The 59,889-nt window shown below is 35.3% G+C and overlaps 4 protein-coding genes across 11 annotated transcripts; 3 read left to right on the top strand and 1 right to left on the bottom strand.

Moving 5' to 3' along the window:
* Window positions 1–5,500: 5,500 nt before the first annotated feature.
* On the top strand, window positions 5,501–12,273 carry LOC110689262 (pentatricopeptide repeat-containing protein At3g59040-like). Of its 2 annotated transcripts, none has more exons than XM_021866011.1 (7): window positions 5,501–6,160; window positions 7,249–7,558; window positions 8,085–8,375; window positions 8,762–9,010; window positions 9,767–9,891; window positions 10,972–11,070; window positions 11,498–12,273. In XM_021866011.1, exons 1-7 carry the CDS (start codon window positions 6,036–6,038, stop codon window positions 12,066–12,068), a joined length of 1,770 nt encoding a protein of 589 aa, XP_021721703.1. In that variant the 5' UTR covers window positions 5,501–6,035; the 3' UTR covers window positions 12,069–12,273. The 2 variants fall into 2 exon arrangements, with proteins under 2 accessions (XP_021721703.1, XP_021721702.1); XM_021866010.1 differs by having other exon boundaries at window positions 5,502–6,160; window positions 7,246–7,558.
* Window positions 12,274–13,810: 1,537 nt separating this feature from the next.
* LOC110689261 lies at window positions 13,811–26,375 on the top strand. 5 transcript variants are annotated; one of them, XM_021866007.1, is made up of 11 exons: window positions 13,811–13,897; window positions 14,844–15,008; window positions 17,055–17,559; window positions 17,958–18,105; window positions 19,287–19,397; window positions 20,160–21,081; window positions 21,503–21,733; window positions 22,917–22,986; window positions 23,954–24,141; window positions 24,994–25,060; window positions 25,853–26,375. In XM_021866007.1, the coding sequence occupies exons 2-11, from the start codon at window positions 14,856–14,858 to the stop codon at window positions 25,996–25,998; spliced, it is 2,541 nt and encodes an 846-aa protein (XP_021721699.1). In that variant the 5' UTR covers window positions 13,811–13,897; window positions 14,844–14,855; the 3' UTR covers window positions 25,999–26,375. The 5 variants fall into 5 exon arrangements, with proteins under 5 accessions (XP_021721699.1, XP_021721698.1, XP_021721697.1 ...); XM_021866006.1 differs by having other exon boundaries at window positions 13,838–14,049; XM_021866005.1 differs by having other exon boundaries at window positions 13,838–14,158.
* Window positions 26,376–31,259: 4,884 nt separating this feature from the next.
* On the top strand, window positions 31,260–36,092 carry LOC110689260 (ornithine carbamoyltransferase, chloroplastic-like). Its single transcript, XM_021866004.1, has 6 exons — window positions 31,260–31,539; window positions 32,327–32,541; window positions 33,748–34,082; window positions 34,867–34,998; window positions 35,189–35,464; window positions 35,659–36,092. The coding sequence occupies exons 1-6, from the start codon at window positions 31,529–31,531 to the stop codon at window positions 35,839–35,841; spliced, it is 1,152 nt and encodes a 383-aa protein (XP_021721696.1). The 5' UTR covers window positions 31,260–31,528; the 3' UTR covers window positions 35,842–36,092.
* A 3,043-nt stretch (window positions 36,093–39,135) lies between these two features.
* On the bottom strand, window positions 39,136–50,718 carry LOC110689259 (ATPase family AAA domain-containing protein At1g05910-like). 3 transcript variants are annotated; one of them, XR_002504864.1, is made up of 11 exons: window positions 49,968–50,718; window positions 47,420–47,518; window positions 45,469–47,292; window positions 45,194–45,382; window positions 44,846–44,985; window positions 44,269–44,514; window positions 43,329–43,515; window positions 41,539–41,604; window positions 41,168–41,417; window positions 39,601–40,126; window positions 39,136–39,523 (listed from the first exon to the last, which is right to left on the bottom strand). XR_002504864.1 is itself a non-coding variant. In XM_021866003.1 (11 exons), the coding sequence occupies exons 1-11, from the start codon at window positions 50,256–50,258 to the stop codon at window positions 39,488–39,490; spliced, it is 3,681 nt and encodes a 1,226-aa protein (XP_021721695.1). In that variant the 5' UTR covers window positions 50,259–50,718; the 3' UTR covers window positions 39,136–39,487. The 3 variants fall into 3 exon arrangements, 2 of the variants coding, with proteins under 2 accessions (XP_021721695.1, XP_021721694.1); XM_021866003.1 differs by having other exon boundaries at window positions 39,774–40,126; XM_021866002.1 differs by having other exon boundaries at window positions 39,136–40,126.
* Window positions 50,719–59,889: the final 9,171 nt, after the last annotated feature.

Raw genomic sequence — 59,889 nt, 5'->3', positions numbered from 1 at the left:
TGGTGCATCTAAACACTTCTGTGCTAACAAGGACTTGTTTGTCAGTATGGAAGATGCAAAGGAAGGTGAACAAGTCTACATGGGAAATTCAAGCAGCTCTGAGGTACTTGGAAAGGGCAAAGTGGTTCTGAAGCTGACTTCAGGGAAGACCTTGACTCTTCACAATGTGCTGTATGTTCCTTCTCTTCGTAGAAATTTAATTTCTGGTGCTTTATTGAACAAAGTAGAAGTTAAGTTAGTTTTTATGCTAATAATAAACTTGTGTTAACCCGTAATGGGGAGTATGTTGGAAAGGGTTACCTTAGTGGGGGCCTATTTGTTCTTGAGATTGTAACTGTTCCTTCAATGAATAAGATTTCTACTTCTACTTATATTGTTGAGTCGTTTGAATTATGGCATAGTAGATTGGGTCATGTTGGTGCAACAAAATTGAAACAAATGAAAAGTTTAAAGTTGCTCCCAAATATGTCATTAGATGGATTTGAAAAATGTGAAGTGTGTGCGGAGTCTAAATTCGTGAAGAAACCCTACAAATCTGTCACGAAGAGAGAGACCACACCACTTGAGCTAATTCATTCAGATTTAGCAGCTAAGAACTTGGAAAGTAGAGGCGGGAAACGCTACTATATCACCTTCGTTGATGATTGTTCGAGATATAGCAAGGTGTATCTTTTAAGGACGAAGTATGAAGTTGAGTCCAAGTTTCTTGTGTATAAGGCAGAGGTAGAAAATCAATTGGAGCGGAAAATAAAGAAGGTTTGCTCAGATAGGGATGGAGAATATGACTCCGATTTCCTCAAGGACTTATGTGAAAGTGAGGGAGTCATTCACGAAGTATCGGCCTCGTATACTCCGCAGCAAAATGGTGTGGCAGAGAGGAAAAATAGGACCTTGAAGGAAATGATGAATGCAATGCTCCTAAGTTCCGGGTTGCCAGACAATTTGTGGGGTGAAGCGGTTCTATCAGCTAATTATGTACAGAACAGAGTAACTCACAAGAAGTTAGACAAGACTCCATATGAAATATGGAAGGGTTATGCCCCAAACTTGAATCACATGAAAGTGTGGGGGTGTCTATCTAAGGTGGGTTATCCATCGTTCAAGCGCTCAACTATAGGTTCTAGGACCTATGATAAAGTATTCATTGGCTATGCTGAGAATAGTGTCACATATAGGTTTATGAGTCTGGAAGATCGCTTTATATCTGAATCTTGTGATGCAGAGTTCTTTGAACGGGTATTTCCTTTGAAGAAAAACTTAGTTACTAACGATGTTTCTTCAGTTCCTTCATCTGCAGAGCCAGAAGATGCTTCCCCTAGGATTCAAAGTGAGATTCAACCTAGGAGAAGTAAAAAGCAAAGAGTGGAGACAAGCTTTGGACCTGATTTCCTAACAGCCTTTATAGCAGAGTGCGGAAATCTAGGTGAGTTCGAAGATGATCTAGAAGAGATCATGCTGTGTCTACAGGTTGTGGATGAAGATCCGAAATCGTTTGAAGATGCTATGAGTTTAGTAGATGAAACCTTCTGGAAGGAAGCTGTAAACAATGAGCTTGACTCAATCATGTCAAATGGAACCTGCAAGCTTGTGGACCTGCCAAAAGGGAGCAGAGCTATTGGGTGCAAGTGGATTTTCAATAGAAAAATGAGAACCGACGGCACCGTGGAAAGGTTCAAAGCTAGATTGGTGATAAGAGGATTCACTCAAAAATTTGGCCTTGATTATTTTTATACTTATTCTCTTGTGACTAAAATTGCCACTATTCGTGTTTTGTTTGCCTTAGATTCATCTTACAACTTGATTGTGTATCAGATGGATGTTAAGAAAACTTTTCTGAATGGCGATTTGGAGGAGGAGATCTACATGGAGCAACCTCCGGGTTTTGTAGTTCCTGGGATGGAAATAAGGTGTGCAGACTAAAGAAATCCTTGTATGGCTTGAAACAAGCTCCGAAGCAATGGTACGAAAAATTTCATAAAACTGTTCTTAGTTTTGGTTTTGCCGTCAATGGTAGTGATGCATGTGTGTACTCTAAGATGTTTGGTGCGCAATGTGTGATATCATGCCTGTACGTTGACGACATGCTCCTGTTTGGCACAAAAATGTATGTCATAAATGAAACTAAGAAGTATTTAAATTCAAAGTTCGAGATGAAGGATTTGGGAGAGGTAGATGTGATCCTTGGTGTTAAAGTTACTAAAACCAAGAAAGGGTATTTTCTGTCTCAGTCTCATTATGTGGAGAAAATTCTGAAGAACTTTAATTGTTTTGATTTGCCTCCATTGAGAACTCCCTTTGACCCTTCTGGAACTTTGGTGAAAAATGTGGGGGACGGTGTGTCTCAAACTGAATATGCTAAGGTGCTTGGTAGTCTGATGTTTTTGATGAACTGCACTCGCCCTGATATTGCTTTTGCAGTTAGTAGGCTTAGTCGGTATACTCATTGTCCTTGTGAGCAACATTGGGTTGCTTTGAGGCGTGTGCTCAGATATCTATGTGGAACCGTGTCTTGGGGATTGAATTTTGTTGGTCATCCTTCGGTTCTTGAAGGGTATTGTGATGCAAATTGGGTAACAGATAGTGATGAAACAAGCTCTACAAGTGGCTATGTGTTTACCCTTAGTGAGGGTGCAGTTTCATGGAAGTCTGGTAAGCAGACGTGTATAGCTAGATCAACAATGGAAGCTGAGTTCATCGCATTGGATCTTGCTACACAAGAGGCAGATTGGTTGAGAAATTTGCTTATTGATATTCCCTTGTGGGGGAAGCCATCACCACCTGTGTCGATGCATTGTGATTCACAAGCTGCTATATGTGTTGCTAAAAACATCGTTTACAATGGTAAGAAAAGGCACATAAGAGTCAGACACGAGTCTGTGAGGCAGTTTATTGTGAATGGAGTTATTTCGTTGGACTATGTTCAAACAGAGAAAAACCTGACAGACCCTTTTACTAAGGGATTAAGTCGTAGACTAGTGGTGGAGTCATCAACTGGTATGGGTTTAGGTTCTTTGTTGTAATGACTTGAAATGGTAGCTATTCTAGCTATGTGACATGATACATTGGTTTTAATAAATCTGGAACCTGTTTTGGTTTATTTGTTTCATTGGCATGAATCATGTGGATTTGTTATATATGTATCATGTGTTTGAATCTATTACTCTATAAGAGTGGTAAGTTTTACCAGTTAGATTCTGCTAGGATGAGTTTGTCTCTTAATGTCATTAGTCCAGTTGTTTTCTGAGCAGGGATAGATTGAGGTTCTTAAGAGAGTTAAGGCCTTTGTCCCAGTAGTTCTTAAAACAGGATAGATAATGACACCGAAAGTTGAAGGGTTGAACTTATGTTCTTAATGTTCTAGTTCCATTGCATGTAATTCTCTGGTTTGCAAGGTGCTTAAACATGTTTAAGCCTGCAGGGAAAGACCTTTGAATTTGCTGGGAACGTGTGTGAATAACACATAGGATGAACACCTACATGAGTACGAGAGGTGGCCTCTCTCAAGGGAAGACTGGAGTATTGTTTTCCTGAAGTACTCATGAGAGCCCAAGTGTTGGCCAAGATTGGCGGAGTTGCTTAAGCTCTAAAGTTAAGGTATGTGTATTCAAGGTCCCATCCTCGCTCCTAGGAGTTCAAATCTTAGGATACTCACTAGGGAAGTGTTGAAAACCTTGTGCACTAATGTGTTAGTTCAAACCTTTGGATACTAGCATTTAAGTACTAAGACTTTCATTTACTGTTTAGATTTCATGTTGAAGATCCGCTCGCATTAGTGGGAGATTGTTGGAAATAGGTAATGCAAACGGATGCTCGCGCCCGATCGGGCGGTGTTCGCCCGGCCGGGTGTGTTCGCCCGATCGGGCGGAGGTGGCCAAGGAAAATAGGAGAACTCTCGCTCCCGATCGGGCGGCCCTCGCTCGACCGAGTGGCGGACTCGAGTTTTTGACGAGCCCTATCGAGTGGGTTCGCCCGATGGCTCGCCCGGGATGGGGTTTCTAGATCACCCGACCGGGCGCACGACCGGGCGCCCGATCGGGCGATCGGGCGACTTCGCCCGATCGGGCCTGCCTTTTTTCCTAGGTCGGTTTGCTTTGCATGTTTCCTTTTTTTCGGGACTCATATAAATACGAGCATTGTCTTTTCATGAGTTTCATTCACTTTCTAGCCGAAAACACAAACCTACCTTTTGAGATCTGAACAGTTCTTGAGCAATTCCACTCTTCGAGTTCGGGTGCACGGATTATGGAGAGAGTTGCGTAAAACTTGGGGGGCGTGCGTCACTAGGAAACTTGTACCGGTGGTGGCGTATTTCGCTTCTAAGGTAGTGGATTTTGTTCCACGGCGCGACTGTGAGTTTGAGATCTTCAATCTAGGAAAGTTCTAATCTTTTTTGTTTGTTATTGATTTCAACAGTTATTTTACCAACATTGATGATATTGAAGGCTCCATCTTACTTAAAACCGTCATCACTATTAGCAGTTTACACATTCATAAAATAAAAATAAATAAAGCTAGAAACCATCCTACGTGAACGTTATGCACGAAGTATGTTTTTAAACTGACACATATAAGAAATTGGCTTATGTTTTTAGCATTATTCGTAGAAACTGTTGTATTGTTTCAACGAATAATTATCTAACGACATTAATGGTTTCATGTTAATTACATGTATTAGTAAAGATGGTTGTGGATTATGTCATGTTTTTATGTCAAACTCGGTGCATTTGAGTTCATAAGTCCTCGTATACGAGTAATATGACCCAACTCACTAGCTCGTGTCACGCTACAATATTCATAACGGTGGCAAGTCAAGTATGACTTAAACCTACTTGCCCCCTGCGTCATGTGTACCATGTGACCATATGTGCCAAGAGTATTTCCGCTCATTTTTATTATTACTAGATGAAGCCCGTGCGATGCACGATTTGTTAGTATTTTTTTAATTTTTTTTTTCATATTTATGTTATTAAAATTGTTATTATATTATTTTTAAAATATTAGAATAAAATTCCTAATCTCAAAAGATAATATTTTGTATTTAATTAATTTAAACTTTAAAATCTCATTCGTCAATTTTGTTTACGTGACATTTGAATTATTTAATTGTAAAAGAAATTATTAATCTCTTATTTAATTGGTTACAACTTAAATTTACAATCTTACGTGGCGCGCTAAGAAAATTAAATTCTACGTGGCTCTCTAAAAACTCGGGGAAAAACTCCCCTTTATACGTGGCTCTCTAAAAACTCTGGGAAAAACTCCCCTTTATATATATATATATGAGTAACTTTTGTATACACCCGGTTTTCAGTAATTTACTGTACATCGGGTACACTTTTGTCAGATTTAATGTCACTTTTGTCAAATTTATCAATGAAGCATAAATAACTCATATATATCAGGGTAACTTTTATGCGTTTTAGTGTAACTTTTGCGTATTTTATTGTCATTTTATAACGGATGTTCAGTAATTACTGAACATCCGTTTTATTTAAAAGTTTGTGTATATATATAGAGTAACTTAGATTGCTTATTTAATCATTAAATGAGTAAAAATTAAAATCAAATACAACTTATAGCAACAAGTTTAAAATAATTTTCAAAAAATCTGATACAATAATCCAACTTATTTTCAAAGAATATGACGCATCATTTATCCGACATTCATCTTAGCTACATGTTGTGAATCAAATCTCACAAGACACCACCTTGAACTACGGAAACAAGACACCACCTTGAACTAATTCCGTAGTTCATAATTTAACTTTATCTCCCAAGTACACCCAAAAGAATCAGCTCTAAATAACACAGAAAACACAGAGATTATCAAAAAAAAAAAAAAAAAAAAAAAAAACAATTAAATTATTAATCCATAAAACCCCATTTGAAAAACCCAGAAAACAATAAAAAAAAAGAAGATATCTTTAACACTTTAACAACTACCCAACACTATCTCTCTTCTTCTTCTTCTTCTTCTTCTTCTTCTTCAAAACACTGCTTGCGCTACTAAATATAACCACCCCCAATTCAGCTACATGACGGGAATGCCAACGCGCCACCTAATCCATACTCACGCGCCGTCGTTTGTTTCTCACGCGCGTCCTCCTCCTCTTTCCGATTTTGCCGCTTCTCAATCTTTTCCGGCTACACCCACCTCCCAGTAAGTTTAATCTTAATTTCCCTTTTTTTTTTTTTTTTTTTTTTTGCTGAATTTCCCAAATTTTTGCTTGCTTTAAAGTAGTTTATTGTTAAACTGCTACTATTGAACATATTTGGTGATAGAGAACAAATGTAGGAGGTGAATTTTATGTTTAATTGTACATAATTTTTGTGGGTTATGCTTATTTTTTTGATTATATGTATATTTGTGACATTATGAACTTACAATTAAACAAAGTGTATTCAGACAAGGTTTTCATTAATTAGATGAGAGTAAGAAATTGAGTGGCATAAACTTCACTTCAAAGGGGTCTGCTTGGTGATATTAGTTGTTGTAGTAGCTGTTAGTTGTTGCTGTAGAGGCAGCTGGTAGGCGAAAAATGAAATTTATATCTTCTTTCTGGTATCATGAAGGTAGGGTAAGAGGATATAGTGGTGTAGTAGAAGAACATGTAGGCACAATAATGATAAATGATTAGTATACTGAAGGACCTGGATGTGCATCCCTCTCTGGGGTTTGTGATATATGAGTTGAAGACTTGAAGTAATGCTTGGATTGCAATGGAGTCGACAATATAAAACAATAATTTGTAGGCCGTTAAAGAGGAGTTAATTTCCATTCGTTTCCTTTGATGCTTTTTGGGGTATGCTAGGATAGTTGTTCATTTATTTGTCATCTCCTTATATAATGGAGAAGGGTAAAAATATACTTAGTTTAGTTTTAATACTTGCAACACACCTCTTTAGCACCCTGTAAAAATCATGTGAATAGAAGACGCCCTAAGAAAGTGATTAGAGAAGGTAAACAAACATTATAATATAAGTTTAACCATAATAATCCAAACCTCTTCTCTTATCGGTGAAGGGGTGTGTTACAAGTAAAAGTTATTGGTGAAAGTATAAATAAAATGAAAAATGTAACTTTACTAGTGGCTGTAAGACTGTAACCTTTACTCTTTAAGATTGGAATTAGTTTATTTGTTGTTCTTGTTTTGTGTGGTGTATGGGGGTTTGTTCTTGTTTTGTGTGGTGTATGGGGGTTTTGCAATACTTGACATATACGTGCTTTTGATGTTTCTGCTTCAGAAGACAGATGGCATTTTCAAACTTGTGTTATATCAACTTTAATAACCATAGAAGACTGGAGGTTGTTTGTTTTGGTATGTTATCACCAAGAAAGTTCATGCAAAAGAGGAAAAAAATAGAATTATTCAAAGATGCAGCCCATGAAGCAGATCAAAAAAACTGGAGGAAATTGATGCTGGAAATTGATGAAACTGGTTCTGCAGTTCCTGTTCTGAGAAGTCGAAAGGCTTCCAATGATTCTCTTCCAAAAGATCTTGTACTCGGGACTTTGGTTAGATTGAAGCAGTTAAAGAAATGGAATCTTGTTAGTGAGGTGATTTATCCTCCTGTCCTCCACCCTGTGTTCTTATTCACCTGGCCTTTTGCCAGAAGTGCAGTTGGAAATACTAAATTATACTACAATGACCTGAACTTTTTTAAGTTCACCAGTAAATCGAGATCTTAGAGATAAGACAGTGAATAGTGCTTGAGAATTAAAAGGTTCTATCATAACTTGCTAACTGGAGAGTGATTAAAACTTGTAGACTTCAGTGAACATCCTGAATAATTTATGTACTTCAAATGAAATTGAACTCTCGATTGAAGCATTATATGTCTCGTAGACATTTTATGTCCACATGGTAACCTAAAGTTAGGGTATACCAATAGAGCTCTGTCTTATCGTGTGTGTGTGTGCGAGTGCGTTGGGGGGGGGGGAGTCTACTTTATTTGGTTAAAAGCTTATAATCCTTCGCTTTCTCTGTCAAAATTGCTTGCTTGTAAATCTTAACTTTATATGCTTTCAAAGTAAATGTGCGTTATGTTGCAACTTACAATTTAGCATCCCTTCTGCTTTCAAGATTCTTGAATGGCTAAGGACTCAGCAGTGGTGGGACTTCAATGAAATGGATTTTGTGATGCTTATCACGGCTTATGGGAAGCAAGGGGACTTTGTAAAAGCTGAGAACATATTTAGCTTCATGAATAAGAAGGGATACACTCCAAATGTGGTATCCTACACTGCTCTCATGGAAGCATATGGAAAAGGAGGCCAATACAGTAAAGCCGAGTCTGTGTTTCGGAGAATGCAGACTTCAGGTCCCGAACCCTCTGCTTTGACATATCAAATAATCCTCAAGATATTTGTTGAGGTAATGCATGCTCCTAAAGTAATGCTTCTTTGTTTATCCCTGCCTGTTGGCTTATTGCGTGATCTGTTGTGTCTTGATTTGAGAAAGGTAACACTGCAGTATAAGCCTACTGATCGATGTAGTATTTAATTAGCATGCAAAACTATGCCAAATGGTTCTCAAATGGAAGACTATGCTTGTGCAGTCACATCTTTCCATCATATCAAGTCATTCTAGGCTTGCGGTCAGTTAAATTTCTTTTGTTAATTTAGAAAAATAATAGGATCTTAAGAGGAGCTTGTTTGTATTATATTATAGTGTTTATGGTGTTTGATGAAGATTTTTTAGTGTATCTTTAGATCTAAAAGCGTTCCTGTTCCTGTTCCTGTTCATATTTATGTATACAGGGAAACAAGTTCGAGGAAGCTGAACAAATTTTTGAGAATTTGACAAATGATGAGAAATCTCCTTTGAAACCAGATCAGAAGATGTTCCATATGATGATTTACATGCATAAGAAGGCTGGAAGCTATGAGAAGGCCCATAAACTCTTCTGTCTGATGGCTGAACGGGGGATTCAACGATCCACAGTTACATTCAATAGTCTTATGTCGTTTGAAACCAACTATAAGGAAGTTTCTCGTATTTATGACCAGGTAAAGTTGAAGAACTAGTCATCATAGTGTTCATTAGATATCTTTTTTTGAGTTGTTACTAAGTAGATCGTGTTCATGATTTGCATTCTTCTCAGTCTTCAAATTTTTTGCTGTGCATGTGTCAGTCTGTCAGATACATTCTTATTGTTTTGTGTCCTTTGCTGTGCATCAAATTGGATTATGTCTAATAATATACTGTAGATAACTAGAGGGAAATGGGGCACGATATCATATGACATGGTCTTGGGGTAATTTTGCACCCAAAAAAAAAAAAGGTCTTGGCGCCTTGGGGTGATGGGGTTACTCCACTTTTCTTTTTTCCTCTCGTGTTTTTAGTTGATAATTATGCCCGGGCCTCTGATGGCGACTTATCAAAATATACAAGTATGCCTTAGGTGGCGATGCGTCAAAAATCAAAATCTTATAAAAATCATTATAGAGATTTTTCAAATAAATATTTTTAAAAGTGAGGTTTTCATTTTTATTTGGTGAAGAAAATTCTTTTGAAGTATCCGTATCACGCTTAAATAGAACTGAAGACAATACTTGCATGATAAAAATTGAGAAATAGATTTATCTGATGTATGTCCCACATTTTTTCCCTGCAGGATTTTGCTTTTGTTGTTGTTGTTGTGTTTTTTTTTTTTTAATTTTATTTTTAATTATTATTATTATTATTATTATTTTATTTTTTAACAATGATGTTTCTTATTTTTTCGTTAAATAATAATTTTAAATTTTTTTGGTGGTAAATAGATGCAAAAGGCAGGTCTCAGACCTGATGTTGTTAGCTATGCTTTACTCATCCATGCCTATGGGAAAGCTAGACGTGAGGAGGAAGCTTTAGCTGTTTTTGAGGAAATGCTGGATGCAGGTGTCAGGTATTGTGAATGAAATCATCTTTTGGCTTCTGTCAGCGAATTTACACTTTGTTTGGATAAGAGGATATAGAGAGAAAGGGAGGAAAGGGATAGGAAGAAGAATAAGTTCTCTTATTTAGAAGAAAGGTTGGGGAAGGAAGGGGAGTTATCCATCTTCAGTGGGATTTAATTTCTTCTTTGTCACTTGAAGTGTAGTCTGATTCTAGGGTTCCTTGGAATGAAGGATTTGGACTTTTGAGGGTAGTGGAAGGGATCCATTTTCCACTGTTTAAATAACAATTTTGTTGAGCTATTAGTCTAATAAATCGAGTATCAACCTCAGATTCACAACCATATCTTACTTTTCAATTCATTAAATTGCACCTTCTCTCTCTCTCTGTTCAATGTCTACCTGGGGATCCTGGACGCTTTCTCATATATTCCCGTGAAAATTGACTTACATTAGCAAAATTAGTTCTAACTTGTGACAATAGTTCAAATTGGAAAGTCTAGGCACATGGACAAGAGCCTGTAACTATGCTTTTTCTCCTCAAAATTAGGCTAGAAGTAGTTAATTTTTTTTTTAAAAAAAATAATAAAAATTTGAAAAAGTGCTAAAATGGGCTTCTTCATGCCCAGTGGCGCAACATTACTGCAATAAGAGGTTCGACATAACTTTGAGGAGGTGCATACAGCCATGCAGAGCTTTGTCTGACCATAAGTGGATGGTCTAATGAGCTCCAAGTGGTTCTTTGATAATACTCCGTGTAACTTTTCCGGCCCCACATATTACTTGTCTTGTTTCATAGTGCCTACAGGAATAATCTAAATCAAAGCGGTACCAGAATTTAAAGATTGAGGATCATATAAATCTGCTAGTGCTAAATGTTGAAAGGGAAAGTAAGCTGAAACCTTATTAAGGTAAAAAATGCCGTTAAAAAGGGAAGATATCTAGGTGGAATCCGAGACACTGGAGTTCTAGAATAAGTAATAATAAAAAAAATTATTGTTCTGTTCATTGATGCTGAATGCTAGTCTTTCTATTTTATAACACATTCTCCTTGCTGTCTTTTTTTTTTTTTTTTTTTCTTCTTTTCCCAGGCCGACTCATAAAGCTTACAATATATTGCTTGATGCTTTTGCTATCTCCGGGATGGTGGAGCAAGCTCGAAATGTCTTTAAGTGCATGAGGCGAGATAGGTTGGTTTAATTTCTGATTTTGGGAACCCATATCTGATTATGCCATCATATCTTTTCGGCCATTAGATAGGATTTTGTGGTTTTGTTTTGCCTTCATGCAAACAGAAGTATTGCCCCATTGCCCCGTTTATATTTTATTAGCTTCAAAATAGAAGAGTACTATGTCCACCAAAATAAAGAAAAAAAATCATTGTTAGTAAAGCATCAAGTTCTTGAAACAATTTTGCATATGTACTACGTTCTGGTTCAGCTATATGTACCTGGAATACACGTTCATATGCCTCTTCAGTTTTAGCTCATATTAACAGTGAGTTGTGCATGGACTTGTTGTTAATATGGTGCATCTTCTGTAAGCCCTTTAGTCAATATAACTTTCATGTTGCAGCTACTAAGTTTGTGTCTCCACTTTTCTCTCATATGACTACAGGTTTACCCCTGATCTATGCTCCTATACAAGTATGCTTTCAGCATATATAAACGCCTCTGACATGGATGGCGCTGAGAAATTTTTTAAGAGACTGAGAGTCGACAAACTTGAGCCCAACGTTGTTACTTATGGGACATTGCTGAAAGGCTATGCTAAAGTAAATAATCTTGAGAAGATGATGGAAACATATGAAGATATGATAACACATGGGATCAAAGCAAACCAAACAATTTTTACCACAATAATGGATGCGTATGGAAAGAATAAAGATTTTGCAAGTGCTGTGCATTGGTATAAGGAGATGGACAATCGTGGATGTCCTCCTGATCAAAAGGCAAAGAACATCCTCCTGTCACTGGCTAAAACAGAAGAAGAACAAGAGGAAGCTAATCAACTTGTGGGAAGTAATGCAAGCTATCAAACCCCCCGGTTCTCTAATTACAGCAGTGACGATATAAATGAAGTCAGTGATGAGTCTGATGACGACTATTCTGATGACGAAACAGAAGTGAATATTAACTCTGCATCTTCTGAAATACAGGATGAGTTGATAGCTAACAAAAGTTCATGACATTGAGGCATGCTGATGCTATAGTTATTAACACAGGTCCCAACTGTATGTGACAACATATAAATCAGTGTCAACAATTTTGTTTGTATATTTCCAACCCATATTTTAGTTTGGTTTAGAAGGAACCATTTCCAGGAATGTATTCAGATAGTGAAAGAATTGTTACACATAGCAATATAATTATATTATGGAGTAATTATTTCCAGCTTCCTAGTTAATTAGTTACAGAGATTGGGAACAATATGTACTCCGTTTTTTAGTGGATGTATCATTTTAACTTAATACACTTGCCAATGCATGAGTTCGAGTCATTTGACTATTAATATCTTTAACTATCGTAAAACGCACAAAAACTTAAAATATTTGGAAATAATTATACTACGTGTGTTTGTGGTTAATGAAAGCATAAAAAATTGAACAATGAAGTTGTTTGACTGAAGTCTAAAACATAAGAACATGTACTTTTTGTAAGGTCCCACTACCCAAATGGAAGAGTTTATTTACCTAAGCAACTTAGTTAAATGGTATTTTCCATGAAAGTTGAACACTTTTTGTTATGACCAATTAAGCAAACTGGTGAATTCTATAGGAAATGAAAATTCATGGACAAACATATACAAGTATCCAAGAAGATGGTACTTCATCTGGTCAACCAGATGACTAATTACTCTATCTTCTATGAAATACGCGTAATTATTTAATGTTTGACTTAGTTGTAGATGTTAGCTAGCTTAGTTGGTTGAACTAGCCTTGAAGTCATTTAAATTAACAATCTAAAATGTCAAAATTTGTTAGTATTTAAATCTCGGCTTACCATTTGCCCTTAGTGTGAAAATATTACTTTACATTATGTAAAATTATTGAATATTATTTTCCTACTACTAATTTTCATAAATTAAAATTGTTGTATTTTCCTAAAAGTATGTTTTTAACTAAATTTGTACTCTGTAATGAGTCTTATTGATCAATCATAATTCATAACTACCATTATCCTTGGATATAGTAGATTTTTTTTAAAAAAATTAATAAATGTGGTATCTATCCTTTCTCTTATAACTGATTATGATCCATTTCCATATCAATTAGCAAATTATTGCTCCTATCAGATTTGATCAACTATCATAACCTGTTGATTCTTTCTAACATAAGAGATTACATGAATTTCAACAAATTATTTAGATTTGCTAAATCATTAAATTAATTTATCCATTATCACTTTTGATAAGTTACCATAATATGTTGATTCCTTTAATTACATAATTTCACAATTAAGTTGAAATAATTTAATCAAAAAGGAGATGAACTGGCAATTTTCAATTAACACCCAATTTTAAACTTCATGCTTAGATAATAATATCTATCCTACTTTTATAATTACAAAAATTTAGCAATAATACCGGCATCTAATAAACTTAAAGTCTCACACTTAATAACCATCTTTAATCAATTCGCATATAATTAGATACCGTGTCCCTAAAAGACATCACTAAGCAATTTACATATAACAAAAATATTGTATCCTTAAAATACATTACTAATCAATTCGCATATAATAAGATAATGTGACTTGAACATCGCCCAGAACAATCACTAGATAGCTCACATAGGAGATTGGATAAGATGTAAGATGGATCCTTTCCTATTTCCATGATTCCCCATTTCAATTTCAATAATAATTAATTTAAGTAATTCATGTATTTAGGACAGTGACAAGTGTAAACTTCGCGCTCTTCTTCTAAAGCTTCTTACAAATAAAATCGTCCCCTCACTTTTTTTTCACACTACAAATAAAATCGTCGCCTACCAAATTACTCTAATTTTTTTTGTTGGTACGAATTCCAAAGCACTCTCACTCACTTGTCTCTTTCAGTTTCTCTTCTTCTTCTGTTACCCCACTTCACTCAACCACTCCTATTCATTGCTGTTACTAGTAGACTGATCTTTGGGGGTTAATTTCAAGCAATTTTGCTACTTTAAGACTGTAAAAATTCATTCTTTTGCTGTAAAAATTGAAGATTTCAGTGCCCAATTCTCTAAATTGTTTACAAATTATTTGATTTGGGCATTTGGGTTGTGTTTTGCTGTTTTATGTAAGACCCAGAATTATTTTTGCCTATTTTGGTGTCTTCTTTTTAATTTTATTTTAAAAATGTGTTCTTTAAAATGTTTTGCTTAAGGGTAGAAGATTTCATTGCTCAATTATCTGTTTCTTACAGAATTCTTTGATAGAATTGGGATTTTGGTTTGTTTTTATTTTTATTTTACTTCATTTTGTTTTATTTTTTATTTTGATAGAATTGGGTTGTTTTGTTTTGCTACTACAGGTAAGACCTAGTAATAATGTTTGCCTAATTTTGCATATTTTGATGTGTCCTTCATAATGGCTTGCTGAAAGACCAGAAAATTGCATCACCCAATTCACTATTTATATTAATTTGTTTGTTATTTTTTTAAACCTTTTGTTGAGTTCTTTGATTTGGGCATTTGGTTTGCTTTGTTTTGCTATACCAGAATTATTTTTATGTTTATATTTTTAAATAATTTGCTGAAAATCTAGAGAATTGCATTTCCCAATTCTCCTTTTCTCCAAAAGTTTTTGACTTGGGCATTGGGGTTGATTTATGTTTTTTGCTACTAATGTAAGAGACCCATAATTTTTTTTTTTGCCTAATTTTGCTTATTCTAATGTGTCCCCATTTACTAACTTGATGCTATAATCCTAGTTTTATGGATTATTTTGGGTGAATTTTGATGTTTGTTGTATCTGCATTGTAGTGTGTAGGTTTGATGCTTGGAATGCATTCATCTTCAGAGGAAATGGGTCCCACTGAGGGTGCTGTTCTGGCTTTGCTGGATTTCCTGGTTGATCCATTGCTTCCTGCAAGAACAACTTCAAGAGAGACTATAACTCTCTCTCAGGAAGTTTTGGTTGCTAAACAGGTTGATCATCCTTTACTGGCTAATTTTGTTTATTTAGTACTTTTTGGGTTGTTTGTCTGGTGTTTTATTTTTTTTTGTAATTTTGGATGTGATTTCTTTTAATGCTGGTAAAGGGTTTTGATCATCCTCGGAATCAGCATTAGAGCAATAATAATCTCTTGGTTATTAAGGGTCTGTTGTTGAATGGACATGATTAAGAGAAAATTCTCCTCTTTTAAATTTGCAATTTTTTCTTGTTGTTTACTCATGAAGGTGGTGTTGTAGCTAGTCAATTGTTTTGTAGGATTCATATGGATATTCTTCTTTGTAGTTGTTAATTTGAGCCTTGTACATGTAATGCTGTATGACAACCTAATATTCATTAGAAGGATTTGAATCATGGTATAGGTAGATCTCGTAGTGTTCTGCTCTGAGTAATGTCTGTTTGTCTTTAAAGAAAGAAAAGCAAAAGCAACTTTTGAAAATCTGTGGTTAGATTTTGCTACAAGTACATTTTATAAGTAAATCAAGGATTGGTAAAAAGAAGTTGAAGACATCACTCGTGAATTATACTCTGTAGAAGTTTTGATTAAAGAGATTCCGTCTAAATGAATGATATCCTATACTATAAGAAGTATTGAAAAATCTGAATAATGTTATTGATTAGGATGGAGGCTTATAACATGATAAGTTGATAACCTATATTGACTATTAATCAGGCTTGCATATAATTCTTTTCATTATATAATTCAAAAGTTGGGATGTGATGGGGCCTTCCTGATTACTACAAATTTTTGTAGTTAAGTAGTAATCTATATATATTGCGTTTAAAGCTCTCCTGCAAGGCATGGTCACATGATAATAGGATAAGACAAAACCATAATCTGGCTCTTAAATTGATTTATGTTCAATCACTTCAGGCCCTTCTTAATTCTATTGTAGCAAATAGATGAAGCCCCATACTTGTTAAATTGCCAAGATTTGATAAATTCGTATGTTTTGTTGTAAGAGGAAAAAAAAAATTGAATTAAAGCTTGTGCTAATAGGAGCTTCATTTATGGTTGTTTCAAATAAGGTAGGACTTTAATGGTTGACTTAAATTGTTAATTCCAAGCCAACATTCAAAGTAAATATTATGTTTAACTCTTTAAATCGCCAAAAATCTTGGAAAAAAAAGGGGAAACTTTTGGTTCAGTATCAAGTCTGCATTAGTTTTCTTGCACTTTCGCTCTGTTTAAAGCGCTGAGTGTGTTAATTCTGAACTGCAAAAATTGATACTTAACATTCTTAATATTGTGGCTGCAATAATGCCAAAAGTATTGGATGAGTTTTCCAGATGAAATTATTAATTTAAAGTATAGTTTGGGCCTCATTTATAACAAAATGAAAAAAAAAAAAAGAAACCTGTTTTTATAATTCTCATGTACATTCTATTGCATTCTGCAATTTAACAAAGTTCGCAAATGGTTGTTAAAGTGATTAAAGTAATTCATGATGGATGATTATTACTTAGATGTTTTTGGCTTGTATATCTTGTGGAACAAATTTCTTTCTCTGTACCAATGATTCTGTACATTAATTTGGAAGCCAACATCTTAGATAATCAGACTTTTAGTATCTATAATAAGTCTCATTTGGTGACTACAGTAATTAACTTTGTCCTCATGGATGAGTTGACATAATATTTTTGAGTATTGGCATTATGGTTGTTACTGTATTCAAGATTTCCGTGCGGATAATTTGGTTGCTTAAATGATACTACTTTCTGTTTCTTGACTTCAAGTGATCAGACGCCGGGAGTGAAGTTAAGAGTACTTCAGAGTGTGTATGCATGCATACACACAGAATAATAAGAGAAGAAAACCCCTCCCTCTCAGTCTATTCCCTTTTTTGGTAGTTGGGAAATGAAGGCTGTCATTATGCAGCTTAAAATAGATTGTCTAGTTAGATACTTTATATGAATAATTGAATAGTCTAAGATCGACATATGAGTACATGTATTAGTATCAGTACTGAATTTTATATGGTTTCTGTTTTTGCTAATTGCCATATTTAATGCTATCATAGGTGCATGCAGTAGTAGTGCTGTACAATTACCACCACAGAATACAACATCCAGATCTCAAATTTTTGGATTTTCAGTCTTTCTGCAAGCTGGCTGTGGTTCTGAAACCAAGTCTGCAATTATACTTTAAGCTCATGCAAAGGACAGATGCTGAGCTGGAACATATAGATGAACATCTTTCATTGACAGAGAAAGCGATCATGAATGCTTGTGACATTTCCAAAAGTTTAGATGCATCTAGCAACTACCCGATCATTGAAGGTTGGCCTGTTGCCAAAGTTGCTGTTTTCTTAATTGATTACAGAAAAGAAAACTGCTATTTGTTCCATGGTTCCATCACACAGGGAGTATGGTCAACAATCGAAAAAGAGGTTAATGGTCCTAGTCAAGGATCAGAAGCTGTAAATAAAAAGAAACGAGTCATTAAAAAGGCTTCGAAAGAGAATCAAACTGCTGATGTTATTGGTCTTCAGCAGCTTGCCTACTTAGCTGTCAAAGAAACATGTGGTACGCTATTATGTTTGCATGGCTTTTCATTTAAGAAAATTGTATGATATATTTTTTTTTCTTGGTGTTGGACTGTTTGGTGTGTTTGTCTGATTCCTGTGTTAGCGACTCTATCTTGCTTTAAAAAGTATATCTCTTTATCATATATACTTCCTTTTGAAATTTTGGACCTTTTGAAGGTTACATGCTGGTTTAGTCAAGTGTATATATCAGGGGGTAGGTTTTTCCTTCATGATTAGTGGTTTCATTTATATTCATCTTAAATATACTATACCAGCTTTCTTATAGATTTCCAGCCTTTTCTTGTTACTACATGGGCCAACCTAGTAGCATCTTTTTCTGTATTATCTTTTAAATTCTTATGTAGTTATGTTGTCATTCGTTTGCACGAGGAACAGGTATTAATCAGTGTGATCTTAAAATCTTGGAGACCCACTTGGTATATTCTACAAGCAAACCAAAGACAGCTGTTCGCTTATTTATAATGCAATGCACGCAAACCAATCAGCACGCGAATCTGGTTCCAATAAATGATGTCATGGACAGGTTTGGCCCTAGTTCTTAACATTTCTTTTTGTGGTTTTCTGCTAGCTATTTCTGTGGGGAAAAGGTAATGCAATATGGGATTCAATATGTGAGCAAAATTGGAAATTGTACAGATTATGGTCTCAGTTCGCATAGCTCAGATATGGGATAAATCATTTAGTCGAATGGTAGAAGAAATTCTTATTCCTTACTATGTATCAATGTATCATTGGGCAAGATGTTTAACAATAGATGATGATCTTTGTGTTTCTCTGGGTTACCTTGGAAGAAGAATTCAGAGAGCTTCAATGATGGGTGTATGAAGTTGAATATAGGGAAAGCCTAGGTAGGGAGGAATAACTATTATGCTACTAAAGTTCCTCATTTGTAATATCAGGTTCTTGGAGACTGGTAGAACTCGTAGAAGAGAGGTCTTATTGAAAATACCATTGGTGTTTGTCCTGATATCATACATTTTCAAAAGACTAAGCTTGAGCCTATTGAAATTGGTCATGTGACTCATACCAATCAATAGGAGTCCAGATTTAAAGACTGATGTTGTCTTCCTCATTTTTGTGCCGAGCAGTTTTTTGACTCTTGTCAAGTTGCCATAATGGGATATGAGTGTCATAATCTTGGAATCTTGAAGATGCTAGCAAAGTTTATGCTCTGTGTGTGACTCATTTCTGACGTGGAAGGGTTAACTGACCATTCACCTCTATTGTGATACTCAATCCCATCATTTTATTCAATTTTTTTGTTGGTAGAGTGCAAAGAATTGACTGGTATTTGTTCCTCTCCTTGGGTGATAAGAGTGGACTTGAAAGTTGAAACATATTTAGTTTATTAGTTGTCCCTCTTTGGGATTCCTCTTTAGGGCTTGAAGCAATCATTATATATAAGTTATGACATGTATATCCTGAAAACACCGTTAATAAAGAATCACATCTTTTATAAGATGAAGTTCTAGTGCCTGTTAATTCGTGTGGGAACTACTATTCTAGTTTACATATTTTGGGGTGCTAGTGTCAACAAATCCCCCGGGCTCTAAAACTGCTTGCTAATATTTGACTTAGTGCAGTAAGAGAATTTATGGGTCGGTATAGCTAATTTCTTCAAGATGCTATGATTTGGAGTAGGGGAATAAAGTAACCTTAATATACTACTTCCACTTTTGAGCAGTGATTTTGTTGTTGATGCAGCTTGCAAGGTCCATTGGTTAGAAAAGATTCCATCAGTTGGATATTTACACCTGTTGTCGAATATTTTCACTTGTTGCCATTTGCCGATAAAGTGTCAGATTGCCTCACAAGGTATGCTTTTTAATTCCTTAAGTCAGCATTTGTGAATTGTGATGACATTATGAATGATTATCCAGAAACTCCTTTTTTGGCGGTTTTAAGCAATATATGTTTTCTGATGTATAAAATGTGGGTCTGGGGAAATATGCTCGAATGGACAGGTGGCGGAAACATTAATGTTTAGGTGGTAACTGTTTGTGTAGCTTTTCCTTGTAATGTTAGTTTGCTCCCTATTTTTAAACTTTAATTTCAAATAATTTTATTTATTTATTTAATTTTTTGTTTTTTTGGTTAAACAAATAATTGATTTACTTAATGATTTTGTGTAGTGCTAAAATATCTCTTTTGGAGAGTAATGGCTTTGTTGACTCCCTTCGAAACCTAGTAATTTTTGATATCGAGTGCTTAAGATCAAGTAATCTCTTAAAATAATTGAGGGTGTTAGATGCCTTGAGTTTTTTGGGAGTCTGGGATGGAGACTGTAGGACTTCCGACTCTATTTTTATATAGGTGACACACTCTCGTACATCATTTTACACTCATAAATAGGTGAGGAGAAATTTTGGTTTGTTTACCTTTATTTTTTTCCCCCTTTTGTTTTAATTTTTATCAAATATGGGAAAACTCACATTTAGCAAACTGAATGTTGGTTTGTGTGAGTCATTTTTTTGATGGGGTAGGAATATTCAGTTTATCGTTGTCTCATTGAACATCATACTTAATATTTGTTATAATTGTATATATGTTTGTAAAAGAAATTCCTTTGCATGATAGTAGGGTAATGTCCCAAAATTCATCAGAACATGTTGAAGTGGCTAAGGATGATGGAACTTGCAACATAAGTCCGGAACAACTATCCAATCCTTCACGTATGCCCCAAAATTCTTCACAACATGTCGAAGCGGCAAAGGATGATGGGAATTGCAAAAGTTTTCACATGAGGCCGGAACAACCATCAAATGCTTCACACACGCCCCAAAAATCTTCACCACATGTTGAAGCAGCAAAGGATGACGGAAGTTGCAAAAGTTTACACTCAAGGCCGGAACAACTATCAAATCCTTCACGCATTCCCCAAAATTCTTCACGACATGTTGAAGTGCCAAAGGATGATATAAATTGCAAAAGTGTTCACATAAGGCCGGAACAACTATCAAATCTTTCAAACCATATTGCAGCAAATGAAATTGAAAATCGCTCTGGCTCTCCTTCAATGCTGGAAACACTCCTGAGCAATTCTGCAAAAAATGGCACCATCCTTCAGGTAAATAAGGAACCATTCCTGATCACCTCTGAACAAAATTGTACTATCTTACAGGAGAAACCACTCTTGAGCATTCCTGAATTGCAAGAGGTTAGAAATGGAAATAGCAATCACTTGGAAGAGGGAACTGTTCCAAATGTCGATAACTGTCATACAGAGGAACCCCGACACCCTGAAGTAGCAGAAGTGGTAAAAAACAATAGTTCTCGCCGAAAATGGGTACCTGCTGAACCTGTTGTGTATAGGAAAAGAAATAAATCGCAAAAGAACAACAACTCCGATAAGATATCAGGTAGCAAGATTATCGATGCTTCTACAGATTTTCCTAGGCTGGCACAAGAGCAGAGCGCAGCTACTCCTATATCCCATAAGAAGGACATTTTAGCTCAAGAGACTGATCAAACTGCATTGGCTGCAGGTGCTATTGTTGTGGTAAAGTCCATAGAAATTGCTTCTAAATCCCTTTTTCAATTTGATGTATTTTGTGAATCTGTTTTGGCAAGTGCATCTTTAGTTTTCTAATCAGTCCTGGTGTACCTTGAGTTCATTTATAATATGTGGTTAACTACTAATGAGAAATATTTCTGGCTTGGGGTCATAGAAACACTTTTCTCTTATGCTGGGCACAGTAGTTAACAGTTTAGCACATGTCAAAATTGGTGGCCAATCCTTGCCATAATTTACTCACCTCATGCTTGCTATTTTACTTCATGTAGACTGTAAAATAAAGGTAGGTCCTTTTTATAGAAAAACCATGGCAAGTATTATGTGATATAGTTAGCTGCTTTATCTGTATTTTCTTTGAACCTTTTTGTTTCATCTACTATCTAACAATCTTATATGGACTTTGCAGGCAGATTTTCCTGTTACATCTTCCCATGAATGTGATGTTGAAAAGGATTTATCTGATAACAGGGTTGCTGATACTGTAATGTCAGATCCAGATGAAAAAGACGACCATGCCCTTGTTCCCTTAGATACTGACTTTAAGCATCTCCGCAAATTACAGCTCACTATTGCTTCAAAGGAGAAATTGCTATCACATACTGCACTAAATGTCCTTTTAAGGAAGAGAGAGCAATTGGTATGTCCACACTGTGTATTTTTTGTGAGATTAATAACTATGTGATGAAACTTAGACCCCAGTGCCTGACCTTGCTTCACAAAATGTGTGGGAATAATAAAATTTGATTGACTTCCTTCTTGGTTCACCAAGTTATTCGATGTTCTTGAATCTTGATGTGTTTACTGTGGCTGCAGTCTTATGTTCAAAACTCACTTGTGTTGAGAACTTTGTGAATTATGGACCCATCTTACATTTGTGCTTCCTGTCTCTGAAAGTCTAAATTCTGATTTAAGCTATGTGTTTTGTTTTTTTCCTTTCCATATATTAGGTGCATGAATGTATATGTTTTACTATCGTGAAGATAGAATGGCTAACAATAGAATCGTAGTTGCTTTCTGAAACCCAAGTCCTGTGTGAAAGATATGCTGGCACACTCTTGATGAGTCCAATATTGCGTTGGAAACCAATTTGATAATTAAACCCAACAGGCGAATTCAGAAGAAGGGACTGATCATCCTGATGTAAAAATGTTTCACTCTGCTTGAGCTTCTTCTAAAAAATAATATAAACTTGGTAAATAATTATGTTATGAGATTGCTATACAGATACTTCTTTTTCATACAGTGTTAATGTATACCTTTAAAGTTTAAAGGCTTGAATTTAGACTAAGAATTAATAGTGCTCTAAGCTTACATAAATATAGCCAAGCCATAACCCCTCTGCTTGTATTGCTGCAAGCATCCAGCTCTATGTCAAAGCAAAGTTATGCATTAAAGAAAGCTTGTCATTCACATTTATGCCTGCTGTGAGAGACTAAGGCCTTGGTATTTCCCCTCTGCAAAATACAAGTATTAGGAAAATCATGGCCTATAAGTTCTGATAAGGACATTACACTTCCTGTAGTATACATTTCTTTTTCTTTAATTTGTCTTTATCTCTCGTCTTTTCTTTCTCCCCTTGCATAGACTATTGGAAATATGTATATATCTAAAGCTAACCTTCAAGGAAATAGTTACAGTCAGTAACTACAAGATTAAGCCGCTAACCATCAGCCTGAGACTTTTGGTTGAATTAATTCTCATTTTGTCTTTATTGTTCTGATAATTTGATGACTATCCTCTACAATTTATTAAAATACTGCAAGAAGCTATCTTGTTGCACTACCGATTTGGTGTTTTAATGTCTTGTCTTTATGTTGTAGTCCCTGCAGATTCGCAATAATGAAGATGAGATGGCTTTGTGTGAGAGAAGCATCCAAGCTATTTTAAATGGTATGATTCTATCGTTTTGTTGATAAATGCATGTAGTTTCTAACATAACCAGTTACAATTTCAGTAGACTGGTGAAATTTCCATTCAAATAGCTAAAGTCTCTTTCATCAAATTTTAATTTGCGCATTGCATTATACTGATCTCATATCCGTAGACATCATTAGTGTTTAAGTAGTGTTACCACTAGCGAGGCGTTTGTTACAATTTTGAACAATTTCCATAGAGCTTACTTTTTCTGTAACCAACAAAATTATGTACACCCTCTAGTTGAATGATTCAATGGTACAAAACATTGATTATCAGATTAAATACTATATGTATATGATTGAAGATATAAAAGAAAAGATTTTACAAATCTTAGAACTTGCAACAATTTTCTGACTCAGAAGCACAGGGACTTTCCCTTGTTGATTTCTTTTAGAGTACCTAAAACTTCTGCATCTTTTTTATAATTGGGCTTTATCTTAGTGTAATGAAATAGTACGTCTTAGAATATGCCCGCATCTTGTTCAACTAGTACATTTTTGGTCCAACACAAATCGTTAACTGTTGATTTCATTTCCTTGTATATTACTTTGGTTGGTAATCCTGCTTGTATTCAGATTTTTCTAAGATGTAGATCCCCCATAGTTGCATTTTCTTACTCTTGATTTTGAGTACTAACTCCATTTCATATTATGTGCAACAATTACTAAAAATGGTTGCTACACATTATTATGTGCAACAAATGTTTTCTTTCCCATTTTTAGTTGTCTATTCTCTTATTTCTCTCCGCCTCTCTCCTCATCACATGCATTTCTTTCTTTCTTTCCATTCAACACTCACAAATAAAATTTTTCTAGGAGTCCGTGCAAGCTCATTTGTTGCACATAATATGAAACAAAGGTAGTAGAAAATTTGAAACAGAAAATCAATTGGGTAAGGCCCTTCGATTTCTATTTGATTCACTTTCTTCTTAATGCTTCAGCAGGTAGTGAAGATGATTTAGCTGTGAAATTAGACTCCATTTTGGAGGGTTGTAACGAGATATGTATGAAATCTTCTGGGGCAGCTGGGGACAAAAAAGCTCTGCATCTTGAAGACCAAGACTTGCCTCCAGTAGCAAGAAGGAAACGACTTTCTGAGGCCGACGTCTTTGCACTAAATCCCAGTCAAGTAAGTTTTCACTTTTAAAAATTCTATCATGATGCCTCTCATCTTGTGGTTTCTGTGCTTTTCCTCAGATATATTAGTAATCTTCTTAGTTATCAAGTTATTTAAAGAACGTGAACAAAAGAGTACGAGTAGGGGACAGAAAGCAATATATTTTTCTTAAAACCACAATCCTTGTAGTTCATATTATTATGTCTTCCCTTTTTCCAATTTGTTTCTCTAGCATAAACTTGGGATGATGGTCTCGAAAGTTCTGTCAATGTATCTGTCAAAGTCTAATCCACTTTCCCTAGTCGATCCTGTTGACTTTCATTGGCCTCTGTAATTAAAATAGCCATAGACCCTAACCAATGAAACCACTAAGAAAACTTAGAAGATAAATGTAGGCATAATACTCTGTCTTAGTAAGCCTCGAACAATAGGTTACCATGTAGGAGTGCCATCTAAAACACGCATTTCTTTCAGCATCAAAAGGATCAATCAAACTCCCATTTACAAATTATTGAGTTAATTCACTATTTACTGCTTGTTCCAATTGGCAATTTGTATACCAAACTTTTGCAACATATGCTTCAGTAAAAAGGGAAATCCCATTCAACTACTCAAGGTCAGAAGTATCATTATCATAAATACGTTCCCCTCTACTGGAAGCAGGTAATGTGTAACCTGTAAAACAATTAATCACCTTAACAAACCTAGAATTATGTTTTGGCAATAATTAGTTTTAGTGAAAAAATAATTCTATTGTAATGGATATTATTACATACTGGATCTTTCTTTGATTTTGTTATCCTCTTATCTGAATTATTGAAGCTTTATCAATTTTTTTACTTGTATTATATTTTCACAAAGCAGGAGTTGGATCGTATATGTAATACAAACTATTGGATGTTACCTACTTACAGCTTATCAGGATCCGAAGGTTTGTTTATGCTATACAACAAGATATGTTGCTTCTCATTTTAAAATTTGTGCTGTATACTTCTGGTTGGTGTCGCAAATTCCGTATGGCATTATTTGTGTATTATCTAAACTTGATTTTTTTTTTCTTTTTTTCTTTTGTAAGATGTGATACCCTTCTGGCCTTCTGGTCACTTCACTAATTTATTGACAATTAACTTGAACATCAGTTATAAATTCATAATCTCAAAAATACAGAATAGGTATATTTGCCTTAGGAGCTATGTTTTTAGGCTTCAAATAAAACAAACACACTGGAGTATATGGTGTCTATCTACTTAGCATCTCAAAATGGTGTGGACTGTGGAGGAAGTCCAGAATAATCATCTTTATATTGAAGAAATTGAAGTTCAGTTTCATTTCCATGTACCTCCATGATTTTATTTTCTTGAATGCTTTAATTTAGTTAGCTATTGCAGTTTCCACGAAATATGGAACAAATAATATAGCTCATTAGACTGTCAATAAGCTATTACTTGAAAATTGCAGTCATGGTCATAGTTGTGTGTATGCAAACATGATGAAAAAAATGATTAGAAATATTTATACAGTATGAAAAACATCGAATGCAAAGGAATGAAAGGAAGGTGTAAAAATTCATGAGGATTAGGGGATTCTTTTTTTTTTTTGTTGGTTGGGGGGGGGGGGGTAGTATGAGCCGGTGGAGACTGGAGAGTAAGAATCTTCAACGAACTGGAATTTGAATGTATGTGTTTTTTATTCTCCTGCTGAATTCTTGCCTTCTCTTGTATAGGTGGCTTCCTGTCTACTGTTACCGTGAAGGGGGTTGATTTTGAGTGTTCATCTGAAGGAACAATGCATACAAATCCTCATGAAGCGAGGAACTCAGCTGCATCAAACATTTTGGCTAAATTGCGGAGTATGGTAGCTGAGTCATAGATCATCAAGGCAAAATTTACCTGGAAGTAAGCATGTTGGTAGAAATGAGCAACTCAGTGCTTCTTTTTATTACATCTATTTGAAATTTATCAGCTGAAATACCAGTTTAGAAGTGCAGAGGAGACCACATTGTAAAGTTTATGTATATCTTTAGACCTTTAAATCCTTAGATTATAACAGTGAATTTTGCTAGATCTTAGAGTTTCATATGTTGATGCAGAAATCCCGGCTGAGAAGTCTGGAAAACTGTCCGAAAATGGTAGAATGAATAATCTTTTGTAGTGGGTGATGAATTTAGGCTCACTATTGCATGTTAGTTCAGTAACTTGACATATATTGCTGCATCAGCTAATAAATTGATCTTTGATTTCATATTTCATCCAAGCGAGGCACGAGTTTGGAAGATTTTATACTCGTCTTTGTAAACCATTGGTCATTAGGGTCCTTGTCTGGACTAGTTATTGATTAGGTTGTTAGGATTTAGGAGCCAAATTCGAGAAATCACTCTACTAACAAGGTTGGTTTTTATTTTCGAAAATAAATTTACACAACTATTAATAGTCTCTTTATGGACCTGTGTAAATTTACATTTACATGCAATACGTATCAATTGAATGTCCTTTAAATCTTAGTCTGCTGTACTGCAGTTCTTTTTTACGAGAGCTATATCTTATCTCGAAACCCCCCATTAGCAAAGTCTATATTAGAAAATTTTATTTCTTAGTTAAGAGTAGTTCAAATTCAAGGAAAGAGAACAACAATAGACTATAACATCGTAAAATCCAAAGAGATATCATTACAACAAGTTCACCACAATCATGATTATCCTTATATTTCTTCCGTTTTTTTAGTTCATGCCATTTGATTTTTACACTATTCACACATTATACTTTGACCCGCTTTTGTGATTTATAAATAAGATCAAACATAGTTGAATTGTTTCGAAGTATATTTTATTAATATCCACTTTTTATAATTTTACAATAATTGGAGATATTAATTGTTAAAAATATGTGATGACGTGTGTTAATAGAAATGTGTCAACTAAAAACATAGAGGAAGTTTACTACTACTCCGTAGTAAATTTATAACCAAAAAACTACTTTGTAAACGCATCCTAACAATAAATGTTCGAGATTGACAGCATAAAAAATCAACGCTTATGAATAGTGTTATATCAACTATATTCCTCAAAATGTCTATTTACCTAAATGCCCCTATTTATTCATGCGAATCACCTGTGTGACATATTTTTTTTAAGTTTAACTAAATGATTATGAGTATAGGAGTGCAATTAGGCGCATAGTTGCTATTTGTTTTTGATGCATATTGGAGAGTTAATCGGTAAATTCACTTAATTTTTGTGTTTTTTTATTATTATTTCTTATTGCTACAGTGGTATATTTAATGTATTATTATATGTGTAGTGGTATGTTTAATATACTATTATACATGTATTTTATACTACTAGAATATAAGTTAATTTAGTAGTACTATGTATAGCTATTATGGGTAACAGTAGAAAAGAAAATTCACTACTCTTTTGTCTTACACAAAGTCTTATATGTGGCTGGTCAAACCGTATGGCATAGGTTACTTCATTTTTGTAACAGGGGTTACTTGATCAGTGTTAAAGGGGTTACTTCCTCAGTGCTATGGGGTTACTCGGTTAATGTTATAGGGGTTACTCAGTTAGTATTACATGGGTTACTTGGTCAGTTTATATGGGTTACAACTATGCGCCAATACTTAACCTGAATATAGTGATATGCTAACTTTTTTCCGAAAACATAGTGATATGCTAACTATATCCCTTAAAATGTCTATTTACTTCTGTTTTCCTCTTTTCAATTTATTTCTGTAAAAAAAAAAATCTATTTTTTTTCTACGTTTTAAAAAGTTTAAAATAATTCTTGAAATTTGAGTATTATTAGCAGGGTAGGGATGGAAGAGGAAGGGATACATCAACCTAAAAAATATCACGGGTTCCAACCAAATACACCTTTTTTGTGTTATCGTTTACGATTAAACAAGAGAAACTACCGTTTAAAAAAAAAAAACTACTGAATTTTCACGCATTCATTTGTCCAAAACTTTCCACGCATTGTATAAAATCAAGAAGGAAATATGTAAAGAATTGTATAATCCGGAGAAGTTTATAATTCACTATCTCCGCTTGATAAATGGAAAAACTGAATTTGCTATATCATGTTGTGATATTACGCCTAAATTTGCTATAAATTTTTTTTTATATAATTTGTTAATATATAAATAATATAATTTGTTTCATGTTGAATTATTGATTAACCCCATTAATAAAAAAAAAAAAATACTAGATCCGTTACTTATAATTTGTATAAAAATGCGCAGCTAGTTGCTTGTCGAAAAACCCAAGTAAATTCCTTTGCTGTCAGATCGAAAAATATGGTACCCTGAAAAAATTGATGTTGTTCATCAAATACATTTGTCGATTTCCAAATCGATTGAAAGAAGAAACTGGGATGAGTTGAGTGAGATGTATGGTCAGTCTAATGCCCCAGAATGTTACATGCTTCAGAAAGAGTTGAATGACTTGAAACAACATGAGTGTTTCTGATTCTTATGGTAAGCTTCAGAGTTATTGGGATAAAATTGGTAGTCTTGAGGGATTTCCAAAATGCACATGTGGGGCTTTTAATAAGTGTTCATGTAGTATGCTCAAGAAACTTATTGAGAGAGATGAAAAGAACAAGGTGATCGATTTTCTCATGGGACTGAATCAGGGATATGAGAATCAAAAACAGAACATTATAGGCATGGATCCATTGGTTTTGCAGGTTGAGAGAAGGAAATTTCTGGTTTCATGGGATCAACGGTGGAAGCTAGTTCCTTGGCAGTGGGAAAGCAACAAATGAGCTATCCTCAGCAAAGAAGCAACTCTGGTAATAACAACTATCAGAGAAGAGAAACAAAGGAGGAGAAAAGCAATAAATGGTGTGATCACTGCAGGATGAGTGGTCATACCATAGATGATTCTATATGAGAACTGAAACGTCGCTTTATCTGCAATATGATTAAGGTACTGTACTATTAGTTACTCGACTGTAAAGGTAAAGGAGATGGTCATGCTAATGATTGCTGGATGCAGAAGTCTTCTCTCTTGGAGGTGGATTATTTGCTTCCTGGAGTATCTGATCACTCGTGTTATGGGTAAAAATACCCATGACACGTGGACCAATGGCGTTACGACATATGGCAAGGCAAGAAGCACCAATAAGACCAGTGAGATGCTGACACGTGGCAGCACATTGTTGGTTGGATGAAAATGGATGGATGAAGGAATACAAGCCCATCAACCCAACAGGTGCAACGCACAGATTTGCGACACTTGGCACGATCCTGAAGCCAGCTCAATCATGAGCACATATCCCAAAAACCTATAAATAGGCCTCATTTACTCTCATTTGGGGGCAGAATTTCACATACAATAGAAGCTAGATTTCTCTCTCTAGAGCTTGTATTTCTCTCTCTAGATTCCTTCAGTTGTGGAGTATTCTTGAAATATAAAGGAATATTCTGATTAGTATTACAAGTTTTGTAGCATTGTATTTGAGCCTTCCTAATTAATAATATAAATCCATTTTACCCCGAAACATTTGGCGCCGTCTGTGGGGAAGGCACTATACAATGGCAGCACACGTCCCATATGGAGCGAAGATACTTCATAGGGCCTCTACTGCGCCTCTGATGAGGCAGAAGATGAGACCCCCTCCCTAGAGGAGGACAGGCCACCCAGGCGGGAGATTCTCAAAAGGAAACTCAGGCTGCTGCCCTGCCCCCTCTCCTGACCAAGGCCCAACTCAAGGATTTCATGTCTGAATTCAGGCAGTCTCTGGTCTCCCAGGTGAAGGACTTGGTTGCCAAGTCCACCCCTACTCACAAGGGACAGGGTCAGACCAAGCGAGGATGGGGCAGCCAAGAAGGCAAGCCTCAAGAGCCCCAAGAAGAATTTTGCTAAAGCAACAAAGAAGTCACCTACGATAGATTGGAAGAAGATGACTGAGAAAACCAAGTCTAACACCGTACCTATAGTGCCACGAAGGGAGGTTTCCCAGACCTTTTTGGATGCTAGGGAGTATCTAAGGGCCAAGAGGCAAGAGAGAGAGCGCATTGAGTTGTCTGATACAGCCTCTACTCCTGTCATGACAGACCCTACCTTCAATCAGAGCTCTCATCATCAGACTCATCATTCTGGCCAGTACCGCACACCTACTCCAAAGGTGAAGCAACAGCCCCATTGCATGGAAGTGGTCGGACCTCAGCAGCTTCCACTTTAGCAGCTTGAGGGTGTTCCCCCTTTCCAACAGCTGAACAATCAGTTTGTAAGGATGAATGTGGGATGGAAATCACCCTTCTCCTTGGCCATCGTAACCTCCCCTACATAAAAGCATAGGTAATATATATTAAGACACTTAAGGTAATTGCTGCTTCACAGCGTTGATAGAAGCCTAAGTAACTTTGGGCTCACATTTACTATTTCAAGCATAGGGATTGCTGGACTGCTCCTGTTCCCAAGAAATGTTCTTGGGTCTTAAAGAAAATCCTGAAATGTAGGAATGTGGTGAACTCTGTTGGTGGATGGTCTAGGTTGCAGCATGGTGCTAAAATGAGCTTGAAACGCTGCAGCAGTTTGCGTCCAATGGAACAGTACCACCAGAACAGAGTAAGGTGCCTCCGGTGCCGGACACTTGTGCTCAGGTTGGTCTCGGCTTTTTTCAGGTAATAAACTCAACAGTCCTCGAAGGGAGCTTCTCTTTCTTTTATTTCGCCTGAAATGCGTGATGGATGTTCAGTTGCTAAGCTTACTAAGTTGATAAGTTGTCTGAAGTATGGGCTAGAGCTTGAATCATGTATGTTGTTGGTGATACCCCGTCTATTGGTGCAATTATGCGTTATATTGCTGCAGAATGGAGTCATGTTGCTCAACCTAGGGTCTTTTTACATGATGCTGGTTATTCCTGGTTCATTTTGCTAGTACTGATGATAGGGCTGAGGTCTTTCTTATATGGAGGCCCTCATTCATTTAACAGTAAACCTATAATTGTTAAACAATGGACTCCGGATTTTTCTTTTAACAAGGAGGTTTTACATGTTTTTCACGTTGTCGAATGAGCTTTACATGTTTTTCTCTTTGTTTTTTTTTTTCTTTATCTTTGCTAATGTAAATCCATTCTTTCACAAGTTCTTGATATAACTCCTTAGGTAGTTTATAAACCTGTAGAATAACATATAAATGTGTTGGAAGAATTTAATGTACACAATTCATATTTTCAATCGAATTTGATGTATATATGATTACCGAAGAATAATATAGTTGAAATATGAATTTTGCATGCTAAATACTATTTTGAATTTTGAAATTTTTTATTTTTTTTATTTCTTAGTTACAATGTAAACGATTGAGATTTTGTTAAGCATTGAAACACTATACGCCTGAATTTCAGAATTTGAAGAAGAGATGATTATTCTCCATTAAAATTTTAGTCGAGAAATGATGGAAAGGTAATGTTCTTAAACTTATCTACTGGTATCTACTGAAATAGATTGATTAAACTACAAATCTGATTTCATCAATAAATAAAATCCCAAAGTTAATTAATTTCACCCTCATCCCCATTAATTTTCTCTTTCCTCCTTAAACCCTAGTCTTATGGTGGCTTCGTGTTAAGAGCTATGAGTTCGACGGTGGTAGGTTTCAGATCGTGGGTTCGTCGGTGGTTTCAGAACATAGGTTCGTTGGTGGTTTGATCGTGGGTTGTAGATTCATATCGTGGGCGTTGTTGGTGGTAGGTTGACGGGCTCACATCAGTGGGTTCAGATCGGTGGGTTCGTGGTTGGTGGCTCGTGGGTGGTTTATTCCAAAACTGTAGGTTAGCTAGGGTCGGTGGGTTTGGTGGGTTGCTGCGGCTCGTGAGTTCGGTGGATTGATGTAGCTTGTGGGTTCTTGGGTGCGGTGGGTCAACAGGGTTCGATGGTGCTAGGTTGTTTTGGTGATGCTGGGTGGTGGTGGTTTCGGTGCTACTGGGTGGTGTTAGTGGTGGTGGGTTCTTTAGTTTAATTTTGGTTGAATTTTTTTATTTTTTTTTTTCTTCTTTTTCTTTCTTTCTTACTTATTTTGAGTTGGATTAATATTAATACTTCGTTATGCCCTTATTTTTCACTCTGCTTAAACTATTTTGCCTAAAACTCCGAAAACTACTCTTTGTTGCCAGTAATAAGAACTATAACAGAGAATCACTCTCCCATTTTCTCTTTCTTTCTCTCTCCTCTCATTTCTGGTTTTTCACAGCAAAACACAAATTCCAGAAATGGCAGCGATTTCTTCTCACTCTTCTTCACTCTGCTTCGACTCTTCTTCTCTCTCCTCCAAAACTTCCTCTTTCTCCGGCAACCCTCTTCGCCGTTTCTCCGCCACCTTCGCCTCGTCGTCTCCGATTAGTCGCTGGAAAATCAGTTGTCAGACTTCTTCTCTTGCTGCCTCTCCTGCATCTGTTGATGCTCAAGGTGATTTTTTTGTGCTTTTGCTGTGATTATTTTGTAATTTGTGAAATGGGATTGAAACCCTTTTTTGTCTGTCTTTTTGGTGAAGCACATTTGTGGGGTTCTTTAGTTTTTTGCCCTGTTTAGGGAGTCGTAAAGGGTAATGATGTAGACGGGATTTAATCGTTGTTTGGTTTTGGATATCGGGTATGCGGCTAAGATTTTGATCAACTAAGCTATATGTCATCCACATTTTGTGTCCTTTTATCTTGGTTGAAGAATTGTATTATACTACCTCCATTTTGAAATAGTTGCATCATTGTGACTTTTTGTATTAATCATATACTTTGTATTAACTTTGAACCTTCTTTTTCACTAATGAATTAAATAATAAATCTTATTATATCATAGAATTTAAGTTTTTTCTCAATGTTTATTTTGTAAATTTCATAGTAGTGTAATGTTAAATTATCAATGTACAAAGTTGTGCGTTGACAAACGTGATAATTAAAATAGCGTATCTATTTCCATATGGATGAAGTGTTGATTATGAGTGGAAAATTGTTAGGTCTTTGAGCAAATCTAAGAATTTACTTAACTACATTGACAGATTTTTGACAGTTGGTTTGTTAAGTGAAATTGTAAGTGATGATTGCTGAGTTATATTTCTGAAATTAAATGATAACTAGGATATTGTTGTTAAATGCAATTAGAAATGCTGGTTCGTATCTCTAAACTGATTGAGTAGCTGTTATTTAGCTGAGCTTAATGGTCTCTGTGTCCTTTGAAAATTTGCATTGAATTTTTGTCTTGTTTATCTATAATGTGTGATATAATGTATGATCCGAATGCAATTCTGCTTTTTCTTCCTTTCTTTTCTTTGGGGCTTTTTTTCCCTGTTTTGTGTTTGTACTTGGATACCATTTCTAAAACTTATCCGTTTTCTTGTGGTTTGGTAAGTCCTTATTTGACTCAAAAGCTGTTATTTCTTGATGCAAGTCAAGTTGTTTCATTGAATATATACAAATTGTATGCACATCTGTAATATCTTTCAAATATATTATTGTGCTCGGTTCTGGGTTGTCAATTTATGACTTTCTATTGATTGTCCATCTCCTGCAAGTTACTTTTGTTTCTATATTTGATTGGTTGTCTACTTCATTTTGAATTCTGTGGGTTTGATGCCAACTGCTTTAGAGCCATACCTTATTCATTCTGTTTCATTTACAGCAAAAACAGCCAAAAAGGATTTTCTGCACATAACTGATTATGACAAGGCTACAATTTTGAAGATCTTAGACCGCGCAATCGAGGTTAAGGCTCTACTCAAATCAGGTGATAGGTCATATCAGCCATTCAAAGGGAAGAGTATGGCTATGATATTTGCAAAGCCATCCATGAGAACAAGAGTATCGTTTGAGACAGGTTTTTTCTTGTTGGGAGGTCATGCAATATACTTGGGACCAGATGACATTCAAATGGGAAAGCGAGAAGAAACTCGAGATGTTGCTCGTGTACTCTCCCGCTATAATGACATCATTATGGCCCGTGTTTTTGCACATCAGGTACGCTGGTGAGTTTCCGTGATGGTCTCATCAAGATTGCTAAAATTAGCAAAATTCCTTTCGTACCTTTTACCTGATGTTCTGTGTGCTCTGTAAATACATTTAATAATCTAAAATATTTCGGGCAATTAATAATGCTGTAAAGATATTAGCATGGAAAGAAAACTATTACAACAGCTACTTCTTCAAATAAGCTGTGCCAATCGTTTTAATCTTGTAAGAAAAGTTTGATTAATATTTTGCTATCATTGGAGAGTATCGTTCTTCTGCGACAATTGACTAACCTATCTTTGTATGTTAACTCTATGTTCCTAGAAAAAGAGTATTTTCATCTAGTTTTGAGTCAGTGGTTGTGTTTGTTTATACACCTGGAAAATTTAAAAGAGGATAAAGTTTGGTCTAAAAGCTAGATCTATTATTTTTCTTAGAAGGTTAAGTTTAGAAGAGTGAGGTATGCTCTTCTAGTAGTTTAATCTTTGGCTAATCCAAAATAAACATATAAGCACTATTACCAGTACAAGCCCCAGTGTAAAATAACTCTATTAGTGACAGAGGTTTGCATTTCTCATAACATATACTCCTTATATAATTTAACTCTTTCAAGTGATATTATGAGGAAAAGAAATGTAGAGTGTCCACATACAGCAGATTGAAACAATTTAAGTTGAACTTATTAGAAAAAAAAGTTGTCTTTCCACCCTTTCGCTGTTTGATTGCTCTTTCCATCTAGACTTGCAGTAAAGCTGCTATGTGATTGAAGTAATGATTATTTTTTTGGTCACAGGATATTATTGACCTAGCTAAGTATGCAACCGTACCTGTGGTCAATGGCTTGACGGATTACAACCACCCTTGTCAAATAATGGCCGATGCTCTGACTATGATTGAACACATTGGTAGCATAGAAGGAACAAAGGTGAGACTTCTGTTTGTGGCATCAAGAGTGCTATATCTACCTTCTCACATTTCTAGATGGGTCCTACCAAGGCAGGCTGTTATATCTGTGTTATACACTAGTGACTAGCCTTATATTTCATATCTCGCAGCAATTTTTTCTGCATATATTCTGATCAGCTGAGTTGTGGATAATTACTGTGTTTGACCAGGTCGTTTATGTTGGAGATGGGAACAATATTGTGCATTCTTGGTTGCTATTGGCAGAAATTATCCCTTTCCATTTTGTCTGTGCCTGCCCAAAGGGATTTGAACCTGATCAGAAGACGGTGCAAAAGGCTCAACAGGCTGGCATCAGCAAAATTGAAATAACAAATGATCCCAAAGAAGCTGTTATTGGAGCAGATGTAGTTTACTCAGATGTTTGGGCAAGTATGGGACAGAAGGAAGAAGCCGAACATCGTAGAAAAGTTTTCCAAGGATTTCAGGTGAATGCAGATGATATAATGTTATCCATCTTTTTTATTGCGTGGTTGATTATGTTATATTGCATTGATTTACACATCTTGCCTTGCTACTTGATTTTGGCATTGCTCTGTTCTTGTTCGTTTAATTCGATTCGGTCTTGTAAAGTGGTAAAAGGACAATAAAATTTACATGATGCTTTTGTTATTTCCACTAGGTGGACGAGGCTCTTATGAAATTAGCTGGACCAAAGGCTTACTTCATGCACTGTTTGCCAGCTGAGAGAGGAGTAGAAGTTACTGATGGGGTCATTGAGGCTCCCAACTCAATTGTTTTCCCTCAAGCTGAGAACCGCATGCATGCTCAAAATGCTATAATGCTACACGTGCTTGATGCCTGAAGACATTTTTAGAGCTTTTGCTGCATTGGTAGTCTGATCATCTGATGTCTTTTAGCGGTGTAAGGTAGAACTTGTAGATTCAGATTGTTCTGCATGTTACGTATTTGCAAAGGAGGGATTAAAGATTTGCTTAAAATAGCCGTACTCCCATCTAAAAGTTGTGACAGAATTTTCAGGTGGAATGACATGAGAAGAGAAGAAACCATTTATTTCCTAAAACTAATACTACGTAATCTTTCTCCACTATTTTTGATCATTTGTCTCATATACAAGTAGTAGTCACTGTCTTGCTGGTCTACTGATCAGTAAGATTGTGTTCGGAGCTTCCCTATGTGTTCTTTTTTGGGTTAGCAGTATGGCTATGCTCCCGAGTGTTATGTGACCGAAATTGTCAAATTGATATAAATAGGAACTGCTTGTATAAGACTTTTCTGTCAATGTGTTAGTTTATGCATTTTCTAAATAAACAATTCTGCAGATATTCAAACCTAATTGCTGCTAAATTTTACTGCATATGCATCACATTCGAAATTCTTATATGTGATAAATTACGACAGAAAGAGGATGAAAACTTCCCTAACTACTTAGATGCCCACTAAGAAGGCTCAAGGTCCATATTCATCTCATTAGAGGCGATTTGAAGGAGCCTCCTATGTTAGTTGATGTTTATACTTTCCATCTCCCGGCGCCATCAGTACGTTCCAATCTTTTTCCGACTTTAACAATATAACAAGAAGTATAAATCTTGTGCAGCTTTGTTGTAATTCCTACTCATCAGGAATACAGACGCAAATTAGGAAAATGGACACAATAATACTGTCAAAAACAAAACATATTTCTGTACTTAGTTACATTCATGTTTTTCCCTTCTGAGTTTTCAATACAGGTACTTAAATCATTGCACCACGTTGCTTTGTTTTGTTGATGCAAGAGCTCATCTGCAAGGAAGAATCCTATTCTTATCAATCATCATCGATACCTTCGAATGTTCTCTACAAGAAAAAAGAACAAAATGCTGTTATAAAAGGGAGCTGCTTCAGTATTTTCTGGTGCAGGTGCTAACAACTAACAAGACAAAAGTATTGTACCTCTTATTACTCCAAACAAAACTTAGCTATCTGTAAAGGAATAGAATATATGACAGTGATCACTGATGGAGACCATGTAATTCTAAAGAGAATGTATGCCAGTATAGTCGATTAGTCGACTGGGAAACTTCAGTATCTTTAAGGAGAAGCTTAGTGGTTAGATTCCTCGAGTTATATTGGTTCTGCTTAAAGATGAAGGTATTAGCTTTCGTCACTCATCTACATCTTAAGGCTATGTTGTCACACGTACACACAAGACATGAAAAATCAGCATCGTCGAAGAAATGCTAAAGTATATCCTAGTCTAGCTCATGAGATTAGTCAGCATCTACAGTTGTGTGCATATGTTACTTCTTCCATAATCCTATCATTGGTTTGGGCAGAACTACGTCGACATTTGATAAGTGACAGAAAGAGCACCTTGTCTTGGAATTATGCTATGAAAGCACCTTTAATATGAATCTTCGCACAAACTAGTATATATAACAACAGATCTCCTTTCGAGCACCAAATATCACATGGCTTAAGAATTAGGATCTGTTTCGACATGCATGCTTTCTCCACAGTTTTCTTCTGCACAAGCAAAACAAATTAGTATGGTTAGAAATGGATAATCTGCATCCTGAGGCTCAACTTTGTACGGAAATCTCCCGCGTTGAGCCTCAGGATGCAGATGATCTGTTGCTTACCAACAAAATCAGTAAAAGTAATAATACCAACAGTCCATCACAATCTGTGAACCCTGGCTATTGTGATCTATAAGCAAGGTATTGTATCGACGTGTATGATTAATACTCCCTCTGTCGCTATTTTTTGACTCATGTAAAACATTATGTATACATCTTTGGCCAATACTGTATGTATACATCTATTTTATTAAAGTTTAAAGTTTGTAGCTCATGCACTTTGCAACAATATATACAGGTAGTAAATTTTGGATCATAACAGTAAGTTGCTCCTTAAATCACGTTCACAAAAAAAAACTATCTTACCATTATAATTCTGTGCATTTACACCGTACAAAACTCGTTATTAAAATCTGAAAGGAATTGGAACAAATAATATATTTATGTAAAGTGGAAATTAATACAGAGTATGTTTTAGTTAACAAAATCATAAGTTGATATAAGAATTATAACAAAATAGCTTGCTCAAGATAACAAACTCAAGAAGATACATGGGAAGTTTAATGATAACTAGGAGATTTAGGACAGTATGTATGATACATGGAGGCACTTGAAGCGCCATGCTAATACACTCCTTGTGCAATATCCATCCATGGGAAACAACGACACGAGTAATGGGAGGCTAACTCTACATACCTGTAAAATCGATCAAGATGGAGAGGAATTATCAATTATGTAAGTATGAATATCGATGCAAGTATTGTTATTTGGATAAAAAAAATTGGAGTTGAACTCTAGTGGTGTCCCTTGGATTTGGTTTTACTATTATGACAAATTCGGCAGAGATTTAAGAGCAACTCCAACAGCAAGCTAATTACCAAATTAGCTTGTCATATTTAGATTTTTCAGCTTTATTTTTTAAATAATAAGTATTTTATTAGAGACAATTAATTTCTAAGCTAATTAGCTTAGCTAAGCTAATTTGCTTGGCATTAGCTTGGCCTAGCTAATTATTAAACTATCCTCCAATGGCTTGACTATTAGCTTGAAAATTATTAAAATTGTAAGCTAGTCCCGCAACCATTGGAGTTGCTCTTACATACTGATGATATAATCATGTCTTGCCTTGACGGAAGGTATTATCCAAGAAAAGAGGAGCGGCAGCAACAACAACAACAACAACAACAATAACGTTTATCAAATATCAATACATATTAAACCAGTGACAAGACAACGTGTTTTCTGTGCGATTGGCTACATCGTTTGACCGTTTGTAAAATTGTAAAAGAACAAAATAACCCCTGAAAACTCTAAGTGAGTAACCCCTATAACACACCCCTATAACATCATGATGGCTGACAACAAGCTAGCCACATATAAGAATTAACACTAAGCAAATAACAAACACGGCAACATCATAAATCTAAACCACAAAACAAAGAACCAAAGAAACGAATGCGAATTGATGTATGACTGAATATCACATTGATCCAACAATAACCCAACAAGATATATAAAACTAGATTCATAACAAGATTACATTTTGATACGATCATAAACTCTAACATGCAAGGTATAACTACAACCCAAATAAAGCATTAAATGTGTATATGAAAGTTTACCCCTCTAAAAGCCATAGTTGCAAAGGTTGCTGCGAGAAGAGGGATTTTCTGTACAAGATTCAAATTTAAAGGGAAGAAATGAGGGAAAATATCAGAACTTGACACAAATATAATGGTTTTATGTTTTAAAGTACAAGATTCAAAATTGGCACAAACACAAGTTTGCCTCCTTGGAAGCTCATCCTCGACGGTCTCAGAAAAGGGAGGCTAAAAAATACATATCTTCACTGTCCAGTGCCTTCTTTCGTAGTCATCTATTTTCAGTGATCATTTTACATCCAAACTTACTGTCTAAAGCTCCATCAGGGCGTCATAACCAGTAGTACAAAAGAAAGGGTAATAGCGCCTGCATAGAGAGAGAGAGAGAGTGAGAGAGAGAGAGACCAATGGCCTGTAAGCTGGATTGTGCATTGAACGCTCTACCTGTGTAACTCTTATATTTTCCATGCAGAAAAAATTAAGATCCCGACTTTGTACAATATCTAGTTTAAATAACCTACCAATAGAACCAGAAAAAAGGGGGAGGGGAGGGGGAAAAAAAGCCGAGATCAAAAGTTGGTCTCATCCTGAGAGAACTTTGACAAAAATTGGAGAACCTTGGCTTTGGGATTCTCAGAACCTGCAGCGGATTTTGTCTCAAAAACACCCTTTATAATACGGGTATACAGCCTTTCAAGCTGTGGAATACCATATGCTTCAGTGTGCTTCAAAAATTGTTGCTTGATCACTTCCACTTGGCTGCTGGAAGTATCTCCGTCTTCCATATTCACATCATCTTCAGGACATCTTCCACATCTAAGTTCCTCTAATTCCATGGGAGTCTCAGATTCATTACAATTTGCAGTTGAGGTCTCTGGTCCTGTGCGGGTGGTAAACTTAGCTTGAGCCTCTTCGGATGATGGTGAAGGCAATGATTCTAGGTGTTCGGCTTTGTCTTCATCAGCTGCAACTGAAATTTTCCAAACACAAACCAAGATTTAGGGAAGGATTCTACAAGTATCAGAGATTTTCATGCTCAAACCTTGAGTGCATCACAAAGATAAACTAAAAGATATAGGAGTTTCAAGAACTTAGGGAAGAAAAGTCTAGCAAAAAATCCTTAAACTGAAAGAAATTTGCTTTGATATCTTTAGCTAAAAGTATTAACACTACTGATGAAAATTCATCTTGCCCTGTGAATGCTATCCAAATTTACAAAATCATCCAATTAATTTTTCATAACTTTATCATATCTTTAAACTAAAAATTCAAGCATAACCAGACAGGTCCAGAAGCAGTCGCTGGCACGAGGTCCGTAGAAGCATTTGAAATTTTTTTTTTTTTGGTTTGTGCAATTGGTGCGTATGTTTGCAACAACACATGTATGGGCAGGGAACTCTTATATCATCACAACTTTCAAACATTTTAAGCAAAATCCAAAATGTCCCTGGAAGTGTGTCCAGAATCACAGACCACCAGCAAACATATATACTAGCCAAATTTACAATATCATCAAAGTATGAGTCTGCCAAATATTACTACTTTGTAATATATATGAAAGATTTCAGAAGCATGGTATTGCCTTTCAAAGATATTAAATAAAAAGTAGACTCCAAACTTAAAAATCAGCCACAAGATTACAAATTTTTTTCAATACTGCAGTATATTTAGATGTCCACCAATAGCCCAAATTTAGTTGATACAATGACCTTTTCAAAAAGCAGGAATGAAGGATCATACCACAACATTGCCTTTCACAGAAGTAGACTCCAAACTAATAAATAGGCTACAAGATGACAAGTTGACAACGTCTAAAACATACTTGCCAAGATCACATTTATTATTTTCAATATAAAAAGTCTGAATGGATTTGAGACTGCAGTTCTGCTTAAGTTTCATTTAGATGTCCACCAATAGCCCAGATTTAGTTCATACTAAAACCTTATCAGAAAGCAGGGGTGAAGGATATACCACAACATAAAACCCAAGCAAAGGGAATTAAGGCTTGTACCTGTGGAGATAGTGTCAACATTCTTCTTTGGTCTTTTTAATGCTTCGTAACTTTGATCTAAGTTAACATCTGGCTGGACATGACGGAGCCGAGCACTTGCTCTAGTCACAGTTAATGTTTGAACAACGGGATTTTGCTGAAGAGCAGAGCCTCCATAACCATCAGGCATTTGACTAGGGCCTCCTTGAGCAGCAATCTTGTCACAGAATGCCACAAGTGCAGGATCTATCTGAGAGAGCATTCCTTGCACCTAAAGAGCATACCAACAACAAACAACATATAATTAATCAACAAAATCCCAAATCAAAATTCAGATACAAGGTAACCACATCAGAGAATATAGTGACACAGATAAAAAAAAGAGAACATACTGCATCTCGAAGCTCATGTGCTCTGCTAACAATCCTAGCTCCATTATAATCGTCTCCGTTGTATGCCTGATGATGATAAACATAATAAAAAATACAATCAATAAAAAAAAAAAAAAAAAACCCATAAAAGTTCCTTTTAAACCAAGAAATTAAGTGGTTAGCACAAACATGACATATGTAAATCAAAATTAATGAGTCAGTTGGAACTCCGAAGTACACAAAAAAAAAAAAAAAAAAAAAAAAAAAAACACTCAACCTTTGATCCCCCCCCCCCCCTCCCTCCCCTCCCCTCCTCAATCAGGACAAGGGAAAAAAGGAAGGAAATGAAGATGAAAAAGACTTAACAATGCAGTGAGGGTACATAAGTAAGAGGATTTTTAGGTGACTCTTACCATGTATCATTTGATATAAAGCCAGCTCACAATCTCACAATAATAGCAAGATTTATCAAGTTTAAAATTTTATAGAGATTTGAGGTTGAAATTAATTGGCAAGTACCTGAAATGACTAAATATATCATGATCAAGGAGCAAAAATTTCCCTTATTTTGGTCTGCTTCCTAGTAATATGACCCATTTCAAAACTGCATCCTTTTCTACTGTTAATAAAATAACTCTCACTATCCTTTTTTTTCTTCTTTCCCATTCCCAATAACAGTACAAGTTGTCATGAACTCACTCACTGATAGGTCTCACAACTGCCTTCGCTGTGAATTTCACCACCATTACAACCTGCATAGATCTGAGAGAACAGGTATAACAGCAATCATGGTTTCTGAAGAAAGAACGACAGTGAGAGAGATATGAGAGGAAGTCGGGGAAGGAAACTGTACACTACCACCAATAACAAATAAGATGGAGTGATGATAATGCTGGTTAATGCCACTCATTCTATGACAGTGATCACAGTGCAGAACAACTCTAATGGTAGTTGGCCAATGGATTGAGGTATGACCGTATGATAATGATGATGATGACTAAGAGAGTGGCGAAGATGCGAAAAGTTACCTTAAGAGTGAACCAAGGAAATACAGTACCCAGCAAGGAAACACAGTAACCTCATATGCCCCAATCATCATTATCCTCAACGATTACTCAAAAAAAAAAATAATAAAATAAAAAATCATTATCCTCAACGAGTCAATGGCCTCAAATCCACCCTCTCAATTCCACCAGATATTTACTCCTATTATCCTCTCATTTACCCCCAATCCAGGTATCCCTTCTTAACAAAAGTTACACTTTCTGGCTGTTATCTCCATCTTGCTTCTCATTCAATAAATTCACCTAATAATTGTGAAACGTCTTCTACAATTGCAATTTATGAAGAAGATAATAATTGATACCAAATTATTGCTATGACTGTCTGGTAATCTGGTTGGCTTCTAGATAATGAGCTTTTAAATTATTAGTGGAAGAGAGTCCTCTTTTCAGACTAATAGCAGCCCTCAGCCCCAACAGTTTCTTACTTCTAATGCCCAGACCGTTTATAAAAGATATACAATTCAGTTCCAGGTGCAATCAATTTCAAGTATTATTCCGGATTAAGGTATTTCACTAGTAGGAAATATAAGATGGCTATGTCTCATTAGAATATCTCAAGTGAAATTAAGGAATGTAAAGATAATATTGCAATCAGCTCAGCATTATAAAGGCAATGTCCCATTGGCATATTTCAAACAATAATAGTAAGAGTTGAGAAACTTGTAATAGGCAATGACAATGGGTGGATCAGCATAGAATGCAACATTAGGGGAAAAATATAGGATTTTAGCTGAATAAGCTACACACCTTTGCATTGTGTAATATCAGTTCAACATCGTGCAGAAAATCAAAACTTTTTATGTATCGGCCAGAATCTACACGTTGAAGCAATGTAGCCATGTCCATAGGATTTTGGATGATGGAGCGATAATTTGGAGCATCCTCATCTGTAACTGGATAATGGAAGGCACTAAAACGTTTATCATATAAGATCCTGCACAAAATTGTAATCAATAACAATTAATCAGTGCCAGATTTAATACATTGAAATCCAAAACACAGACATAACAAGGTCTCCCTACTGTCTTTATCAAAACATACAAGATTTCTGGAAACAGAACATGCAGCATGTGTCAGCATGAGAACATTATACTGGAAATAAAAACATTTGTGTACATCGAATAGTTTGGAGAAAGAGGTTGAAGGTATAAACCAAAGAAAATGAGTTGTACATGAAATGGTACATAAATATATGCCCATGAAGGAGGCAAGTCAAACCACTAGCCTAAGTACAATTCCTTCAACCAATTGGCAACAGAAAAAATTATTCAACAACTCATAAGGTGGTTTCTTCATCTATTTACCTCCAACGTGGAACAACAAACTTGAACAAATATATATGGCGGTCACTAATTATCCTGACATATGAATCCTTCTGTTACTTCAGCATAATGGCAAATTAAAACCCCTAGCATGATTAAAGAACCAAAACTAACAAAACAAGACAATCTAGATTTTGATACCACACATCAAAATCATGAAGATATAGTTCTATGCCATGCCCGTGATAGAGGAGAATTAGAGCCACTTACAAGACAAAATGATTTTCTACCTAAAACATATGCCAATGAGTAGAGTTACTCCCTAAGGATATAAGATGGGATTTTTACCCCTCTACTCCAATGAGGACAATTCACATCAGTAGTCATAGGCTTGCAAAGTTGGACTTGAGAAAAGGAAAACTCACCTATTGCACACATCTCTAAGACACATCCTCAGTCTACGAAGTGCATGCTGTTCTGCTTCTACCTTAGCTTTTAACTCAGAGATCTTTGGGCCACTAGCAACCTTAGGAGCTTTAGGGAGCTCAGGAAGTGACGTAGATGTCTTGGGTGTTTTTGTATTAGCTTCAGATGGTACCGACAAAGATGCTTCAATTAGTCGATCAAAGAACAAAGACAGATCTTCATTTGATGGTCCATCCACTTTGTAGCTGGAAAGAAAACCAAAGGAATTCAAAATCATTTGAATCTACAAATTTTGACAAACATACCAGGCTAAATACAATATTAGAAAAAAAAAATTACAAGAATCACATTATGACACTATTAAGATTTTTGCAATTAGAGGTTCTGAAGTGATCATATTAATGATTGCCTTTTGAGAAACATCCAAATTCAAGATAGTTCACAGCATGAGTATTGTAGCTCTAACCCAAAAAAAAAAAAAAAGCAGTTCAATTTGTGTACAATTTTTTTAAAAAACCTTAGCATACTATCAAAGCTGAACTAGAAGGAGCACATAGTAGGTAGTAGGAAGTATACATGCTACGTTCAGAAAATATTCGATGCCGTTCGTCCACATCAGGGGGTAGATCTGAGGTTGTTCCGAGTAACAATATAGGTAGCTCAGATGGCAATTCTTCTAGCAGAGTGAGTAGGACCGCTCTTAGCTGATCATGTGCCTGACAAACAATATGACTGAGTCAAAAGAGTATCATGAAACTAGGAATTTCAAACACCTATAATTAATGCCCCATAAAATGAAGTAAATTAAGCATGCAGAGCTATAATATAATCTGCTTGCACGTGTGTGCAGCGCGTAACAGCTTAAAGGTACAAGATTATCTACACATGCAAACTGAGAGAAAGACCTATAGATTGTGAACTTACATTTTCCCACCAAAGATCATAATGAGGCAAATATAGAATAGATGGTGTAGTCCTTCGTGCTTCACTAATTATATGTACCAAAGCCTCTTCAGGTGTCTTTGCACTAGGGTCTGACAGCAGAGATGGAAGCCCAAGAGAGTGAACAGGAAACTTCTCCATCTCATGTAATATAGCAGGTCCTAGATGATCCTGTACAACTAAAGAAGTGAGTGAACTCAGCTTTAATTCATACATTACTGATTATTACATATTTCAAAATTGCTAAAGAGAATTACCATCCCAACACCATCGTTTCCACATAACAGAAACCGAGGCCTGTAAACCAGTGGAATAGCAGAGCCGTAGGAGAGCATTGATAATTTTGTCAATTCAGATGAAATAGCGGAAGCAGGGAATATATCTGATATGTGTACCATGGCCTTTTGGAGGTGTCTTTGCAGGCATGGAGCGACAACAACTGATAAAGGCCTCGAATGAACTATGGAGCCTCTATGAGCAGCAGGGGTAATTGTTGACATAGCATCAAAAAAATGATATTTTTCTACCCTAACTGATTCAACATCTATCAGAAATTTGTCATCACTGGTGTACACCTGAGGATATTTTTCACGAAATGCACGAATGGCTGCTTCAGTGCAGAGTGCTTTTAAATCAGCCCCACAATAACCCACACAACTTGCTGCAAGTTCTGTCCTTAGTTCCCTGGTTGGAGGGTGCATCCACTTGCGTGTGTGAATATCTAAGATTTCAGCCCGGGCATCACAACCAGGCAAGGGAAAGTTAAACTCGCGATCAAATCGACCAGGTCGACGCAAGGCCCCATCAATAGCATCAATTCTGTTTGTAGCTCCGATCAAGACAACTTGTCCACGAGAATCGAGGCCATCCATCAGAGCAAGCAAAGTTGAAACTATAGAATTGTGGATTTGCTCCTGTTTGCTTGACCTCACTGGAGCAAGCCCATCTATCTCATCAAAGAAAATGATAGATGGTTGATTCCTTTGGGCTTCTTCGAAAAGAAGTTTCAACTGTCGTTCGGCTTCTCCAACCCATTTGCTGAGAACATCAGCTCCCTTACGCATGTAAAAGCTCACTTTCTGACCAGCTTTTGAAGCAGCACAAGCTAATGCTCGTGCAATTAGAGTTTTCCCAGTTCCTGGGGGTCCACACAATAGGACACCTCTAGGTGGGGTAATACTATAGCTTGCAAAAAAATCCGGGTAAAGCAAGGGAAAGAAGACCATTTCCTTTAACGCATCAATGTATTCTGAAAGCCCACCTATCTCATCGAAACTCACACTATCATCAACTTGCAAAGGCTGAATATCTGCTCCTCCCTTTGAACTCGGACCGGCAGTCTGAACTCCAGGTGTCAAAGAAGTAAAGGAATCAGCTTGGTGACCCCAACCAGATGCAGCAACATTCAACCCCCATGCAGTTGCCCCATGCATATCTAGCCCTCCCATGAGCCAAGGAGGCCCAGCTCTACTTCCACTCCGAGCCCAAGGAATTGCTGGTCCTTGGTCCAACTCATCCACAAGAAGAGAGTCATCAGAGTCATCAATCCTACTAAAACGATGACGCTTATGGACTCTAGTGCCACCCCTTCCCACAACCCTATTGACCTTGTTTCCCATCCCATGATGCAACACTCTCCGAGGAGATCTTGGTCTATGTTTACCCTCCTCCAAAGACATCCTGCGGACCTCTGCACGATTTCGAAGATCATAGCGCCTTCGCCCATCCTGCTCTTCTTCACCTTCATCATCATCACCATCTTCTTCTCTTTCATCCTCCTCTTCACCCTCCCCACCCTCTTCAGCTTCACCTTCACCTTCATCATCACCCTCAACTTCATCATCATTATCATCACCATCATTCCCATTCTCTATTTCATCTTGATCATCTTTTTCACCTGAGCTACCTTCTACATCATCAAATGCAATTCGCCTCCCATTTGATTTGGAATTACGAGGACGCAGACCTTCCCGTCGCGGTGTGGATTTAGTTTCAATAACTTTTCTGCGTTTAGGAGTTGATAATACATCCAGAGCAGCACTGTTATCAATCCGGCTTCTAGTACTGTATTTTCTAGGTTCCTGTAAAGAACGAACGGAAAAGATCATTAATTTGCAAGATAAATCATGTCCAATTGAGCATGAAAATGGAGCTGAAGCTCAAATTTTAAACTCAAAAATACGCTTACTAGTTAACTATAAGCTTTACCATTAAGTCTTCATCTGAACCAGAGCTATCTGTATAATCTCCCAAATTAACAGATACTCTCCTCTGTCTGGTTGAGCGCCGAAGGTTGGTTGCATCCAGCTGAAAAGAAAGGACCAGCATTAGATCAAATTGACAAAAGGCATAATACATCATCAAGCTTCTTGATTATACATACATAGTCGGGTCACCTGATGGGGAAAAAAATGTCTCAAATGCACCTCAAAAAAGCATTCATCATACATAACTCAGCATAACCTAATCACTTATCATTACCACAATATTAAGTAGCATATCAAAGCACACAATAACAGTTAATAAAGATCACGGAGGGATGATATTCAGAGAGCACAAAGTCTGAAGCTACAGCAGCTGTACCTCTTATACTTCTATAATCAAGACTGATAAACATTATAAGCCCCCTCCCACAACAGCCATACATGTGATACATATACTTCTATTTTTACTCCTGCGAATATGAGACAGATGAAGTATGATATCAGCCCATTACTATATATAAAGTTAATCTCATAGCATACACCAGGGCTTAGGCTGTAATGAACCATTTTAGGAAGTTCCTTAACTCTTGCCTCTATGGTAAAATTCCAGAATCATGTCATGACAACACCCCCAACATACAAGAACCTTTGCAGGTTTACAAATTTTAGAGCACCAACACGGAAATTTCCCGTTGCATGTCAGGTAATATGGTAAGAGGCGGATTTATGTATTGTAAAGTGCTTCCTGTGTGTGGAACAGGCATCTAATCATTCTTCAACCCATTAATTTAGCCAATAAGACCTTGACTATAAAGGCTAAACACACACACATGATGCTTGGACAGTTCCCAAAGTCCCAGCTCACCATAAACTAACTACATCTCAACAATTTATATAGGTATTACTTCTAAATGTGCTTGAATAAGGAGTGGGAAGTGGCTCAGCTACACTAAAGAGATCAGCAGTAAGCAAGATGATGGTGGGAAGTGTGAAAAGAAACATCTAGTTCAGAGGATACAGTTTTGAGTACTCTTTGATGTTTGGTGTCCTAAATGCTATAATTATTACCAGGTAGTTGGAGATTTTCTCATCTTCAGTTTTGTGTTGCAATGTTTTCAATTGATATCTACATAGTATAATGGATTTTCAATACAAAGGTATGATTAAGCACACTAATTGTTGCCCTTAGCATTACAGAAATAGTTTCACTTTTCTTCCCTTTACCACTACAATCATACTATTAACTTTTTTTTCCCAATACTTTTGTCCTGTAAGATGAATTAGGGCCCTAACAGAGGAAGATTTAGATTAGAGTCCCAGATTTCACTAATGAGAGAGGAAATATTTATGATGAGTATGAGAAGCTTAATATAATGTGCCTACTTGCATATTTTCAAACTCGAGCTAACAAAGAGCTCTTGTTGCCAGTGACAATAAGGCCCTACTAGAAAAAATTGAAAAGCCAGCTTAAAGTAGAAATACAGCCATTAGCTGAAAACCTGCTAGCTGATGAACAAGTGGATTGATTGTATTAGATGTGGTCGGGTATTATTTGAAAGCCTAGCTGAAAAACGAGCACACTTTAAAGGAAATTGGATGTAATAAAATATCAAATTATCCCTTCATTAGATATTGCTTACACCATTTTCCATCCCCAAAAGATTGTCCCCATTGGCCCACGGGGACCAAAACTTCACTTTCACAAAGATACTTTAGGTCCCACCAATTTCTCTCTCATCATTTCCACTCAATAAAGTAAGATATGGCTTTGGGGAAAAAAAATTAGGGACGGAGGGAGTATATTCTCTCTTCATAAACTAAACAAGTCTTATGCCTCATAGTCTAGTGTTTCTCCACTCTTACCTCCATCCCCTCTTCTCCTTAGTCTCGACTTTACTCCTATTCGCTACACCTGTTGTTACTTAAGAAAGCTCATAGCCTCAAACTTACACACTAACAACAATTAAAGATACTAAACTCATATTTACAAGAAAACAGTTATTAGTAAGCTAAACCCAAATGATACCAATAAAAGAGCCTCCAAACCAAACCAAACCAACGATAACTAAAAACAATCCTTGAACCGCAACAGCCAATAAAAACACGAAATGTACCATTTCCTAACAAAAATCTCCACATATTCACCCTCTTCACAGTTCAACCTAACAACATATGTCACTACAGCAACGGATTCCACGATAACACACCATTACTCGAACAATAAACATACATTAACCAAAAATCCAAACCTCCCCATTCCCTAACCCCAACTAATCACACCCACAAACAATTGACTGTATCTCATTCAACCTAAACATCACATACTAAGTTCCATAACACATTAAAACGCCTAAAATCAAAATATTAACCAAGCAAATCAAAAATCCAAACCTCCCCATTCCCTAACCCCAACTAAACACACCCACAAACAATTAGTTGTAACTCATTCAACCTAAACATAACATACTAAGTTCCAAAACATAAAAACACATAAAATCAAAAAATTAACCAAGAAAATCAAAATAACAGGGATAAAGTTAGACAAAGCATACATTAGAGATAGACTTGGAAGAGTTATGAATGGGACGGCGACCACCCGGCTTCAAATACTTGGCAATGTGAGCAGCAGCAGTCCTAGTTTTCACCTTCTTCCTGTTCTTCCGACGATACCCCGGCGAGTTCTTGAAGTAAAATGTATTTCTCATCACCGGCTTTCGAACCCGACTACTGGTTCGTTTCTCCATTCCATTGCTGTTATTGTTATCATTGTTATTGTTATTGTCATTGCTAACAGAAGCGACGACTCCATTTTCATCTCCATTGTTGGATCGCTTCGAATGCATAACTCAAAAAATGCAGCAATTTCAGAGTGTTCTGCTCGCCGGAATTCGGAGCGGAACGTTTTGGGAGGGATTAATCGACATGCATGTTTGAGATTGGGGAAGAAATTGGAAACCCTAGATCGAATTAGGGGAGATAGTTGGACTGTTTGGGGAAGAATTTGGGTTTAAAAATTGGGGGTTTTTGAGGAGAGAGAAAGTGGAGGAGAGAGAAAGAAGGGAGAGTGACAAATGTGAAGAAGAAAGTGGGGAAATGAAATTAGTTTGGGTTTTTGAAGGCTTCTTCCGATGTTCTGATATTATAGGGAGGGAAGAGAAAGGGGGGAAACAGGGTGAGAGGTTTTTTTTCTCTTTTTTCTTTTTTGATTTTCATCAGTTACGTTTTGTTCTCTCTATCTTATTTTTGTTAAATTAAAATTATTTTGATTAAAATTAATTATTTTTAAACTAAAATGTACTCCTAATTATTTAATTTAATTTTTTTTTTTGAGGAAGTTCACAAAAATTTTTTCCTTAACTTAATTAAATTTGTCGTAAACTTATTTTTGATGAATTGAAGTGCGAACAAATTTTAAATTAATACTCTCTTCGTCCGTCCTCTTTTGATAGTCACTTTTGGTATAAAATCATGGAAATTAATAACATAAATAAGAGGTAACAAAAGTACATTGAAAAAGTAAATTTACATTGGGTATGCAAAAAAGTAGAGGGAGAAAGTAATCAAAGTACATGGAAAAACAAAATTTACAAAGTTAAATTTGCACAAATACTTTTGCAAATGAGAGAGAATTTAATAAAGTGAAATGAGTAGTGCCTCGATTGGCTTATCTCATACTCTCATGTAAGACGGTTTGCTTTGATTACGTACAATATAGTATATTATACTCCGTAGAAAAAATCAAAATGCATGAGCATAGTTTATTTTCAATGGTTATTTGTTAAATAATTTAGAATTCAAAATTAAGTTGGGATCGGCAACATGGGAATTCTGATCGTATTTGTGTTTAGTTTTATGTTGATTGTGAGTTGCTCACTTAGGGCCTGTTCTCTTACGTTGAAATTCAGTTCATTTTAGTTCAGTTCAGCTTCTAATTTCCTTCTCTTATAAAATATTCATTGCAGTTCGGTTCAGTTCAATTCAGTTCAGTTCAGTCAATGAGAACAGACCCTTAATACATCAAAAGATATTTTTAAAGTGCGATGATTGCATAATATGCTTAAAATAGTAGAGTTTGTTATATACAACCGGATGTACCGTATACCCGGGTTATTTGCTCATTAATTTTTGCTCATATATAAAGGTGTACGGTACACCCTGGTGAACACAACAGGCTCTCATAAATATATATATACAGGTTTATTCGAGCTTTTTAAAAAAAAAAATAAAAAGGACTTATTTGTGTAATTAACAGACATGTCGGTATTAGGATGAATATTAGATTATTAGCGTAAAGCATGTGCACAATAACTACTCAATTATCTATACAAGCTAAGAGTAATGGGTGCGTGTGCAATATAAGTAATTTATCAAGCTCGATTCTCTCTCTTTTATTTTTCCACAATATTATTTTCTTAATTCTAAATAAAACAATATTAATGGGTTTAAAAATTGTTGATTAAATATAATTAAAAAATATGTTGGTGATATCATGTAGGCTAAATAATAAGTTTGACTTCCCTAAAAAAAGAATCAAAAAAGAAAAAGATGGAAGTTTTTTTTTTTTTTTGAACTAAGATGGTAGTTTTTTTTTAATTTTTTAGAGCCCTTTCCCTAAATAATGTTGGGAAATTATCTAATTCCCAAATTACAGCTACTCTTTTTTTAATTCAATTCCCATTATACTGTCCACGTCAGCTAAGGAAAACAAACCGGTTTTTTTTTTTCTCAGTCCAGCAACAAACCGCTAAGTAGCGGTTTTAATTCTGTAAACCGCTACTTCAAGTAGCGGTTTTCCTCAAAACACCGCTACTTGAAGTAGCGGTTTATGGGTTTGTTTTGTAAGTTTTTCTTTAAATACAAAATATCTGTAAATCAGTCAAAATTAAACCTTCAAGTACTTGAATAGTTGTATCCCCAAGTTCCATAAACCTTTGATAATCGGTGCAATTTGGCGTGCAATCGGTGTCGGCAATCACAAATCCTTTGATATATCCTCGTTTCTGGTTATATTCTCACAACAATCATTGTCGGCAAACAACCGTAGGAAGGCGTCGATGGTGGCGAAAACGGCTTCCAGCGCGAGGGATTGCTGCGTTGGAAGACTACTTGAGGAGTGTCGTTCGAATTTTTTTTTTTCTTTTTGGATGAATTTGCTGAATTACTTTACAATGGAAGGGGAGAAAGTGATTTTATTAAAAAATTAATTAGTAAATACAAACCGCTACTTCAAGTAGCGGTTTCTAACATGTAAACCGCTACTTGAAGTAGCGGTTTTCAGTAGCACACCGCTACTTGAAGTAGCGGTTTTCTAATAAACCTATTTTTTAAAAAAATTCCCACTGAACCGGTGACGTGGACGGTATGGTGGGAATTAAAAAAAGACTAGCTGTAATTTGGGAATTAGATCATTTCCCAACATTATTTAGGGAAAGGGCTCAATTTTGTAAGGATGGTAGTGTTTTTTTATGTTTTTTAAAAAAAAAAAAAAAAAAACCAAAAGGGGTATTTTGGGAAAATAAAATTTATCACCTAAAACCCCTTTCACTTTATATGTCTTTTGTACAAAGTAAAATTTAAGATTTTTATACTTATCTTATATATAATTTAAGAGTTATTTTGCAACACTTAACTACATCACTCCAAAACCCCAACTCTTAATTCTCATGCATTTTTTTTTTGGAAAATAACTTCCAAATAACTCCTACAACTCCAAATAATTAACTTAAAACAAAACTATAACTTCCTTCCAAAAAGAATATATAACTTCCACTTATACTAATTTTTTTTCCCTAAACATACATATGTCCCATGCATTGGCATGGGTACATTCTAGTAGGATTATAATTTAAAAGTTTTTTTTTTTTTTTTTTTTTTTTTTTTTTACAACACTTCACCACCATCATCCAAAACCCCAATACTCAAATCCAATGCATTTCAAATCATTTTCTAAAAAGTTACAAATAACTACCTTGCCCACTATAACTACCAACACTTCACATTGATAACTACCAAATATATTGTGAGAAAGATTAACCATAGGTCTTAAGATTATAGATGTAACACCCCAATAATTCTCTCTTTAAACCTGTGAGGACCCTGAACAATATTCAAGAGAATTACTGGCGTGCTACCGCCACATGTTCAAACGTTAAGGCTTTATCATAAAATAGCAGCGGAAAAACTAAATCAGTTATAAATAAGTTTCAAAACCAACGAATAAAACCAAATTAAGTCATACAACTTGATACTAATTAAATTACTTTCAAACAATAAAATCAAAATCCATAAATCAATAATTATAATTATACAAATTAATAAAACAAAGGAGAGAGAAAATAAGACTAACCTTTTTGTGTGAGAAATTTTTTGGGGATTAATGGGGTATTTATAGGAGAGTATGTTGTAGGGTAAGTAAGAAGATTGGGCCTCATAAAATTATTGGGTCAATTAGGTAAATGAAATGGACTAGGCTTTGTTTGATCATGAATTGTAGAACATAGGTTCATAAAATAGTTTGTGCTAAAATAATTTTTGACCAATATTAATAATTTGAAACTTTTGTAATTAAATTCCGGAAAAGTACAAATAAATATTATAAATAAAATAAAATTTCATTTATAAAATATTTAAAAATACAGGGGATTACACTAGATGACATCATAATTTTCTACACATACTTTTACCGGGTGTACAATTATTAATGTACATCCATTATAAAGATAGGCTAAAGTGATCAAAAGTTACTCCTGAAATGAATAAAAGTTAGGAAAAATTGAGTTTATAAATCCCAACTTTGGGCGATTTACTATGAAAAATCTCAACTATGCATTATCCCTAAAAAATCCTAACTTTGATACCTATTTGCTTTTAAAGATCCCAATAGGTCACCAAACCTATTACTTTAGATTACAATCCACGTGTCAACACGGGATTGGTAAAAAAATAATTAAAAAAAAACCAAAAAAATTAAAACAACAGCCCCCATGGAAAACACCCTACCCGCACCCCACCCGCCGGATTATCGTCCCTCACCCCCGATAACCCCCTCCCCATCGCCGGAATCCGATAACCAACCATCTCTCACCCTCGTGAAATCTACCCACTAACCCCCTAACCCGAAAAACACCCCTCCCCTAACCCCCACCTTCGAAAATGCCCCCTTCCCCTCCCCCAACCATGGGTCGATTTCATGAGTGGGGGAAGGGAGGGGGGCGATTTCGAGGGCGGGGGTTTTGGGTGGAGGGTTTCGCGAGGGTGGGGGAGGGTTTTTCGCAGGATTCCGGCGACAGGGAGGGATTATCGAGGGTGGGGGAAGGGTGGGCGTCGTTTTCCGGCGACGGGGGAGGGTATTCGGGGATGGGGAGCGATTTTCAGCGGGGTGGGGTGGGGTGTTTTCCGGGATGGGGGTGGGGGCTGGGTTTTTTTTTTTTTTTTGAACAAATCAAATTTTTAAAAAAAACAATTAATTTTATTTTTTAGACCACTAAAATTCTGACAAGTGGCAATTTTTTTTTTAATAGAAAAAATGAGTTAACCTTCTCTTCAGGTAACCGATCATCTTGGATCTTTAAAAGAAGATGGGTATCAAAGTTGGGATTTTTGAGAGATAATGCATAGTTGGGATTTTTCATAGTAAACCGCCCAAAGTTGGGATTTATAAACTCAATTTTTCCTAAAAGTTATTCCAATATGCATAAAAGCAACCCATTACAAATAAAAATTATCCACGCGAATCACATTTTAAATGACTAAAAATCAATTATTAGTGATTGAATGTAATTAAAGTACCATTATAAAACTTTTCTGCAATCCCCCGTATTTTTAAATATTTTATAAATAAAATTTTATTTTATTTATAATATTTATTTGTACTTTTCCGGAATTTAATTACAAAAGTTTCAAATTATTAATATTGGTCAAAAATTATTTTAGCACAAACTATTTTATGAACCTATGTTCTACAATTCATGATCATACAAACAAAGCCTAGTCCATTTCATTTACCTAATTGGCCCAATAATTTTATGAGGCACAATCTTCTTACTTACCTTATAGTATTCTCTCCTATAAATATCCCATTAATCCCCAAAAATTTCCCACACAAAAAGGTTAGTCTTAATTTTTCTCTCCTTTGTTTTATTAATTTGTATAATTATAATTATTGATTTATGGATTTTGATTTTATTGTTTGAAAGTAATTTAATTAGTATCAAATTGTATTTTGATGATTAAACTTTATAATTTCAGATTTTATAAGTGTCATATTTTTCAGAGTTTGTAAATTTTATAACCTAGGGTTTTTAATTATTGAAAATCATGATTTTAGGGTTTTTATGAACAATTGATTTAGGGCTTTTATAGTAATGATGTTTTGAAATTTTGGTGATTTATAACTAATGATTAGTTTAACTTAATTCTAGATTATTTTGAACATGTAAATTCGTGTTTTGATTTTTTTTAGATTTTCGTTCATTAATATTAATCCCGTTTAAATCCCAGTCAGGTTCTGAAATCATCCGATTTTGACAAAAGAGTAGTGTTTTTTCATGTGGAAACAACGTTTCAACAAAGACTCACTACATTTGGTAGTGATCACCACCCTATTGTGGTCAAATTCAACCTCTAAATATGATTCTCGGGCAGTTTTTGATTTTTACGAAGTTTTTTTATACCTAAAATATTATCCTTGAGTTTGATTAATAAAATTAATTTTGTTTAAAGTTAATTAAGCATAAATATATGTTTTATTGAAGTTTTAAGTGCTGAAAATAGTTTCTAAGTACTACTTTTGATGTTTTATAAAGAGGGTTTAATCACCCATTAAAAAGGAAGATTATTAGGGGTTTTTAAATAATTTTAAGATTTTTATTAAACTTTAAACTTGCTGTAATTTCATGTATAATGATGTATTTTAAGGTTTTTATGAAGGAAATATAAAGAACTATATATAAGCCTATAATTTTAACTAAAGGGAAGGTTTTAAAGTGTTGTTTAATTGATTGGATTTTGAAGGTTTTAAAGTAAGTTTGTATTGCTGTAAATTTGATTGATTGGGTATTGATTGAGATGTTATTATTTGGTTTAGGAGAGGAGTTTATTGAAGGTGATTTCTAGTTAGTAAAGTGGCATACCAATTCGTTTGCTCAAGGTACGTACAAGTTACGAAACCTTGCTTGTAGGTGCATGTTTAAGGACGGATCGAGAACTTAGTATCATGTATAGGATTGAGTGGGTTAAATTGTTTGGTTATACATTGTGAATTTCAAATGATGTGCACTAGTTTATAATGCAAGTATTATTTGTGCTTTAATTATGCAAGGTGCGCTTAAAGGCAACGCTATGTGATTGGTGTAAAGATCAAATTATTACTCATTCATGATTTTGTAAACATGATGAGTAAAGGAGAAATTCAAGTCTTGTAAGACGAGGTTAAGGTTTTGGGGAGCCTTACGCACTCAAGGTGTTTATACACCGAGGTAGTAATGGAATCATTAATAAATGTTGTTTGTCACTAATAAATCAAGAATCTAAATTGAGAATTTGCCATGTTTGATTGAATTGTTTTTGGGATGTTTGTATTGAAATGTATATGAGTCATCACTAAGTCTAAACCTGTAAATCACGTAAAGTGCAAGATGGATGAGCAATAAAACTCTGGATTGGTGCACTTCTGGAGTAATGACAATCAGGGGTTGGGGTACACGGGGTATTAGCCGTGTACTTTTATCGAGGCTGTCTGTTCTACGAGTCTCAAATTTCAAATATTTTTTTAAAACTAGGAGTTAGACGAGATCTCATACTAACTACGGTCACGGAGTCGCGCCCGTGGTCGTTGGATGTTTATTGATGTTTCCGAAAGGAGGCATGGGGTTTTTCTTTTATTGATGTTCCAAATGGAGCATGGGTTGGACAACCTTGTCTATTGCGTAATCCAAAGAATAAAAATAATGATTTACCTATTATTAATTAATGGAGTCTTAGTAATATAAATAGTTGAGTCGTGTGTTGAGTTTATAATTTAATGATGTATGATGATTGATTATTAGTAGCATGTTATGGATTTCTTATATGTTTCGCAGCTTGTATGTACTCAGCTTTGCTGATTGCGTGCTTTTGTGTACTGTGTGTCTTTCTTTGGTCATGGCCTTCGCCTTTCAATGACCCTGTGACGATCCAACTTTTACACTTGTAATATTGGGGAGCAGATTAACCACAGGTTCTTACATACGCATCATTCACATCAGGGTTGTGGGATTTTGAGTAGAGAGTTGGTTATTATTCGCAGTTTATTTCTTTTCATAAGTTTGAATTTATTTAAACTATGGTTTTATTTATTTATTACTTTTGTGGGGTTTTGAATAAGGGCCTTAAGGGTTCCAAGATGTAAGATTTAATTTGGTTTTGGTTGTTGGTTTTGAAACTTATTTATACTTGATTTAGTTTTCCGCTGCTATTTTTTGAAAAAGCCTTAACGTTTGAACACGTGGCGGTAGCACGCCAGTAATTCTCTTGGATTTTGTTCAGGGTATTTACAGGTTTTAAGAGAGAATTATTGGGGTGTTACATTTTCTTGTTGTCTATTTATATAAAAAATTGTATTATATTTAAAGTTATCCAAAAAAAGGCAAAAAATTATCCTTAAATAAGTTAAAAGTTACTCTTATACCGTTTGATGTACACTAATATTAGTGTAAATCGGGTGTATATAAAAGTTTTTCAATTTTCTAATTTTGTGATGTTAAGACAAGACTTTATTATTTTTAATCATTTATGAAGTTTGGTCTAAATAAAATCTGAAGTGCAGTTTTGAAAATTCAAGACTCAACTTCAGACTCAATTTAACACTCAGTTAATATTTTTTTTTTAAAATACTATAATAATTTAATTTATATGTAAAAAAAATTAGTATGTCAATTGAAGAGATGAATAATTAAATTTAATCTAAAAAGCTGATATGGCAATGGATTGAAGTCTTAAGATGGAGACTGCGCTAATCTTGCTCTAATACACTCTAGTACTATATAAATATTACTGAAAAGAATGACTTCTAAACCAATTTTTGCAACTTAATTTTTTTTAGCTAAACTAATGTTGGGTATGTTATTTATGAACCTATCATACTAAATATCACATGAGTTTTATTCGAAGCGGATTTTGTATCTATTCTATTTATCTATTTACTATCAATAAAACAAAACATTGCGGACATCATCAACCCGCAAATTATCTATTCCACCCATCCATCCTCAAATTATCTTACGTGGCATATTTACATCAATTTTTTTTTCTTCAATTTTATGTGTGATGTCATCAATCATTATAAATGATTATTATTTAATTTTAAACATTAATGCATCAATGTCTATTTAAAATTCAATTAATCAAGTTTCTCTCCTAAACTACAGTTTCACAAAGCTAATTTACTTTATGTTTGAGCATGGTTTCAATTTTTTTTCCTTTCGTTATTTGTCAAAAAAAATTTATATTTAATTCTAATCTTCATATACAAAATATAAATTACAAAAAAGTTAAATTCTAACCGTAATCGTGCATCGCAAGGAGATAACCTAGTTTTCCTCATAAGCAAGTTAATTTTGTAGATAAAAAATAAAGAAGATGTTGATTGAAGTATTCTTTACTTTTACCTCAAATTAAAATTAAATTAGGTTTAAAAAAAAATTAAAATTAAATCATTTGTCATAAAAATTTCCAAACTTCATATTCAAATTCTTGCAAACAAGGTCTATCATTGAGGGACGTAAATATATCAACAATAATGTTTATTCATAAGAATATCATTTTGAGTGGTAGGTTTTTACCTTCTAAGTAGATAAAGTTGATGAAATTGTTTATAATTAGATTACAAAATTTATTTTTCCAAGGAATATTGCCCTTTATTTTGGTCTTAAGATTGTCATAAACTTCTCCATTCAAAGTTAAGCCAATTTCTCTAAAACTTCTTTCATTTAACATGGTATTACAACCCTCTAAAAGTAAGATATTTTTTTTTCGATCCTTAGTTTATTTATCAAATTAATTTCAAATTTTCACAAAGTGTGTAATACGGCTTTAATAATTTTCTCTGTTTTCTTGTGTTAACGGAGTAGTTTAATATGAGAATCTTCTACCTTCTAATAATTATAGTTGTGTCCTACGAGTAATTGGCAATCACTAATATTATGATTGGGTATAAGGTATTCATTCAACATAGACAGTCATAATATTTAGTTTTATGAACCTCCTATCATAGTTTAATGAACCTATAGGGTCACACTCGAATACGAGTGGTATTTTACATACCTACAAAGATTTAATAATCGTAATGCAATTAGGGCTGATTTCTTAAAGTTCTTGCTTATACATTGAAAGCTAGTCATGTTTGCTTTTCACACAAGGAGCAATTTTATTGTCAATGAAACTTCTAGATTCATGCTACAAGGGTATATTTCACCCTATTATATTACTAGTTCAAGT

Source organism: Chenopodium quinoa, unplaced genomic scaffold (assembly GCF_001683475.1).
Source record: "Chenopodium quinoa cultivar QQ74 unplaced genomic scaffold, ASM168347v1, whole genome shotgun sequence".
Lineage (NCBI taxonomy): Eukaryota > Viridiplantae > Streptophyta > Magnoliopsida > Caryophyllales > Amaranthaceae > Chenopodium > Chenopodium quinoa.
This window is presented reverse-complemented; position numbering and strand designations above follow the sequence as displayed.

Excerpts from the sequence above, each read along its gene's own strand:
- LOC110689262 (XM_021866010.1), top strand. The coding sequence starts at position 6,036 with ATGACGGGAATGCCAACGCGCCACCTAATCCATACTCACGCGCCGTCG. Across the intron at positions 6,161-7,245 it reads CCGGCTACACCCACCTCCCA|AAGACAGATGGCATTTTCAA; the intron begins GTAAGTTTAATC and ends TTTCTGCTTCAG. Across the intron at positions 9,892-10,971 it reads ATGCTGGATGCAGGTGTCAG|GCCGACTCATAAAGCTTACA; the intron begins GTATTGTGAATG and ends TTCTTTTCCCAG.
- LOC110689261 (XM_021866007.1), top strand. The coding sequence starts at position 14,856 with ATGCTTGGAATGCATTCATCTTCAGAGGAAATGGGTCCCACTGAGGGT. Across the intron at positions 21,082-21,502 it reads CTGCAGGTGCTATTGTTGTG|GCAGATTTTCCTGTTACATC; the intron begins GTAAAGTCCATA and ends TGGACTTTGCAG. Across the intron at positions 25,061-25,852 it reads CAGCTTATCAGGATCCGAAG|GTGGCTTCCTGTCTACTGTT; the intron begins GTTTGTTTATGC and ends TCTCTTGTATAG.
- LOC110689260 (XM_021866004.1), top strand. Across the intron at positions 34,083-34,866 it reads CCCGTGTTTTTGCACATCAG|GATATTATTGACCTAGCTAA; the intron begins GTACGCTGGTGA and ends TTTTGGTCACAG. Across the intron at positions 35,465-35,658 it reads AAGTTTTCCAAGGATTTCAG|GTGGACGAGGCTCTTATGAA; the intron begins GTGAATGCAGAT and ends TATTTCCACTAG.
- LOC110689259 (XM_021866002.1), bottom strand. The coding sequence starts at position 50,258 with ATGCATTCGAAGCGATCCAACAATGGAGATGAAAATGGAGTCGTCGCT. Across the intron at positions 47,519-49,967 it reads CTTCCAAGTCTATCTCTAAT|CTGGATGCAACCAACCTTCG; the intron begins GTATGCTTTGTC and ends CTTTCTTTTCAG. Across the intron at positions 44,986-45,193 it reads ATGATCTTTGGTGGGAAAAT|GCACATGATCAGCTAAGAGC; the intron begins GTAAGTTCACAA and ends ATTGTTTGTCAG.